Here is a 72,089-nt window from a genome sequence, read left to right on the forward strand (position 1 = left end):
CCTTAGCTGCCTTCCCGCGGGTCAGGGCTTGGGACCTGCAGCCCGCCATGCCTGAGCCTTCCCCCGCCTCCGTGGGCTCCTGTGTGGCCCAAGCCTCCTCGCCGAGCGCCACCCCCTGCTCCACAGCGCCCAGTCCCATCGACCACCCAAGGGCTGAGGAGCGCGGGTGCACCGCGCGGGACTGGCAGGCAGCTCCACCTGCAGCCCGGGTGTGGGATCCACTGGGTGAAGCCAGCTGGGCTCCTGAGTCTGGTGGGGACGTGGAGAACCTTTATGTCTACCTCAGGGATTGTAAATACACCAGTTGGCACTCCGTATCTAGCTCAAAGTTTGTAAACACACCAATCAGCACCCTGTGTCTAGCTCAGGGTTTGTGAATGCACCAATCCACACTCTGTATCTAGCTACTCTGGTGGGGCCTTGGAGAACCTTTGTGTCCATACTCTGTATCTAACTAATCTGGTGGGGATATGGAGAATCTTTGTGTCTAGCTCAGGGATTGTAAGCGCACCAATCAGCACCCTGTCAAAACAGACCACTCAGCTCTACCAATCAGCAGGACGTGGGTGGGGCCAGATAAGAGAATAAAAGCAGGCTGCCCGAGCCAGCAGTGGCAACCGGCTGGGGTCCCCTTCCACAGTGTGGAAGCTTTGTTCTTTCGCTCTTTGCAATAAATCTTGCTACTGTTCACTCTTTGGGTCCACACTGCTTTTATGAGCTGTAACACTCACCGCGAAAGTCTGCAGCTTCACTCCTGAGCCCAAGGAGACCATGAGCCCACCGGGAGGAACGAACAACTCCAGACGCGCCACCTTAAGAGCTGTAACACTCACCGCGAAGGTCTGCAGCTTCACTCCTGAGCCAGCGAGACAATGAACCCACCAGAAGGAAGAAACCCCAAACACATCCGAACATCAGAAGGAACAAACTCCAGACGAGCCACCTTAAGAGCTGTAGCACTCACCGCGAGGGTCCGCGGTTTCATTCTTGAAGTCAGTGAGACCAAGAACCCACCAATTCCGGACACATCATCATCTAACTAAATTCAAGTGAGAATGAGGCTCTTTGATTATGGTTCTGCCAATGCAGACACCCTCCTCCAAATTCTGTGTCTTACAGTCTGGAGCACTACGAACTACAAAGAAAAGGTATCTGTCATGTCATACTCCCAACTTTCAATAACATGACAGGCATAGAGTAACCATGATAAAAAAAACTTCCATTCAAATAGGAGAGCGGAAAGGGATGGAAGGCACATAGAATTCACAGGTTCATAGCGACTTTGAAATCCAGCCAGTCACGTTGACAGTTCCTTGATTGGGACCCAAGTATGTTCCTTAGGAATGATTCGCTGCGAGGTAGGTCCCTCTGCCTGAGTCATTCTCGCATTTGTATGAGAAATCATCTGTGATTGCATCACTTTTTTTTTTTTATTTTTTTTTATTTTGAGACAGAGTCTCACTCTATCGCCCAGGCTGGAGTGCAGTGGCGCCATCTCGGCTCACTGCAAGCTCCGCCTCCCGAGTTCATGCCATTCTCCCGCCTCAGGCCCCCCGAGTAGCTGGGACTACAGGCGCCAGCCAGGACGCCTGGCTAATTTTTGTATTTTTAGTAGAGACGGGGTCTCACCTTGTTAGCCAGGATGGTCTCAATCTCCTGACCTCGTGATCTGCCCATCTTGGCCTCCCAAAGTGCTGGGATTACAGGCGTGAGCCACCACGCCTGGCCGGGCATTGATTTTATATTTGAACTCAACTAGTATTTGTACATTTACCTTTTCTCTCAGTTCTTCTGAAAAATAGACCAGTTCTGTCCTTAGAACATTCTTTTCATAATTTATTATATATAATTTATTCACAGAAATAAACATCTCAAAATTTATTATATGTAATTTATTCATGGAAATAATTTCAAACTCATTTGCATAGATATACCCATAGTCAGATCCAGTAATATTTTTTATACTACAGTTCAGGCAATAGTTTTGTTAAGATTTCTGTCTCTACATATCATTAGTTATCCTTTTTCTCAGCCTACAAAAACATTTTTCTCACTTTCTCCAAGTTTTTGCCGTAACTGCCGATTCCCAAGGCTATAACATAAGTTTAATGTTTTGTCACAGCAGCACTGAATTTCTAGTACTAAATTATTTTTCAAGCATCTAGTTTTATATGAAATAACACTGTAAAAGATAGCAGATTACAAAAACCACAGTCGTTTAGTTTATCTATGTATATGTATCTTATGGTTACCTAAGTGAGGGCAGGTTTGTTTTTTCTCACATAATTTCAGCTGGGATGGCTCAACTTGGGCTGGATGATATCCTTCCAAGTTAGCTCACAAACTGGCCAAGGTGTTCAACGGAGTTTCACAGTAGTTATAACACAAATCCAAATGAGGCATCTCCATCTAGGGGGGAAAAAAAGTCAGCAAAGAACCACAGACCTTGGACAAATTCCAGTATGCTTCACTCTTACTTTGCATCCTCAGGACATTGCATTCAAAATACAATCTTTATCTCTATTCCCCAGTGCCTCTGTAAGATAAGACAAGAAGACAACAGAGAAGAGGAGAGTCCTTTTCAAGGTGCTGCTCACTCCTCAGTCCTTTAATCCAGAATTTTCTCATTCAAAACACCCAAGTAAGAGATTACCTAACTGAGCTTTTCTTAAATTGATTTCATGAAATTATAGGTTATATTAAGTATCCGAAATGGTATGGAATGATGTGCATTTTTTCTTCAGTGTAAATCCATGGAAAATATCTTTCTTCTGAGTAAATTCAGTGAGTTAACATATAATTAATAAACTGCTTCCATTGCACCCATGTTTTTCCTACTCTCTTCCCTGTCCCTTCATGTCAATATTCCTTTTAAGCTTGTACCCAATTTTTCACCCTAACACATTAGTTGAAATGGATTTCCTCTTTTCTACCTCTATCTATAACTGACTCTTCCAAGACCTTTTTAAGAAACACTGGTATCAGAAGTTTGATACCATCCTGGGCAACATGACGAATCTCTCTCTCTCATATTTTGTTGTTGTTTTGTTTTTGAGACGGAGTCTAGCTCTGTCACCTAGGCTGGAGTGCAGTGGCATGATCTCGGCTCACTGCAACTTCCGCCTCCCAGATTCAAGTGATTCTCCTGCCTCAGCCTCTGGAGTAGCTAGGATTACAGACATAAGCCACCATGCCCCGCTAATTTTTGTATTTTTGGTAGAGACAGGGTTTCGCCATGTTGGCCAGGCTGGTCTCAAACTCCTGACCTCGAGTGATCTGCCTGCCTTGGCCTCCCAAAGTGCTGGGATTACAGGTGTGAGCCACCATGACTGGCCTCTGCAAAAAATAATTTAAAAATTAGCTGGACATGATGGTGCACACTTGTTGTTCCAGCTATTTGGGAGGCTGAGGCAGGAGGTCACTTGAGCCTCGGAGGTCAAGACTGTAATGAACCATGATTGCATAGCTGCACTATAGCCTGGGTGACAGAGAAAGACTCTGTCTCAAAAGAAAAAAATAAAGAAGGAAAAAAAAAAGAAAAAGAAAAGAAATAAAATACTGGTATTATGAGATTTTTTTCGTGTCTTCTGCAGGCCAAACTGATACGCCTTTTCCATACAATGCCTATGCTTCTAATAGTTCCCTTGCATGACAGAATTCAGATTTATGATTCCAAACTGCCTCAATTTTGCAATATCTTTATATTAGTCTTTGTTTCCATGGCTTATTCCTGGACTCTGCCTTTTTGTTTGTTTCTTCCCATCTGTTAATCCTTTAGATGACATTCTGACACTTTAAATTTAAATGTTAGTGATACTGATCTGGTCACTATATCTACAATTCCTCCATTTTTCTAGTGTTTTCAATATTTTTGTTATTTAACTAGTATTTGAATATGCAATTGGCACAATAATGACATTGGATAAATGTCTGTTCACTGAATGAATTGGTAGATATTTCATCTTCCAAACTAAACTAGAAGTCAATGATCAGAAAACACTAAATGTTGTTGGACTAAATCAAAGTAAATAAATGAACAGTGTTTGTGTGTGTGTGTGAGAGAGAGAGAGAGAGCGAAAAAGAGAAGGAAAGAGAGAGAAAGAGAAAGAAAAGAGGTAAAGTGACAGTGTCCTTAAAACCTGGCGAGATGCTTTACATTTCTAAATGACCAGCTTTCTCCTAGAAAAAACATTAAACCCTAGAAGAGTTTGATTCAACAGTTTGCTCCTTTTCTAAGACATTTAGATAGGAAAGTTTTCATATGCAGCTGTTTTATTTTTACCCTTTGATTATTACCATTTTAAATGTTAGCTCTTGTTCCAACGTTGGCCACAATTTTCTGGTGACCTTTATGTCTAATTTATTAGAATTCCTTTCTTGTTTTCCTGACCCTTTTCAGGATTTATATTTCAAAATTTGATCATTTTCTATCTCTGAAGTTTGACATTGTTAATATTAAGCCTTAAAATTAACCTTTAAGTACCTAAGAAGTTTTTAATATTTGCTTTACTTTCTAAATATAAATTACTGTCTTAGCTTGGGATGCTATAACGAAGTACTATAGACTGTGTGGCTTAAACAACACAAATTTGTTTCTCAGTTCTGGAAGCCAGGAAGTTCAAGATCAAGATGCCAAAAGGTTTGATTTCTGGTGAAGGCTCATTTCCTAATTAGTAGACAACTGTCTTCTCACTGTATTCTCACATGGCATAGAAAGCTGAGAGCTCTGATCTTTTCCTCTTTTCAGAAGGACTCTAATTTCATCACAGCAGCTTTACCCTCATGGCTTTATCTATGCCTAATAACCTCCAAAAACCCCTCCTGCAAATACCAACACATCAAGGGTTAGGACTTCAACATACACATTTTGACCAGAGAAACAAACATTTAGCCTATAACAATGATTTGGATTTATTTATGGAGAAGTAAGCTATTCATAGAAGAATAACTAAAATGCATAAAGGCAAGTTGAATGTTCAAAGGGTAAGCATGGGTCTGATTGTTAATATCACTATTAGCTCAGCTACAAATGAGCATCTGGAGCAATAGCATCTCTCTAGGTTTGAAGAGGTGAGCGGCGGCGCCTCAGCGATCTCCTCTGCAGCATAGGAAATGATGGCTGTTTCTTTCCTCTCGGAAGCATGGCCACAAAAGCCCTCCTCTGAAAGTGCTCTTGCTGTACTGACTTTGCTTGTCAACGATGTGGCACTCCTCACTTAACAGACACTCCCTACATCAGTATTGGGTGTCCTCTGAAGGAAAATTGAATCTTCCCCACTTCACTTTCCTCTTTATGTCATAACTGAGTTCCGGAATGTGAAAGCCTACACTCCTGGATCTGCTGTGTGGACGTGACCCTGACCAGGGAGCTCCGAAAATCGGTGATAATAACATGATATAATGAAAGTGAAAGGAAGGCAACTGAGAGAATAAGAGAACGTAAACAAGAAGTGAGTGTATTCCCGAGTTAGTTATGCAAAAGTGAACATCATTATATCTTTGAAAGTTATTTGTGGGGTTTGGTCTTATCTATGAGAAATGTGCCTTTTCAGTGCTGAGTACAGAGTGAACCCTCAATATTTTGCTGGTAGTGGTATAGTTGTTTTTGAATGGATCAATGAAAGCAATTGCACAAGGTACTGTTTTGGAAAGAAGCAAATGAATATGCATACAGCAAATGTATAATATTTGAAAGAAAAAGGGGATAATCAATCTATTTAGTACTAATTTTGCATTTAGCATAGTTCATTGGCGACTGACAGTTTGCAATTTTTCTACTAAATGATAATGAGAAAACACAAGTAATTTATATTTTCACCTAAACATCATATTACTTTCTGGTGTCATACGTCCTAAATCCTTTTTTTTTTTAATTTTTTTTTTACAACTTCCTGAATGCACTGCATTTCTTACATTTAATAATGTCAAGACTTTTCTCTGAAGGGTTTACATTTGATTTTGCCACACAATAGACAATTTCTAAAGCAACATATAATTCCAATCCATTAGGCTAATGGATTGCAGCTGCTGTGAACAGTGCGCATGTCATTTTTCAATAATGAAGTCTAATAACACATAAAAGATAAAGATAAATAAACTGAAAAAAATGACATGACTCTATATATAGCTAATATAAGTGCTTGTTTCTATTTATGTAAAAATTCAGTTTTTTTTTCTAGAAAATCCTACTAATTTTACATGGCTAACAGAACTTTTAAAACATGAACATCTAATACATATGAATAATTGCATTATAAAATACTCAAGAAAGTCATTAGAGTAACAGACTTTGCTTTCTATAAATCATGTTTAATCAATATTTTTATTTCCCTCTTTTCAATTTCTATGTGTAATAAATCTATTGTAATTACTCACCTTCACTTATTTATCACACTAGTTGTTATAGATTTTGCTTCTCCAAAGGAGCAAAGCTCCAATTTGCTACCAAATTGGCAAAGCTGTCTGGTGGAACAATCTGTTCACAAGAAGAGTGAGACCTGATACCACAGCAATGCTGCCAGAAGTTCATGATTTTAACTTTGATGGCTTTCTGTCTTCTGTCTGTCTTTCTGAGAAAAGTATATTGTTTTGGCCGGGCGCGGTGGCTCACGCCTGTAATCCCAGCACTTTGGGAGGCCGAGGCAGGCAGATCAGGAGGTCAGGAGATCGAGACCATCCTGGCTAATACGGTGAAATCCCGTCTCTCCTAAAAATACAAAAAATTAGCCGAGCGTGGTAGCAGGTCCTGTAGTCCCAGCTACTCGGGAGGCTGAGGCAGGATGCTGTGAACCCAGGAGGCGGAGCTTGCAGTGAGCAGAGATTGCCCTACTGCACTCCAGCCTGGGTGACAGAGTGAGACTCTGCCTCAAAAACAACAACAACAACAACAACAACAACAACAACAACAAATAACAGTGTATTGTTTTACTGTTTTCTGAAGCTTAAAAAATGACAAGTTATATGTTTATTATTATACCTGACTGTTCTGATCTGAAAACTGAAATCCCCCACCTTGGCTGAAGAATAAAAAGAAATGCAAAGTACTAAACCCACTGGTTTTAGACCCATATGTTTATATGGGTTCCCAATCAACCATATATTCATTAAAACTGCCTTTCTTAAAATAAAGATTCTTCCCCCCTTTTCTATAAAACATGGCTCTGCCTTCATCGTTGTTAAAATGTATTCCATGGTAGTAGGTAAGTGAAAGTGTCTATGTCTTCATATATAGTAAATGTCTACATTATTTCCATTGTTTATTCTGAGAGGTTTTGTTCTAAACTTATGTTTTTATTCTTCATCAATATCAATTTATCTCAATATATTTTTGTATTGTTAATGAGAAAGAAATATACTACTCTGGATGTTTACATATATATCACATTACATATCACCATATTACATATGGTGTGTGTATATATACACACACACAACATATATGTGGAGGGGATATATATATATATATAAAATACCACATGTGGAGAGTATATATATATATATATATATATATATATATGTATATATATATATATATATACTATATGGAGAGAGAGAGAAGGAGACAGAGAGAGAGAAAGGGGACAAGTCAAGAGCAGAAAAGAGAAAGAAAAGGAAGAAGAAAAGTTGGGGGAGAGAAGAAAGGATAAGTACTACAGACCTCGAGTTACACAGAATGTTTAATATATATACTTGGTAGGATTTGCACACACATGCACACACACCCAGACACGAGCACACAAGATTCCTAGAGTCGAGAGGAAGGATGTGAGAAAATACAGTTAGTAAAGCCAACTAGGAATAGAGTATTAGCAACACCTATCTTCCTTAAAGAAATGGAGGTAGAAGAGTGAGATGGGGTATTTTGGAAAGTAGGAGATGTCTTTATTCTGTGGAAGTGTTGAGATGCCATTATATGAGGATTTTAGTGCGCCCACCCCACCAGAATTTATGGTGACATGGAGGCTCCAAGGGAGAGAAGGCTTTGGATCTCTCCATACTATAAGAAGAATTAAAATTAATAACAGAAATGTGTCCTCTCTCACCACCTAGAAGGGGAGTGCTGAGGGTGGTGTGAGTGTGAGAAGCCTGAAAAAGAGTTTCTATGAATTGCAGATGCTGTTGAGAACTGCTGGACCAGCTTCCCTCCTCAGCTAGTCTGAGGGGCCAACACATTGTTGGGGCTCATGCTAGTTCCCACAGAGGGAGCATGTGTAGGTCTGAGGGGACAGCACAGCTGCATGCTGGCCAGCAGCAGGGGTGACAGGAGTGGCAGCATCAGGGCAGAGAGCTCAGGTAGAGCCCGCGTGGTCAGCTGCCTGGCTAGAGAGTGCAGGTGACCCACATGGAGGGTGTTGCCTGCAGCAGCTCTTGGGTGTGAAGGAAACTAGCCCATCACACTCCATAGGCAAGAGGTCAGAAATGAACTCATCCTTGGCGGACAGATTTTAGGGAGGGAAGCCAATGAGGAGAGCTCTTATTTATATTCTCTCCCTGGGTGTTCCCCTGGTGCTACATATCAGAAAAGAAAGACCCCCAAGGGGTCAGACAGAAAAGAGCCTTAGAGTGTTTTCAACTTCTTCCAAGTGCAAATGGGAGGAAGGTGCAAGTGAAAATGCTGGGCACTTGAGAAGCAAGGATTTAAGACCATACTTTGGCTTAATCTATGGCTGGTCCTCCTCACTCTGAAGTTCATATACAGAACTCAGAGCCAGTGGGAGGTCGCTGGGAGCAACATCTGAAGATGAAGCAGCCCAGGACCTGCCCAAATCCAGGGACAACATCTACATGGGCCCATGAGTATGCAGGACGGGGGGGTGAAGTCCAGTGTTCAAGAGGATAGCATTATTTGGCCCCACCCTGCAACTTCTAAGGAGGGCCCTGTTAGAATCACGGCATTTTCCTGGAACTCTTTCAGGAGTGTACATAATGTGCATTGGGAACATGAGGCTTTCTTTCAATAAGCTTGTCTATAGATGTTGGGCTGTCATAGTAGATAGAATGGCTAGAAAATGGATAGAAATTTTTACTTTTCATCTGAATAGTTTGACAACCTACAGACATATGTAATGTTAACCATATGTCATCGCCTTCAAATTCTTTTCAAAATTGCAAAGACGGTATTATTTTAATTGTGTGAACTAATTTTTAAAGAGCCAATTACCTGATTTTTTTTAAATGGCATCTGTATGTACCAGCTAACCTTGCCTAAAAAATTTTAAATTATTTTATAGCTTGAGACCATCTTATACTGTAAAAATTTGAAATCTCCTTCCTAGAAAAACATTTCAAAATAAACTCTCTTAAATGTAGACATTCAATGATATCTAAAGTAAATGGTATTCTAAACTTACTTTAGAGTTAAATAATCTAAACTACTCTAAGCTAAATAGAGTAGTTTAGATTATAACGTCCCTTTTCCCACACATCCGTCTCAAGTATAGCTGTTAAGATTTTGCTAATACAAACAACTGTGAATGACCTTCTATTAGCAGAAATCAATTTGCAATAAGTTATAAGATAGTACTATAAATTAGTATGATTTGTGGTTATTGTTGTTCTTTTTCTAAGGCCTTACAAGACGAGGTTAAAAATGGGATTGAATTTGGAGAAGCGTTTCTAGGAAGGGGAACTGGTGAGGGGGCCCCTTATCCAGTTTCCTACCTGGGACATACCAAATATTAATAGTTGTGAGCATCTTTTCATGTGCTTATTGGCTACTTGTATAATCTTCTTGGAAGAAGTGTCTATTTAAATCATTTTACATATTATAAAATTTACCATTTTAAAGTATGCAATTCAAGGGTGTTATAGTATACTCACAGTTGTGTAGCCATCATCACAATCTAATTTTAGATTATTTTCACCACTCCAGAAAGAAATCCATTAGCAGTTTCCTCCTCCCATCCTCTCCTCCCTCCAGTTCCTGACGAGCACCAGTCTACTTCCAGTCCCTATGAATTTATCTATTATGGCCATTCCAAATGAATAGAATCTTACAATATGTGGCCTTTTGTAAAAATTTACTTCACTTAGGTTAATGTTTTCAAGATTAATCTATGTTCTAGCAGGTAACATTTTTCATTGAGGAATAATATCCAATTTGATACATATACCACATTTTGTTTATCTATTCATCAGCTAATGGACATTTGGATTGTTTCAATTTTTTGGCTGTTATGAGTATCATGTACAAGTTTATGTGTGGACATATTTTTATTTCTCTTAGGTATATTCCAAGGAGCAGAATTGCTGAGTCATATGGTTTACCTTTTAGGGAAACTTCCAAACTATTTTTCAAAGTGAGTGTAACATTGTAAAATTCCACCAAATGATGTTTGAAGTTCCAGTATCTCCACATTTTCAACACTTATTATTGTGTTTTCCTAAAATATATTTTAGCCACTTTCGTGGGTATAAAGCAGTAATCTAATGGTTTGGGTTTGCATTTTCCTGAAAATGAATGAAATTGACATCTTTTTAAGTAAATACTTGTCCATGTGTATATATCTTCTTTCTGGTAAAATCTATTCAAATTCTTTTAACCGTTTTTTTAATTCTATTTTTTCATCTTTTAATTGTTGAGTAATGACTTCTTTATATTCTGGATAGTAAACCCTTATTCCAAAGGGTGCTTGCTTTAGTCAAACTCTTTTCGTTTATCTACTGAGGTTATCAGATATTTTTGTCCTTTATTCTGTTAATACAGGATATAGATTGTTTTTAATTGAATCAGCATTGTTACATCATAGTCTTTTCTTATATACCATTTATCTTAAAATCAAAGAAGAGAAACCTGGGGGAAAATGCCCTCAAGGCAAAAAGTATCTGTCCATCTAACTCAATACAGCATTATCCCACGATAATCTATATACTTTATTTATTCAAACAAATGATATTTATTCCCTAATACGTACCAGGGGATAAGGAAATCTAAAGGCATAACATTTTTCTCTGGGATTTCACAATGACTAAGGAAGAAAAATGACAATTGTGGCACAATTCTTGTCATTTAAACATGATTTAAACATTACACATCTAGAAAATGCATTCTGAAAATTCTAGCGAAAAAATTTGTAAATTTGTCTTTTTTCTTCTTCTTAGTTTGTTTAAAAAGTATAGTTTATGAGGCCGGGCAAGGTAGCTTATGCCTATAATCCCAGCACTTGGGAAGATGAGGCAGATGGATGACTTGAGGCCAGGAGTTGAAGACCAGCCTGGTCAACATGGCGAAACCCTGTCTCTACTAAAAATTAAAAAAAAAAAAAATAGCTGGGTGTGGTAGCATGCACCTGTGGTCTCAGCTACTTGGAAGCCTGAGGCAGGAGAATCACTTGAACCTGGGAGGCGGAAGTTGCAGTGAGCCGAGATCCTGCCACTGCACTCCAGCACTCCAGGCTGGGTGACAGAGTAAGAGTCTTTCTGGAAAAAAAAAAAAAAAAAAAAAGAAAAGAAAAAGGTATAGCTTATGGTCCCTTAGAATCTTGAGGAAAATCTAAGAAAATAGAACTAATATGGTAGTACATATCTTCTTCCATGATAAACTTTATCAGAGTAACTCAAATACAAACTATAGAATAGCAACTAAGCTGTCTTTTTCCATTCTCTTTTTGAAGTGGTTTGAGTCCTTAGCTGGCGCCATGATGGATTGGAATTGCAAGAGGGGGAAACATCGAGGAAGGAGAAAGGAGAGAGGTAGCTGGGAGTTAGGGAGAGCGTTTAGACAGGAGAGAAAGTCTTAACAAGGACAACATGTGAAAGGAGGGAGGTAAAAATGGAGATTCATAGAAAAAGATTTCAATGGTAGTGCAGCTCTGAAAATGGAAAGTCTAGAGAAAGGACAGTCTACTAGCATAAATCACTGTTGAGTAGAAGTGACCAAGATTTAGTAACACTTTTATGCTCAACTATTGTCTGGGAGCAAGTATAGTCCAAAATTAAGTATCTTCTAACATATAATAGGGGAGGAAATCTATGGGATCTTGCATTTGGTGATGTGGTTTTAGACCCGAAAGTACAACTGATGATAGAAAAAAAGGACAAACTGGACATTATTAAAATTTCAAATTTCTTCTCTGCGGCAATGTGAAGAGAAATAAAAGACATGCCACAAACTTGAAGAAACTATTTGCAGAGCACATATCTGATAAAGGGCTTGCATCTAAAACTTACAAAAACTCAGTATTCAGCAATATGAAAAAAAATTAAAATGGGCAAAAGATATGAAAAGACACCTCACCAAATAAGATACACAGATGTCAAATAAACCCAAGACAAGATGCTCAACATTATTTGTCAATAAGAAATTGCAAATTAGAACAGTGAGATAGCTCTATACACCTAATATAAAGGATAAAATAAAACAACAACAACAATTAAAAAAAAAAAAACTCACAATACCAAATGCTGGTGAGGATGTGGAGCAATAGAAACAACGTCCATTGGGCCGGGCATGGTGGCTCACATCTGTAATCCCAGCATTTTGGGAGGCCGAGGTGGGCAGATCACGAGGTCAGGAGATCGAGACCATCCTGGCTAACACGGTGAAAATCCATCTCTACTAAAAAAATACAAAAAATTAGCCAGGCATGGTGGCGGGCGCCTGTGGTCCAGCTACTCGGGAGGCTAAGGCAGGAGAATGGCGTGAACCCAGGGGGCGGAGCTTGCAGCGAGACGAGATCGGAACACCGCACTCCAGCCTGGGGGACAGAGTCAGACTCCGTCTCAAAAAAAAAAACCAAGAAAAAAGAAGAAACCACATCCATTGTTGGTTGGAATGAAGACTAATACAGCCACTTTTTAAGACAGTGTGGAAGTTTCTTACAAAATTAAACATAGGCTTATCAGATATTTCATAGATGGTGCTCTTGGGTACTTACCCAATTGACTTGAAAACTTATGATCACACAAATAATTTTATGTAAGTATTTACAATATCTTTAATTATAATTGTCCAAAACTGGAACTGACCAAGATATCCTGCATAGCGAATGGATAAACAGACTATATACAAAGAAACATTTTCAGCAACAAAAAGAAATGCACTATCATATTATGAAAAGACATGATGAAACCATAAATGCATATTGATAATAAATGATGCCAGTCTGGAAAGGTCCCATAATGTGCAATTCCAATTATATGACATTCTGGAAGGGGCAAAACTATAGAGACAGTAAAAGGATCACTGATTGCCAAGGATTGGAGGAGTGTTGTATGTTAAGGGTTGAGTACTTAAAACATTTAGTGCTCACGTACCCCTGAACCTAAAAGTTTTTTTTTTAATTGGGTAATTTTATAGAATGCTGAAACTATTGTGTAAGATACTGTAAAGGTGAATGCAGAGATTATGCATTTGTCAAAATCTGTAGAATTTTACAACACAGTGAATCGTAAGGTATGCGAATTTAAAAATATCATTTAGGCTATGGAGAGATCTGAAGAAGGAAGGCAGACTGGGGAAAATCCAGCTATATTACAAATGTCTAAATTAATCTCACAGAAGAAATTGCTGATGCAGGAAAGGTACTGACCTAAGTAACTTTGAAAATAAGTGCAGTCTGCAAGACTAAAGACAAAATTAACTGCAAATATACCCCCACCACACCGCCCAGGGGTGCAGTTAACAATTCCGAAGCTGCTATGCATGTATATACGAATTGAACGATTAAGCTAGTGAATGGCAGATGATGGTTCAAATTTGGAGTAGGCTTTTACAGCAAAACAATAGGAGGAGGCTAGGATGATCCCTGCATAATGGGTTAGAGCTGGAGACATTAGTAAGAACTCATGTTTAGCTTAATATGGATACAGTTGATAACATATTAGAAACATTTATTGATATATTAATAGGTGCATACCTAGATTAGTATATGCATATATGTTTCATTTTTTGTCCGCTGAGAGTGGCTAAAATAAATGACACCCCAGTAGTATGAAACATACCTACTGCCCAGATCATAGTTGTTGATATCATAATCCACAAAAAGGAACAGTGTTTCCTGGGGAGATGGCTGAAACTAGGAAGAAAGCAGGAAATTTATAAGCCTGAATCACCCTGTAGTGCCTTAAAGTAAGAAAGAGCTAAAAATAAGAAACAAAAATAAACCCATTCCAGAAAACTGAGGTTAGGGGGATGCACAAGGAGCCAACAGGCAAAGCTGAAACAATTTGAGCAACAATAAAAAGTGCTTTTGCATGATAACCTGAGGTATAAAATAAACATGCATTTATACTGATATAAATAAATTATTTTGTAAGTTAATAGGGAAGAAGAGATCAAAGAGATAAATCTCTTGCACAGTGGAATACCTAATAATCTATGTAGATACTCTGCCATCAAGGAAGGGAGTATATCTCCCTTCTTTTTTTTTTTTTTTTTTTTTTTTTGCGACAGAGTCTGGCTCTGTCTCCCAGGCTGGAGTGCAGTGGCACAATCTCGGCTCACTGCAAGCTCCGCCTCCCGGGTTCACACCATTCTCCTGCCTCAGCCTCCCGAGTAGCTGGGACTACGCCTGGCTAATTTTTTTTGTATTTTTAGTAGAGACCGGGTTTCACCGTGTTAGCCAGGATGGTCCGCCTGCCTCAGCCCCACAAAGTGCTGGGATTACAAGCGTGAGCTGCCGCGCTCAGCCAACTTCTCCCTTCTTAAGAGTACGCTGTGCATTGTGACTTCAATCCAAAGAGTTCAATATGGAAAGCAAAGGGGCAAAAAAAAAGACTAATGTTATGGTGGAGAAACTTGACAATCACTACTTCAGTCATGTGATCAACTCTAGGTCAGCAATCATAAATTATGTTAGTGGTATGTTCCCTCAGTACAATGTAATAATCACGGCACTTCATGAACTTCTCTTCCAAACCTATAACTTTAGTCAAATCAAAGAAAAACATCCAAAAAATTCCAGTAAAGCAGCATGCCATAATACACCTAACCATATTCCTCAAAATTCTCAAGGTCACCAACAACAAAAACAGACTGAGATATTGTCAAACTGAAGCCAACAACAAAATGAAACGTGGGATGCTGCAAGGAATCCTGGAAAAAGAACCAAAAAAAAAAAAAAAAAAAAAAAAAACCAGCTATAACACACAGCATCAAGTTCCACCGGCTTTAGTGGATATGACTAAATTGTTTCCCAATCTTACTACCTAGAATTTCATCGACTCTCCAAAACTATCTTGTGAAGTGGAAAGAGAATGGATTTTTTAGTCCACTTTATATTTAGAAAACAAAAAAAATGAATCTTAAATGAATCATTAAGATGAATCAGGACATATTAGTAATATGGAAAACTGGAATTAAATCTGAAGATGTGGCAATCTTGTACTTAAAATAATAGTGCAGTAGCAGCAGTAGAGATTGAGTTGCTGTTGCAGCAGCATAATTGATATCAACATGTCTTAGACGTGAATATAATGTAAATAATGCTAATTCTCTATTTTAGCATACCCTGGAATTATCTTTTTGTGTCATATAGAAGCAATGCAGTAGAGAGCAACCAATCCACCATGATTGTTTCCTGGCATATTTTCTTTAATCATTATCACATAGCCAGCGGATTTATTTTGACCATAATAGCAGATGATTTATTATTTTGAGGCTACAGAATGAGACAGCTGAAAGGGGGTTTTGAAATGGAAATTGTGACATTTACTGTGGGAGCAATGATCTTATACAGAAGCCAGGTGGTGACTGTTTACCATTCAGACAGATGGAGGTCCTGCAGTGGAGTTATTTGTGTGTGTGTGTGTGTGCTTATTTTTTTTCTGTTAGAAAAATTAGCTTAAATAATTCAAGTTTCTTTTTTTCTTCCTTGCTAGATTTGTGCACTGTGCAAAATGAAGTATTAAAAGACTTTTTCTACTGAGCAAAATGCAGTTCTGTGTATATCGATTTCCTTTTGTGTCACCGCAATTGTTTTAGCCATTTCAAGTTTTCATAACACTGTAATGACCAGTTAACGTGACCAAATGGTAGTAGGGATCCCATGCAACTATAAGTATAAAGATCTATGACAATAATACCATAAACATTTGTCTCAGGAGAATTGCCTAAATTGACTTTCTATGTATCTTTTAGACAGTATGAACATTAAAACAATAATATTAATTTTTCTTAAATATTCGGCCTATTTGCTTAGAAATTTTACAGCAAGCCCTACTGCTAAATATTGAATTGAAGAGGTCTTTGCATGTTATAGCCAAATTTACTCTTTGAAGTGTGCGTTAACACTCATTTTGTTAGTTTTTGCGTGTATACCCCGTAGTTATATTCTGAAAAAAAGGTAGATGAATGAAAGTGATAGATAGCTGTTGCTCATATATTTTAATTATTTGAATTATAAGTTTTGATTGTCCACATACAATGTCAGTACTAGAAGGAAACTTTGATTCATCTAATCTAACCAATGTGGTCAAATAAAGCTAAGGATAATGTCATAGATTACGACTTCACTTATTCCATGAAAGTCCTAGACTCTACAATCTGATAACCTACACATTTCTAATTTATCAGGCAAATCTTAATAAAAGCCATCATAATGTATGTTTGGCCAAGAGATTGTGATGTGGTCAGAAACTGCCTTGGGGTGTACCACAGTCAGCTCATCTGACAGAAAAGATGCCTGTTCTTGGCCAAAAATTAAAGAGGCATTATATCCTTAAAATTTATGGAATCGTCTTCCTTAACCCAATTGAAAACATAGCTCCCAGATGCATTTTTAAAAAAGGTAATTGTATTTTCTTTTTCTTTTTTCTTTTTTTTTTTTTTGAGACAGAGTCTCACTTTGTTGCCCAGGCTAGAGTGCAGTGGCACAATCTCTTTCACTGCAACCTCCTTCTCCCAGGTTCAAGTGATCCTCCTGCCTCAGCCCCCCAGTAGCTGGGATTGCAGGCACCCATCACCACGCCTGGCTAATTTTTGTATTTTTAGTAGAGACAGGGTTTCACCATGTTGACCAGGCTGGTCTCAAACTGCTGACCTCATGTTCTGCCCGCCTCAGGTTCCTAAAGTGCTGGGATTACAGGCGTGAGCCACTGTGCCCGCCTGAGTCCTATATAATTATTTTAACTACTTGCTTGTTTTCTCCTTACCTATGCTGAAAAGAAAGATTCATATTAGACTCCTTGAAGATAGCCTTTTCAATATGAAACATGAGGCATGCAAAGAAGCAGTAAAATGATATATTAATTAAATCTTAATATTATTAAAGAAGTTTAATTTAGACAGAAAACATTAGTTATATGTTTAGTGGAGGCAAGAGACAGTTTACCTGCCATATGTGGAGCATCTAATAGTTTTTCCATTTTGTAAAATGTGTCTCTCTAATTATACATATAATTAAATGCTTATATATACACTGATTTCAAAGTATCCAGGAATCTACACACTGCATGTTAAAAAATGGATGTATACTTTTCATGCAAGTTATGTCATTTTTTTCTCCTTTTCTTATCTAGGTATTTTGAGATTCCCTCAATGCACTTGTATAACTTGGACTTTACAGAAATACTAAAAGAGATACTCACTTGCTAATTATCTTGGTCCCTTCTGGCTGCTTAGCAAAATATCTTAGACTGGACAATTTTTAAACAACATAATGTATTTATCAAGCTTCTAGTGGCTAGGGAGTTCAAGATCAAAGTGTGGAAAGATTCAACGTCTATAAGAACATTTTGTTTCAAAGATGGTGGCAAAAGTTAGGGAAGAGGGAGGGGTAAATAGGCAGGGCACAGGGAAGTTTTAGGGCAGCTAAACTACTCTGAAAATATTATAATGTTGCAAACATGGCTTTATATATTTGCCCAAACCCATAGGATGCATAATACCAAGATATCTTTGTTGGACTTTGGATGATTATGGTGTGTCAATGTAGACTCATCCGTTTTACTATATATACCACCCTGGTGGGAGATACTGGCAATGGGGGAGTTATGCATGTGTGGGCGTGGAAATGTGTGGGAAACCTTTTATATCTTCTGCTCAATTTTGCTGTGAACCTGAAATGTCCCTAAAAATTAAAGTGTATTAAAAGGAAACTAAATAAATCAGACACTAAATGTTTGTAGATAACTCATACATAGATATATCAGTAATTCTATCCGCATGCATCATTGTTATTACTTGACTCAAAAGTTTTAAATAATTCTTTTTGGAAAATGAATCAAGTGACATCTTATTCAAAATGAAAAACTATGTAATAAACTACTGTTGTAATACAGCTTACTCAACTCTGTTTTTGTTTTCTATTACCACAAACTTAACATAAATTTGTCTCACAGTTCCATAGGCCAGAAATCTGAAATGGGTCTTACTTGACAAAGATCAAGGTATAGACAGGCTGTGTTTCTTTCTGGAGGCTCTAGTAAGTAATTCAGTTCTTTGTAACAACATTCAGGTTGGTGAGAGTATTCAGTTTCTTGGGGTTGTAGGTCCCTGTTTCCTTTCTGGTTGCCAGGGACCACCTACCTTCCTTGGCTTACTGCTTTCTTGACCTTCAAAGCCAAGAGTGGTAAGCCAAGCCTCTTTCACATTGTTAAATATTTTCTGTCTCTTCTTTTGCATCTCTCTGATGTTCCTATTTTTCTTCTTCCATTTTGAAAGCCTCATGTAATTACTATGGGCCCCATAGATAATTCAGAATGATCTCCTCATATTAGGATCTACAACGTTAATCACCTCTGGGGCCCTCATTTTGCCATGTATTGTAATGTATTTACAGGTTGTGTGATTAAGGTGTGAACTTTCTGGATGTCAGGCATTATTCTGCCTACCACAAGTTCACATATGTTAAATATACTGATATGGTTTGGTTGTGTCCCCACACAAATCTTTTCTTGAAATTTAGCTCCTGTAATCCCCACGTGTCATCGGAGGGACCCCGTGGGAGGTAATTACATCATGAGGGCGGGTTTTTCCTGTGCTGTTCTCGTGTTAGTAAATAAGTCTCATTGTCTCTGATGGTTTTATAAAGGACAGTTTATAAAACTGTGAGGCCTCCCCAGTCATGTGGAACTGTGAGTCCATTAAACCTCTTTCTCCTTGTAAATTACCTCATCTCAGGTATTTCTTCATAACAGCATGAGAACAGACTAATACATATACATATGTGCATATACTTATATAAGTAATTATAAGTATATTATATGTAGTTCAGAAAATAATTTCTAACTTTTCTATGCAATAGAAGATGGGGATTAAAATTCCAGATAATTAAGTTGATACCAGGACCTCACTTTATTTAATCTCTTAAGAGATTAATTAAGCATAAACATTTACATATAGTTAATGGTGGAGATTATGTTGCTATTATAAAAGGTAAAATTTTGATCATCACAAACTATATGGAAATTATTAACCTGAATTTCAGGAAAACTATTTATCACAATTAAATAAGCCAGACAAGAAACAGATACTGTAAACGAACAGGGAATGTCTCTAGGGATTATAGGATTTTAATCAACTTAAGCCATCAGCCTGTTTTATAGCCTCTTGCCCTCTAGCCTGTTTCTTCCTAAATCTTGTGTGGAATTAGGTCACCTAAGTTCCTGGCAGACTCCAGCAACTTATAGATGAACTTGAGTAACTTTCCTTATTCCTGTACTAAAGTCTCCGCCCCAAGAGGAGATATGGTTTCGTTACCATAATATGCCACCTATGTGCAGGCAAAGTGACTCACTGCTTTTGGGCAGCAAGGACTCCTTCTCTACATGTGATGGGCACCCTCTCCCCTATCCATCACCTCATAAAACCCTCCTGTCACTTACTCTAGGGGAGATACTGCTCTGGAGAATACTCCTAGTTTTCTCCTTCCTTGCCAGGCAATAACACCCCTCTTCAGAAAAACCTGCATCCTTGTGAAGAGTCATTGGTTACTTGCCAGGTGAATGAACCCTGTTTTTGGGGGGTAACAATACCACTTCCCAAAGAAGAACAGGTAATGGAAAAGAATTATGGTAGCAGTCCAGACTTTAGAAGATAGGTTTGATGAACACAGTTGTAGCATTTGAAAATGAAGAAATAAGAAAGATGGCTAAATAACTGGCAGATGTTTGCAGGAGGTCTAGAGGCTACTTGCAGTTACAGGAAAAGACAGAAAAAAGATTTTGGAGAAATTCATATGTAATATATTTTGAAATCAACTGGGATTATGAATAAATTTCAAAAGTATATGTTTTAAAAGAGAATCATAGGCAAAGCAATTGAATTACTAATTACTGTACCTGCATATACACATCAATATAAGTATACAGATATATATGTGTGTATGTTTTTTGTGTCTGTGTGTGTATATATATATATATATATATATATATATAATATTTATATGTAAATAGGTCAGGTGCGGTGGCTCGCGCCTGTAATCCCAGCACTTTGGGAGACTGAGGTGGGTGGATCACAAGGTCAGGATTTTTAGACCAGCCTGGCCAACATAGTGAAACCCCGTCTCTACTAAAAATACAAAAAATTAGCTGGGCACAGTGGCATGTGCCTGTAATCCCAGCTATTCGGGAGGCTGAGGCAGGAGAATCGCTTGAACCCAGGAGGTGGAAGTTGCAGTTAGCTGAGATCATGCCACTGCGCTCCAGCCTGGGCAACAGAGTGAGACTCCATCTCAAAAAATATATATGTAAATATATAGAAAAATATACGAAAAGCATACAAGTATATGACTGCACACAAGATATTGACACTCTGCTAATTGCTAATAGCATGTATCTATATTTGTAAAATTAGTTTCAGGCTCTAAGCAAATGGTTGTTTTTCCAAGGTTATTAGAAATATAATGAACAATAATATTGTATATAAATGCACATAAATTTAGCCTTTTGAAGGCATGAATATATATCTGAATGTGTATATGTATGTACATATTCTTGTATGTGTGCATGTGCATACTCGCCCTTCACAGCATCAAGAACACTGGGAATACTGTATTTCAAAAGTAGAAACAAAAGTCAATGATTTGGGTAAGAATTGAAGTGATATTAACCAAATGAACATAAAATGCTTAGTGTCTTCTATTTTAGTCATCTTCTAGTAAGTTCTCTGTAGTAGATTTACACCTCAGAACTAATAATAAATAAGAAGAAATGAACATGTTACTCTTACTTATGTTTTATTTTGAATTCCAGTGTAGATATCTGTGATACATTGAAATAAATCAGTATTTTTTCTTAAATTTCTTAAATTTTCTAATTTATAAAATAATTACTAATATATGATTTCTGATCCACTACCCACATTGCAATTTCATATTTCACTATGGAAGAAAAAATGTCCACCTATTACTTCCACAAGCCCCACAGTAAAGCATTTAGAAAAAGAGAGTTCTCCAGTGCAGTGTTACTTATTTACCGTTGATCTAAACAATAGGCAAAGTGAACTATCGTTAATCATATTTATTTCCCTTCTTTGAAGGAAGATCTCATTATTACAAGTCAACTAACAGTAAGGGTTTATTACTAGAGAGTCAAAGTTTTTAACATGCAATAGTAAATTTTGTAGATCTATATAGTAATTTCAGGTAATAAGTAATGAGACAGATATAATTTTACAAATCAGTAAATCAAAAATACAGAGCCCATGCAAACTGGGCTACAAAAATCCTGATCGCTACTATTATATATGTAATAAAATCAAACAGTAAATGACATGAACATTAATGCATCATCTGATTCCAGAATTCCTAAGTTCATTAGCCTTTTTAAAATAAAATTTGACCCTTATGTAATATTAATGATAACCTGCTACATGCATATTTTAAAATACATTTTAATGTTGGTGTCACTGTTTCAACTGTAAAGACAGGGCACATTTTAAAAACCTATATGGAACACAGCAGAATTTAAAACATTATATTGCAGTGGTTGTGATTTTGTTAATAACAAAATCAGCTCTGACATTTTTATTAAAAAGTTTCTTTATTATTATCTAACTAGATACAGACATGCCTTATTTACCTAGAACCACAAATGGACACTCTATCACATAGACCTGCTTTTTCAACTGGCATGTGATTCACTCAAGTCTTAGTCTAGAATCCCCTTGTAACCAGTTTCTGTTGGACTGTTCTGGTAGAACAGTAGTCATGAATAACAAATAAATAAACACTGAAAATCTCTATTTTAAAAGGTGTCTTGATTTTCTATCATAAAAGGAATAAGTGTAGGCCAAAATCTGATTATACATTACTCAAGATAAAATTATATTCTGTCTTATACCAGAAAGGACTGCAAAAAGTAAAAATTCCACATTGTTAAGCAGCATTAAACGAGTGCTTCTTATTTACTAAATTATTCTGTTGAGATTCTAATACTATTATAACTTGTTAATTTTCAAATATATCTTTATCACTGGTCTGTAAGCTCCTTAATAATAGGGATTATGCTTTTTATCCCTAAGATTAAGATTTTTATCCCTAAGATCTACACTCTTCACTTTATACTAGATGTTCAATAGATATTTGACTCATAAGTGAATAACCTGAATTTTTAAAACATTAATGAGATTTTACTTTTTGCCCATTTATCAACTTTAATTAAGAAATTAATTTGGCCAGGCGCAGTGGCTCACACCTGTAATCCCAGCACTTTGGGAGGTGAAGGCAGGTGGATGATGAGGTCAGGAGTTCGAGACCAGTCTGGCCAACATAGTGAAATAATGTCTCTACTAAAAATACAAAAAATTAGCCAGGTATGGTGGTGTGCACCTGTAATCTCAGCTACTCGGGAGGCTGAGGAAGGAGAATCACATGAACCCAGGAGGCAGAGTTTGCGGTGAGCCAAGATCACAAAGTTACACTCCAGCCTGGGCAACAGTACGAGACTCTGTCTCCAATTAATAATAATAATTATTATTTATTTATTCATTTACAAATATGTGTTTATTGAATGCTTATAATAGGCAACATTGTAGGGCACAATTGGACATAATTTATCCATTTGGGAATAAAGTAGAAAAGCATTTCAAGTAAGTTTAACAGAATAGGAAAGGAACCATGGTTGGGAAAAGTTAAGACATACATGGTAAGGAAGGTGGCTCAGTTCAGTCAACATAAAAAAATAGGAATTATGTTTGTGACACCCACACAATAGTCCCATAGAACTGATGTTTATAGTTTCTCTGTAATAAACATAGAAATTGACCCTCCCAGTCTTAAAACTTGAAAAAGTTACATTTGTTTTATCTGAGTTCCTTTATCAGGAAATCGACCATCAGGCCTCCCAGAGAGTATTAGGGAATGGAAATTTATCAGATCAACTCATGCGGACAAGGAGAAGCCAGACCCCTGGCCCATCATGATTGCCTAACCCTCCTTCTGCCGACCAATTGCCTAACCTGTTGACCAACTGCTCTACCTTATCTCTCCCTAAATTCTGTTTTTTCACCCATGGTTACATTTCTTCCCTGCTATATAAACCCCTCATTTTTGTCTGTCAGGGAGATGGATTTGAGACTCCCTTCTCCTTACCAGCAGCACTCAAATAATGTCTTCTCCCTTGGCAGTACTTATTATTTCAGTGGATGGCTTTCTGGTCAGGGAGCAGCAGGACCCAGACAGAACTCTTGCTGTTTTGGTAACATTTGTAAGGGAATAATATAGTAAAAGTATTTTGAGACCTGGACAATAAAGACCTTAAGAGTTGATACATTTGAATATTTTTTATTGTAGACCATGGAAAAGGGAGACTAAGAATTTTTGCTGAAATAAAGAAATCCTTAGATTTGTGCTTCAAGAAGTTTAATCTGCCAGTGAAGCATGAAAAGTATCACAGAAGCAGAGAATGGAGGCAGAGAGACAAACGTAATGGTTCTGCCTCTATTTCAAACCGAATATTAAGGCCTTAAGGATGGTGGAAATAAAAATGAAGAGATGAAAAGAAATGGTAAATATTACAAAAAATGTATAAATAGAACCTACAAATACAGTAAATGTGGGGAAAATGTACAGAGGTTTAATCAAGCACGAGGCTCACATTTATATAGTAAAACTCACACTAGAATGGATTTCATGTCTTTAGTATCATAAATTTGATGTGGTAAAATATCACAATATTTTTATTCGATGCCACAAGGCATTCGAGTTTGAAAGCTAACCAAGTAGAAAAAAAAATGGTAAAAAGATAGCTGCCTCAGTTTATAACATATTTTTTCACAGTTTCTCCTGGCATTAACAACAACTAATTCTTCCTTAGGGTGAAAAATTTAGGCAAAACTACTACTTGGCTAAAATTACTAAATAAGTCAGCCCAGTCTTATCTGGGCCGAACTTGTATTTCTTGGCTAATGGAAGTTGGTTTTGTGTGTATCACCAATCATGAATCTTCTTAAGAGTTTATAGTTTCTAAAATTGTATACTTTACATCTTATATAATAAAATGTATGAGCCTGAAGGTTTGGAGACCAGGTTATAGAAATAATTTTACACCCTAGTGCTTAAATATGCAATATCCATTTAGTAATTTAGATTAAAAATTACCAAAGCAGGATTCCTCATGTTACGTTTGTACCATAAGTTAGCTTTGTCTTACTTTCTTCTATATTCTCAATCAGTTTTTGTAGATAAACCCTTTTTTTGGTCCTGTCAAGTTATATGCATTAAATTTATTAACCAGCAAAAGTGTTTAAAGAGGGCCCTGCTAGATACATATTTTATTTTTTTGGCATGCATTTGCAGAAGTCTGTCAAAAGAGTATTATGGCTCACTTTTAAACATTCCAGATCCAGATTTTTTCCTTTAAATCTTGTAGGATGCATAGTAGAAAAATCAAATGTTATTACTGTTAAAATATAAACTGATCCACACTAAAATTTTAAAGAGTTTATTTTAATTCTTTAAAATAAAGAGAATCAAATTCAAAATCATAGGCGTGTGAAAAGAAGGCTTTTATTTTTTTTTAATAGGGTGAACATAGAAATAAAGACAAGCACCTGTTTTATTGTTTGCAGCTATGTAGTGGCCTTATTTGGTCTGTCCCATTGGAAGGTGCCTACTTATATAACTGTAAGTTAATTGGCAACTTGCTATTGGTTAAGCTTAACTTTCTTTTTTTTTAAAAAAAATATAGGCATTTACACAAAACAGCCTAAATTACATTTCACTTATGTTTGCATATCAAACAAGGTTAAGGCCACTTTCAAGGCCTGTCTTTTTCTGCTCAGGGATTATTTTCAGGCCTAGTCTCCATTTCATTTTACTTAAACTGGACCAATGACACATGATTACAAATTAGAAATGTATAAATACAAAGATAACAGTGTGTAGTTTATGAGACAGATAGGCTCATAAACTGCATTTCTTCTCAGACCCAACTTATCTCCATGTGGTGCACCTACCTACATCCTAAAGCAAAACCTTAAACGCCTTTAAAATAATCCAATGGAAGGAAAAAGGGGAAAAGAAAAAAGAGAGAGGCAAGAAAGAAGGAAGCACAAGTGATGGTAGTGAAAAGGAGAGACACATCTCTTCAGTTGGAACTTCCTACAGGAGGCTTTGCCAAGCCACCAAGTGATTAATTCAGATTTTGGCTGTGGCTTTCAGGAAAGAACACCTTGGAACACAGTAACTTTACTATTGAAACAGGAAAAGTTCCTTTGTCCCCCTCGCAGGGCGTGCAATGGGGGTGGGGCTCACTTATACAGCACCCCACTGCTCAGACCTCTAGGGGAGCATACAGACGGGCAGTCTGTGGGGTCTCCAACCCTACGGCAGTGTCTAGGGGTGAATGTTTACAGCTCCTGAAGCCCCAGTGGGCGTGTGTTACAGGGTTCTCTTTTAGTTTGGTGTTTATAGGCAGCCTGTGTCAACCAGCTCAATTAGACCCTCTACCTTGTCACAAGGACAGAGGGCTTTCTGTAACCCGGGTTCTTGACCCGGTGTACTGGAAGAATTGGATTACATGTGGGCTTGGAGAATGAGTGCAAAGTCTCATTGAGTGGAAGTAGCTCTCTGCCGATAAGGGAGCCAGATAGGAGATGGATTTCCCCTGGAGTTGAGCCACTCGGTGGCCCTGGTTCTCCTCCTACTGCACAGCCAAACTCCATATTGTTCCACCAGTCGGTGGCCTGCTAGCCTGCTGGTGCCTGTCAGCATGCTCTTCTGCTGGCGTGCTCTCGTTGACCAGCCACTTGTGTCTTCTTTTGCTGATGTGTTCTTCACGATGTCCAGCCACTTGTGTCTGCCTGCTAGGGTCTAAGGTTTTGTTATAGGCCCAAGATAGGGGCGTGGTGGGCGGTGGTGGTCTTGGGAAATGCAACATTTGGGCACAAAGGCAGGAGTGCCTGTCCTCACCTAGGTCCATGGGGGTGTAGCCGTAGCCAGGGATCACGCCCTTCTCTACCCAGCACTTCTTCCCACTTCTGTTTCATTTACAGGGACCATGCTCTTCCCTTCCCAGCACTCCTGTATCACTACTCATAAACAAGACGAATATGCAACAAGCTTAGTTAAAAAAAAATAAAGTTGTTGGCTGGGTGTGGTGGCTCACGCCTGTAATCCCAGCACTTTGGGAAGTCGAGGCGGGCGGATCACCCGAGGTCAGGAGTTTGAGACCAGCCTGGCCAACATGGTGAAACCCCGTCTCTCTAAAAATACAAAATTAGTCAGGCGTGGTGGCACGTGCCTGTAATCCCAACTACTCGGGAGGCTGAGACAGGAGAATTGCTTGAACCCAGGAGGCAGAGGTTGCAGTGAGCCAAGATCTCACTCCAGTCTGGGCAGAGAAGAGTCAAACTCTGTCTCAATAGTAATCATAATAACAAGGCTGTCATTTTATTCATTTCTAATATACACAAGTAAATAAAGAATAGAAATTCAGCATTGTTTGTCTAAAATCAGAAGACATCCATTAGCCCCTGACCCCTACCCCAACCTGCAAATTGTTAGTAAAGATCAATTATGTTTCAGGCCCACTGGTAAATATTAATCTGGCTGTGTCCTGAAGTAGAAAAGATTGAGACTAACTGAAGAGTATGATGGGACTCCAGGATAAGGAATTCTTTAGAAAATTTCTACTAACCCAAGTGTCCTTGGAGACGCACTTGGGTTAGTAGAAAGCTGGAAGTAGGTCCTGTCTCAGAGGGCTCTGGGGCACAATGACTGAGAATTTAGGAGAAGCCCACATAGCAACACTGTGCAGTGGCAAAGGATGCCACAGCAATGAGGACTTCCCAATGATGCCACAACAGGTGCAGGTGATAGGGAAAGGAGGCAGAGAAATTCTAGGCAGAAAAGGGCAAGTCCCCATAAAACCTCACCCTCAAGCCTGAAACCACAGCCCAAAGTGAGAACTTATATCCCTATTTTCCGGCCTGAATGTCGCCTTTTTCTAAACCAACCATGGACCACCCTGTCCCCCCATCTTGTGCCGATAAAAACCCCAGACTCAGCCCGTAGAGACAGAGAAATAACTGGGTGCTGGAGACTATGGCTGGACATCCGAAAGAAGTGGTTTGACTTCAGAAAGAGAGCTTGATGGTGTAACTCCAGAGAAGAATCCAGCAGGAGATGGCCAGACTTCAGGGGAAGATTAGCTTCCCACCCTATCTTCTTTTCTGCTCCCTTTTGACTAAGAGCCACTTTCATCGGCAATAAAGTCCCCTGCATTTACCATCCTTCAATTCGTTCATGTGACCTAATTTCTCCGGGATACTGAACAAGAGCTCGGGAGCCACGAGTGCAGATACAAAAGAATGTCGCACTGGCCCTTGGCCCTCGCTGGCAGAAGGCAACTGCCTTATGCGAAGAGGCAGAGACCCGCTGAGCAGTTAACACTCAAGCTGTCCACAGACAGCAGAGCTAAAAGAGCACTGTAACACTCTCTCTGGGGATCCAGGGGTCATGGGCACTGCCCAGATGCTGCTGCAGGACCTGCATGGAGTTTGCTCCTGCAGCTCCCAAAAGCTCTTGCCTGGCTCCTGTACCTGCTCCCCTTCACACTCCCTCCCATGGGGGTGGAACACAGCAGGTCTGAGTGGATGGAGTTTGCCCTTGCTGGTGCTGAAGTGGCCGGCTGGTTGCATCACTCACGCACTCCAGTTCCCCCCTCATTCACTTATGTGTTTCCTCTATGAGGAGTTGAGAGCTGCAGGCTGAGTGGCCAAGGCAGCCCGTCATGAGTCCCGTGAAGGGATCAGGGAAATATCCTGCTTCAGAGATCCCAACATAGACCTTCCTGTGACTGTGGGAGCCTGTGCTCCCAGCTATTGAGGTTTAAACACAAAACAGAATCAATCACTAAGATCCTACTTTGTGGCAAACTCATTGAGTTCTATGATTGGGACTAAAATATTTTTGCATCACCATTGAAATTATTTAAATACTTCCTTTATGCTAACAGTTGCTAAACACAACATTCTTGACATATGGCTAAACATATTTAAAATTTATTAACTTTTCATGAGATGAATTATAGTTATATTTTATATGTAAAATATGAAAATGTTCTTCATGCGAGCTTGCTAATTAAAAATATTTTAATGTTATACAATTAAATGTGTAAAGAGAAAAAAAGTCAAAGACTTTACTATTAAAGAAATGTAGTGGCTGGGCATGGTGGCTCACGCCTGTAATCCCAGCACTTTGGGAGGTTGAGGCAGGGGCATCACCTGAGGTCAGGAGTTCCACACCAGCCTGCCCAACATGGTGAAACCCTGTCTCTACTAAAAATACAAAAATTAGCCAGGCATGGTGGAGGGCACTGGTAATTCCAGCTACTTGAGAGGCTGAGGTAGGAGAATCACTTGAACCTGGGAGGCAGAGGTTGCAGTGAGCTGAGATCACACCACTGCACTCCAGCCTGGACAACAAGGCTAGAGTCCGTCTCAAAAAAAAAAAAAAAAAATGTAGTTAGGAGGATGAATGCCTGTGTGTGCTCCCTGGCCAGAAAAATAAAATATATACTTTGTATAGCTCTAGAGTGGTAAGGGATAAGAGACCTTCAGGGGCATCTAGTCCAGTTTCCATCTGATGTTGAATCACCTATCTAACAAAATGCCCGACATGTGCTCACCTAGGCTGTGCCTGAAAACTTCCAGTGATGCAGACAATATTATGGCTTAAGGTTCTGCCTCTCTAGAGGCAGTCAGAGTTATCCGTGGACAGCTCTGAGTGGTGGAAAATTTCTCCTTACATTTAGCTAAAACTGTGTTCCCTGGAGTTTCATCTTTTTCATTCCAGTTTGAAGCATCAGGGCTATAAGGAACAAATCAAAGGCCTCTTGCACATGAAAGCACTTGGTCTATTTAAGGGGAACTCTCTTATTCCCCTTGAGTTTTCTCTTCTAGAGATTCAATATCCACAATTTCTTTAAGGAGGCTTCATCTGTCATGTTGTCAATTCCCTTCATAATTTTAGTCTCCTCAGCTCTGAATGTCTTCCACTTTGTCAATAGCTTTCTGAAAGTCTGGTGACTTGAATGGAACAAACAGATTCGGCCAAATGACAGGCAGTATACTGTCACTTTCTTTGTCCTGGGCTTCTATCACTTTTCTCATTTTACATGTCTATCAGTGTAACCAAGTTCAAAATGGCTTTTTTGGCAGTATGACTTATGATGATTCACGTTGTTAACATGACTCACTGTGGCCTTGTATTGGGTTTGTTGTCCATAAATTGTCAGGATACTTTTTAACCAATACTGCTACTCTTCCCTCTATTTGTGTTAAATCTTGTTTTTCCTTTTTTTTTTACTTTTTTGAGACAGAGTCTCGCTCTGTCACCCAGGCTGGAGTGCAGTGGTGCGATCTCGGCTCACTGCAAGCTCTGCCTCCGGGATTCGCGCCATTCTCCTGCCTCAGCCTCCCGAATAGCTGGGACTACAGGCACCCGCCACCACGCCCTGCTATTTTTTTTGTTGTTGTTGTTATTTTTAATAGAGACGGGGTTTCACCGTGTTAGCCAGGATGGTCTCGATCTCCTGACCTCGTAATCTGCCCGCCTCGGCCTCCCAGAGTGTTGGGATTATAGGCGTGAGCCACTGCACCCGGCCTAAATCGTTGTTTTTCATCTGAGAACCTCACATTAAATTCAGCTAATTTTTATATATAATCTTAAATTCATCTGTCTGGCTTTTCAAGAAAACCGTTGTCTCCTGGCCCTGTCATTTACTACCTCTCCCAGATTTCAGAAATATCCTGCATTATTAGATTCTAGAGTGCATGATTCTTTGCTCTCAAGTGACTACCACATAACTTAGCCAAACAGAAAATCACAATCATAATCTAAGGATTTTTTTTTCAAATTGCCTCAGAAAAACTTGATTATCTCAGTTATCTTGCATTTATCCTCTCCACATTTTTATTGTTAAAACCTAGGCAATTAAAAATTGTCTATTGGACTAGAAGCTTCATGCTGTTCTTTGTTTGGGTTTCCGTTGTGTATCTAGGATCTGACAAAGTGAGCACGTGCTGAATATTTATTTAACACATGGGTTATTGATGTTATTTGCACGCTATGCTGGCACATGCTCTACTGCTATGAAAAAGCTGTACATAAATAATTTCTGGTGGTTAGAGACTCTTAGTGGAGTTACCTTATAAAAATATTTGAGTCGATAAGACAAACAAATAAAAACATTCACAGGGTAACTCATCTTCAAATGTTACCTAAAATAGTTACTTAAAACAATCTACCATTTAAATACAAAAAGCACACACGTTTGACACATAATAAAGATACAGCTGGATTTTCAGGAAGTTGTTTTATAACATCCTAAAAATAGTTCAATTATGATGTTACCGTGTATCAAAGCAGAAAAGGAGAGAACAACTTTAAGCCAATTAAATGGGCATTACAAGCAGCTGTTCCAGAAAAGGCTGCTGGCATTAGAAAAGGCTACTGCTATACAGAAAATTATTTCTTTCCTTTTTTTGTCTCCCTGAAAGATGCAACATATAAGGATTCACATCTTCATATGTGGCCTAAGACATAAAATCTTCTAAAAGTGTTTTCTCCATGCTGTCAAAACTCTATGAGCCAGAATTTCAGGCAAAATTGTGTTTATTTTGGTGTTTTTTCACCGCTCTCCTAGGTCATTTGAAAACCAGAAAATAATGAGTTTGAGAAAAAAATTCTTGATAGATAAACACTGCATAGAAGAGCGCTTTAAGAATCTGGGACTTGAATAGAGGCTTACCTTTAATTTTAACCAGATTTCTCCATCAGTATCAGCATATGCATGTAAAGAGATATTTCAGGATTTTTAAAAAAACTATTAAGATTCACTATCCTCTTGCTAATCAAATACATATATTAAAAATATCATTAAGAATAAGCTTGCAAGCTGATGCTGTTTTCAAATACTAATCATAGCCTTCACAGTGCCTGGAACTGACAGGTGCCATTGTGTGAAAATCATGAAATCAAAGAAGCCATATTCATTTTCCCTTGAATGTCACTTAATACTGCAATGACTACATCTTTGACTTAACTACCGCTATTGTGAGCCAATATTTGTGGTTAAATTCTTTCTTTTACATTGAGGGGAATACTCTAATTTACTTTCTGGAGAATAAACAAAAAGGACGGATCTTTCTGATCATAACCTATTGCCTTGCCAATGGTGGTCACTTAAAAGAACTCGTCCAACCACAATTCCAGGTACAAGTCCAGGTCTGTGAGAATATTCATCAGCTTTCATCTGCAGTGACATTGCTTGCTCTGTGTCACACTAAGGGTGCTTGGGAAGCCTGCATTAGCAGCGATATCAAGACTCTACTCTTTGTTCATGGACTGTAGGGAAATATTTGCACAAAAAATATGATTATTGTAAATATGTTTCAAAAATATTAACATTTACATGTCACTAATTTCAACTTGTTTTAATAAACTGTGATCTGAGTAACATTTTTGCCAAGCACTAAATATTGGAAATACTATTCTTAAAAATAATAATTCATACTAGTTATACTCATTCAAGTACTTGTTTCTGTGACTCAAAGTATCATAAATCATAACTACAGAGAGACTTTAAATATCATTAACTTCATTTTCCTCATTTTATAAATAACCTGAAGCCACGCAAGATTTGTTAGGAAGTAATGTAACCCAAGACGGTGCATCAGTATCCTGACTCCCACACAATTGCACTTTTTTTTTTTTTTTTTTTGATGGAGTCTCGCTCTGTTGCCCAGGCCAGAGTGCAGTCGCACAAACTAGGCTTACTGCAAGCTCCGCCTCCTGGGTTCATGCCATTCTCCTGCCTCAGCCTCCCGAGTAGCTGGGACTACAGGCACCCGCCACCATGCCCGGCTAATTTTTTTGTATTTTTAGTAGAGACAGGGTTTCACCATGTTAGCCAGGATGGTCTTGATCTCCTGACCTTGTGATCCACCCACTTTGCCCTCCCAAAGTGCTGGGATTACAGGCGTGAGCCATCACGCACGGCCACATTTGCACTTTTGTATGTTAACTACTTCTGTAAGGTATGAAAGGTTGAATTATATTCAGGTTTAAATTAAAGAATAAAATAATGTTACTGAAACACCAGGAGTTTTGTCTAGGTCCTGCTGCTTACAACACATAATGCCAGTCACAGAGACAAGAAGTATTGCAGGGAAGAGGCTTCAATCTGGGGTGGCAGCTGAAGAGATGGGAGATCCGTCTCAAATCCATCTCCCTGACTGACTAAAATTAGGGATTTATATGGGAAGGAAGAAATGTAACCATGTATGGGAAAACAGGAATTAGGGAAGAGTAAAGAAGAGGAATTGGTCAATATGCAGTCAGGTGATCATGATGGGTGAGAGGTCTGGTATCTCCTTGTCCAGATGTGGTGAACTGGTGAATGTCAGTTCCTTGATTCTATCTTAAGCCCTGATGGCTGGTTTCCTGAGAAAGGAACTCAGATAAAACAAATGAAGCTTTTCAAGTTTCAAGACTGGGAGGAACAGTTTCTATGTTTATTCAAAGGAAACCATAGACATTGGTTCTATGGGACAGCTTGGGTGGTTTCAGTAACATTTCATAAACCCTGAGCAATGTCTTCAAATGTGTTTTGTTCTACCCACCTAGGGCCCCTGCACAGTTAATTTCTTGTCCAGTTACCTATTTTCTGCCATGTCTGAATGAACCTTTTATTGTCTGTTCCAGGAATGGACCTGAGCCCACTAAATATTATTTCTTAGCCAGCTGACACAATGTTAAGTTTTATGAGCAGGGGATGCTGAAAATACTTTGCAGAAAGAAAGAGCTTTTCTTCTTGGTCTAAGGTGCTCCTCGTGGCAGTATCTCACAGTACATAGGGTATCCCCAGTGTCCAGCTCTGCAGTGCAGACGACTTCTCTAGTACTGAGTCATGCTGCACACACTTCTCCAGAAAACAGCTCCTGCAATGGATAGAAGCCAGCAGCCCAAAGCCTACAGGATAAGCCAAAAGCATCCACAGGTTGTTTTGTAGAGGACTTACTCCAGTGGGTCACCTTCGAGTGAATGGCTTTACTTGACACTCTAGAGGGCAGTTTCTGGCAAGTTCTACATGTGTGATGCCTCAGCTATTTCTCTGCCATTCAACAACTGTGCCCTCCCTAACAAGGTCTGACTTTGTCAGGAGAGATCTTGATAGGGAGCGTCTCTCTAACAAGGAGAGAATGGGGACCTGACTCAAGTGCCATTGATTGCCCATTACAGTTTCTCTCCTACATTTTTAGAGTTCTTTTTACTTCTTACCAGCCAATTCCTCATTAATCCAATCTCCTAGTATAGTTAACATCCTTTTTCTTTGCTGTTCAAATTGCTCGGCAGTATCTGTCTTCTCATTGCACCCTTACTGGTACACTTCTCTTTTCCTGGAACTTTTAACTCTTCCCATGTTTTCCTCATTATTTTATACTCATCTTCCTGAATCCAGCTCAAATGTCACATTCTCAAGAAAGCCTTTGAAATTCACCCTGAGATGAATTTAGATTTTTTCTTCATTGACCTTATTGTTCCATATACTTTTTTTCATAGCCTTTTCCACAGTTTTAATGTTATATATTTCTGTGACTATTTGATTACTCTGCTATTCATCTCAAATTTCTATGAGGGAGGAAACAGTATTACTGTCTCTTTTTGTTAATGTATATTTAAATCCCTTTACCAGATCTGGCACACTGTGGTACCCTGTAAATATAACTGGAAGAATAAATCAACACCTTTAATAAAGCTTTAGATTGACTCTCAAGGTTTGGAGAACTTCTAGAGAAACAGGGTAGTTTCTGAACTTTTGGAAAAGCAGAGAAGCCCTGAAGATTTAACGACTAAGAATTTAAAAATATCAGGTTGGTGCAAAACCTAATGAAACTACTTTACTTTCAATGGCAAAAACCACAATTACTTTTGCACCAATCTAATAAATAAATCTAAATATTGGTTATGGTAATTAAAATTAAAATTGTCTCTACAGAATGACCAATGAGGTAGTATTCTGTCTCTATGACCTATTGTGGTCTTGCTAAAACTTCCACATCATTTCTGGATTCCAAAGTCTCTCTCGATTATTTTCTTATTTACACGATTTGAACTTTTTCTTCATACTATAGCCAACTATTAAAATAATATGCAAGCTCCTCAGTATTCTAAAACATACTTCAGCCTGAAAGTACATTTAATGATTTTTTAATTTGATTAGTGGGAGGATAATGAAAAGTGACATAATCTGTTCCTGATTTTTGTAAGCCCAGCGCTGACTGTGTATTATCCCATCCTAGTTTTGTCTGATTTTTATTCTTGCCTTTTATTGCTGGTTCTCTTCCACTCCACGTCTTTACAAGGTTCCTAGTTCGTTTACCAGCCATTTTTCTTTACTCTCCTCAGATTTATTTATACAATTTTCCTAAGGCTTTTCTTATCTCAACTATTCTATAACTTTTCAAGAAATATTTACTTAATGCCAACTGATTTTTTTATATTAATGAATCTCCAAAGATTCTTAATTTCATGATTTAACTTGCATATTTTCTTATTTCTACTATAATTCAAATATGATCTAAACATTTTTAAATCTGTAAAGACACATTTTGTAATAAAGATTCCAATATCCTAATGCAGGGAGTAGTCCTAGAGTTACATTATGTATAACTTCATATATCCTATGGGTGCTTAGGATATATAACACTCATTCTCATCAGATGGAAATGCCAATAGTCATGTGAAAATCATCTGTTGTTTTCTCCTCGCTTCATGGCCAAATATTCATCATTCTCATTTCAAGTTAAGATAAAACGTCAAAGCAAATATTTATTTTCCTAAGTCACAAAGTGAAGAGTCTCCAGGTCATAGTTCTTGGTGAAAACTAAAAAAAATTATGCCCAAACTTCACCATGTTGTTATTGTTCTGCCTTCCTTAGACTTCGCTTATTTTGTAACATACAACATGTTTCCCAGTAACTACCAAGTCTAGCTCCTGAATACCTTCTCTTATTCTGATAACTGCCTTTTGTAAACATTGTAAACTTTTAAGTGCTTTACCTATCAATCCCTCATTTGTTTTACTGAAGTCAATATTGACTGTTTATCTTATTTGTACCACTTCAATTTAATGAATTAACCTACTGATTTTTCTTTTTCCAAGTTACAATAATGATTATATTTTATCTTTCAAAATATTCTATTTTTTATTCTATCCTTTCTTCTTTTAATTTGAAACTTCATATGAGGATGTTTTAAAGTAGTAATGTCTATTCCATAGAAGGAAATCTTTTAATGGTCACTCTACACTCTAAGATATATGCTTTCTAGAAATAGTAATCCCGACTTTTAAAAATATAATACATATAGTCATATTTTGCACTACTATGAAAAGATAGATTGATAGATAGATGGGCGGGTAGATAGATAGATAAACAGAGATAGATAACACTGTAGACAAGGTAGCTTAGAGAGCAAACACTTATTTCTCACAGTTCTGGAGGTTGGTAAATCCAAGATCAAGGCACTAGCGGATTCAGTATCTGGTAAGGATTCTCTTTCTAGTTTGCAGGAAAGTACTGTCTAGATCTTTTCAGTGTATTCTTACTGAATAAAAGAGAGAAAGATCGCTCTCTTTCTCTTTCTATAAGGACACTAATAAGGGGGCTCCACCCTTACAACCTAATTAACTCCAAAAGGTTCCACTTCCCAGTACCATCACATTGATAAGAGAGCTTCAACATGTGAATTTGGGAGGATGGGAGTATTCAATTCACAGCACACAGGAATCCTGAGTAGTTATTTTATCTACTAATCAGCTACACATTGATACAGGAAAAGGACTAGAAGGCAAGTCTAAGCAAGCAATTCTTGGACAAATGGGATTTACTATTAACATATACGCTTTTCACATAAATTGCATCAAAAAAAATGAATACCCTCTGAATTATTACAGCTGATCTGTAGCGTAGTAGTTGACAGTAAGGCTAAGAAATGAGGCCAATATGCATTATTAATAATTTGGGTGTACTTTTCTTTAATGTATAGAAGCATAAAAATTATTAAAGCAAAGACTGAAAACTCATCTGATGCTCTTTCATAGGCTTTGCCTAGGTTTTTCAAAAAATATGGATTTGAACTCCAATAATCTAAAACAGTGTGTTTTTTTGCTTTTTTCCTCAGCAAATTGAAAAATATCTCTAAATAGAGTCTGACTCAATTTTTTTAAGAATGCCATAGTCACTCCACCCTCTATATAAGGGTATCTTGTGAAAAAATATATCAAATATATTATTTTATATACTAAATGTATTATATATTTATAAATATTTATATACATAAAAATTATTTCATTCTCATACCTCCTTATTAAGAGGAGAGTTATGGGGACTATATGTGGAGGAAAATGAGAATGGGGAACATGGAAAATTATCACAATCAGATAATATAAAATGTTTATGGACACTACAATTTCGGAATTTGGTTTAGATAGGACTTTGTCTATTCCCATGGGATAATAAAGTAGCTTGTGACCAAAAAACTTGTAAAACTCAAGATTTTACACATTTGAGAGAAAACACAAATATTTTAATATCCTATGGGTGGAGACAAATGGTGACACAGTAGGATTTGTGACCTTTTTTAAATGAAATATTTTTGTGGAGATGATAATAATAGGACATTATCACACTGGGAAATTGATATTGGTAGAAACTACCACCTTATAAGATTTCACAGATTGTCCATTTTGAAAATTATCAGAATCAAAATGGAATCACTTACCTCAAACCCTGGCAAAATTGAGCCAGGGGTCCATGAAAGGAGGATCTTCATGAATGTATGCCTAAAAACAAAACTGTTACAACTGTATTAGTCTGTTTTCACACTGTTATAAATTGCTACCTGACACTAGGTAATTTATTTTAAAAAAAAGAGGTTTAATTGACTAATGGTTCCAGAAGCTTAACAGGAAGCATGTTTTGGAGACCTCAGGACATTTCAATCATGGTGGAAGGTAAATAGAAAACAAGTAAGTCTTATAATGGTGGCACAGGAGGGAAAGAGAGGGAGAGAGAGAGAGAGAGAGCAAGTGGGGAAGTGCCACACACTTTTAAACCATCAGATCTCATGAGAATTCACTGTCATGAGAACACCATCAAGGAAATCACCCCCATGATCCAATCACCTTGCATCAGGTGTCTCCCTCAACATGTAGGGATTGAAATTTGACATAAGATGTGGGTGAGTACAGAGACCCAAACCATATTATTCTGCACATGGACCCTCCCAAATCTCATGTTGTTCTCACATTTCCAAACCAATCATGTCTCACCAACTGTTACCCAAAATCTTAACTCATTCCAGCATTAACTCAAAAGCCAATAGTCCAAAGTCTCATCTGAGACAAGGTAAGAACCTTATGTCTATGAGACTGTAAAATCAAAAACAAATTAGTTACTTCCAAGATACAATGGGAGTACAGACTTTGGGTAAATACTCCCATTCTAAATGAAAGAAATTGGCCAAAACAAAGGGACTATAGGCCTTATACAAGTTTGAAACCCAGCAGGGCAGTCATTAAATCTTAAAGTTCCAAAATCCTCTTTCACTCCATGTCTCACATCCGGGACTCACTGATGCAAGGGGTGGGCTCCCTAGGCCTTGGGCAACTCTGGCCCTATGGCTATGCAGGATACATCCCCCTTGGCTGCTTTGACAGCCTGGCATTCAGTGTCTGCAGCTTCTCCAAGTACATGGTACAAGCTGTCAGTGTATCTACCATTCTGGGGTTTGGAGGATGGTGGCCCTCTTTTCACTGTACCACTAGGCAGTGCCCCAGGGGAGACTCTTTGTGGGGTCTCCAACCCCATATTTCCCCTCTGTACTGTCCTTGTAGCATTTCTCCATGGCGGCTCAGCCCCCTGCAGCAGACTTCTGCCTGGACATCCAGGAGTTTTCATACATCTTCTGAAATCTAGGCAGAGGCTTCCAAAGTATTGCCTTCTGCACGCCTGCAGGCCCAACACCACATGGAAGCCACAAAGGTTTGGGGCTTGCACCCTATGAAGCAATGGCCCAGGTGTACCTTGATGACTTTTAGCCACAGCTCTAGTTGGAGCTGCTGGGATGTAGCGTGCCATGTCCTGAGGCTGCATAGAAGAATTGGGCCCTTGGCCCAGTCCAGGAAACCATTTTTACTCCTTGGCCTCCAGGCCTGTGACTGGAGGAGCTTCCATGAAGATCTCTGAAGTGCCCTGGAGACATTTTCCCCATTTTCTTGGCTATTAACACCCTTCTAGTTACATAAGCAAATTTCTGCAGCAACCTTGAATTTCTCTTTAGGAAATGGGTTTTTATTTTCTACCACATAAACAGGCTGCAAACTTCCCAATCATTTATGCTCTGCTTCCTCTTTTACTTTTCTGTTTTTTTTTTTGAGATGGAGTCTTGCTCTGTCACCAGGCTGGAGTACAGTGGCACAATCTCAGCTCACTGCAACCTCTGCCTCCCAGGTTCAAGCAATTCTCCTGCCTCAGCCTCCTGAGTAGCTAGGACTACAGGCACATGCCACAACACCCTGCTAATTTTTGTATTTTTAGTAGTCACAGGGTTTCACTATGTTGGCCAGAATTGTCTTGATCTCTTGACCTCAGAATCTGCCCGCCTCGGCCTTCAAAAGTGCCAGAATTACAGGCGTAAGCCACCATGCTCGGCCGCTCTGCTTCCTTTTATCTTATTGATTTATTGCTTCTGTTTCAAATACAAGTTCCAACTTCAGACCATCTTTTTCTTCAGACGTATGAGCAGGCATACACTTTTAGAAACAGCTAGGTCACATCTTGAATACTTTGTTGCTCAGAAATTTCTTCTGCCAGATACCGTAAATCATCTTTCTCAAGTTCAGTGTTCCACGGATCCCTAGGGCAGGGGCAAAATGTGCCCAGTTTTTGCTAAAGCATAGCAAGAATGACTTTCACTCTATTTCCCAACAAGTTCCTCATCTCCATCTGAGACCACCTCAGCCTGGACTTCATTGTCCTTATCACTATCAGCATTTTCATCAAATGCATTCAACAAGTCTCTAGGAAGTTCCAAATTTTCCCACATCTCCCTGTCTTCTTCTGAGCCTCCAAACTGTTCTAACCTCTGCCTGTTACTCAGTTCCAAAATTGCTTTCACATTTTCAGGTATCTGTATAGTAATGCCCCACTCTCCCAGTACCAATTTTCTGTATTAGTCTGTTTTCACACTGCTGTAAAGAAATACCTGAGACTGGATAATTTATGAAGAAAAGAGGTTTAACTGACTCACATTGCCACAAGCTACACAGAAAACATGGCTAGGAGGCCACAGGAAACTTACAATCATGGCAGAAGGCAAAGTGGAAGCAAGCATGTCTTACCATGGCAGAGCAGGGAAAAGAGAGAGTGAGCGGGGAGATGCTAGACGCTTTTAAACCATCCTATCTCATGAGAACTCACTCACTATCATGAGAACTGCATGCGGGAAACTACCCCCGTGATTCAATCACCTCCCACCAGGTCCCTCGTCCAACATATAAAGATTACAATTTGACATGAGATTTGGGCGGAAACACAGAGACAAACTATATTAATAACTTTTCACAAAGACTACCAAAACTTTACACCAAAAATACTTCTGTGAGGACATCTGCCCAGTAACTGCCTGTTCAACCTTGTACTCACACCACCCTTGTTACTGATCCTTGTTGCCAAACTTTCCTTCCTTTATCTCCCTAAATATGCCCATAGCTTACTATGGCATCATATTCCACATTGCAATGTTCACTCCCAAAGAAACATATTATCTTTGGAGAATCTCTGTACATCTGTTATTTAGGTTGACAAAATATGTGTGTGTTTGTGTCAGAGAGGAGTGGGTGTGGATGTATGTTTTGGTCTATGAAGTTTTACCACATCTGTAGATTTGGATAATCCAAGAACAGACAAGATACAGAACAGTTCTATTACAAGGATCCCCCATGCTATCCTTTTATAGCCGTATCCACACACACTCCTATCCCTAAGCCCTGGAAAACATTAATTTGTTCTGCATCTTTATAAACTTTTTACTTCAGGAATGTTATATATGTTACTTTGCAAGCTTTTTTTCTTAACGCAGTGTAATTTCCTTGCATTGAATTCAAGTTGCTTAGTGAATCAATAGTTTTCTCCTTTTTTATTGTTGGATAGGATTCCATGGCATGAGTATATGATATGGTTTGGTTCTGTGTCCCCACCTAAATCTCATCATTTACCTCCCATAATTCTCATGCATTGTGGGGTAGACCCAGAGGAAGATAATTGAATCATGGGGCCAGGTCTTTCCCCTGCTATTCTCCTGATAGCAAATGAGTCTCACAACATCTGACAGTTTTACAAAGGGGCATTTCCCTGTACAGACTCTCTTGTCTCTTGCTGCCACCATGTAAGAGGTGACTTTCACCTTCTGCCATGATTGTGAGGCCTCCTCAGCCACATGGAACTATGAGTCCAATAACCTCTTTTTTTTAAAATTGCCCAGTCTCAGCTATGTCTTTATCAGCAGCATGAAAGTAGACTAATACGGTATATGACAATTTGTTTAGCATTCACCTGTTGAAGGACATTTGGGCTGTTTCTAGCTACTGGATATTAATTAACAAAGCTGCTATCCACATTCCTGTACAGGTTTTTGTGTGAAAATACATTTTGATTTCATTAGGATAAAAGTCTAAGGAGGGAAACTGCTAGATCATGTGGCAAGAGTATGCTTAGTTTTATATGAAATTGCCAAGCTATTTTCTGGAATGGCTGTGTAATTAAACATTCCCATTAGCAATGAATGAGTGATTCAGTTTATTTTCAAACTCAGAAAAAAAGATTGTGGTGATTTCACTATTTTTTAAAAATTATAACTGCTGTGATAAGTGTAGTAATATATCATTATTGGTTTTAATTTATATTTCCTAATGACAAACAATGTTGAACAAATTTTTTTGTTTGTTTGTTTGTTTTGAGACGGAGTCTTGCTCTGTCACCCAGGCTAGAGTACAGTGGCAAGATCTCGGCTCACTGCAAGCTCTGCCTCCCAGGTTCATGCCATTCCCCTGCCTCAGCCTCCTGAGTAGCTGGGACTACAGGCGCCCACCACCACACCCGGCTAATTTTTTTGTACTTTTTTTAATTACAGATGGGGTTTCACCATGTTAGCCAGGATGGTCTCCATCTCCTGACCTCGTGATCCACCCACCTCGGCCTCCCAAAGTGCTGGGATTACAAGTGTGAGCCACTGCCCCCGGAGAGTGTTGAACAACTTTTCACGCATTTATTGGCTATCTGTCCTCATCAGTGAAACACATGTTCATGTATCTTTCTAATTGAATTATTTTTACTGTGCATTGTTTCGAGTCCTATATACATTCTAGACTCTGGCCCTTTGTTGAGTATGTTGCCTGCAAATATTTTCTCTCAGTCTCTGCCTGGTCTTTTCTTTCTCTTCATGGGGTAATGCAGAGATAAGTTAAAAAACAAACAAACAAACTGATGAGCTCTAGTTAATCAATGGTCTTCAACCATTATTTCTTCAGACTCACAGACACACTCTGCTTTTTGTATCCATATTGAACTCTTATCATAAGAGAAGTGAAGCAATTCTATCAATTATTGATCTGTTCTCAAATTCACTAATTCTGTTTCCTTTCATCTCTAGTCTACATTTATCCTATCTAGCAAGCTATTTTTTCCTCCCTGTTATTGTATTGTTTAGTTCTATAATTTCCATTTGATTCTCTTTAATAACTGATGGAATTATTTGATATTTTCTATTATGTCATCTGTTTCAAAAGAATTTTTAGTCGCTTTTTGCAATTAAAGCATTTTTGTGATGATTGCTCCTAAATCCTTGTCAGATAATTGCAACATCTGATTCTGCTCAGTGTTGTCACTTGATATTGTTTTCTCATTCAAGTTAATGATTTTCCTGATTCGTGGTATAACATTCTGTCTTTTGTTAGAAGATTACAAGTCCTACTGAAGTCTTTATTTTAGCAGGTAGCTACCTTGTCTAAGTTTAGCAAGCAGAGCCTGGCCTACTTTTATGGACTGTGGTTCCAATGACAACTTCATTTTTAGAGTCTTTATGGTGTTATTTTGATTGCTTGTTGGGTGCCTTATGATGCCACTGGGCTCTCACTGGTCTCTACTGGTACTGCCTGGTGGCCAGAAGATGCTTTCCCAGGCCTGGACTCATAATGCCTCAATCTAGAAAAGTGAGTCTCCAGCCTTTAGAAGGAGTCTTTCCCTGGCAGTGCCACTCATTGTGACAGGTTTTTCTCTCGTGGGCGCAGCCCAGTGTCTGGTGTTTTGGGTTGGGGAAGGGAGTCTCAGGCACACAGGAAAAAGCATTAGTTGTGGCAGAATTTTCCTTGCTGCTTCTGCTCAGTTGACCAATGTCTCTTGGTAAAGAAGAGAGTCTCTGACCCACTAGGATGGATGGCTTCCTGGGCCAGCCTGGTTACGATGGCAAGATCCCCCTCCCAGTGCTTCGAGACCCCCTAGGTTTCCCTTAATGTGTGTGCCTGTGTGTGGCAGGGGTGAGGGAGGAGTGGGAAGCAACCATAGTCCTTGTTCACTAGCCTTGTCTGCTTTGTTCATCAGCTGGTGTCACTATCAGTCTCCATTCCTGATACTGCTGGGCTGACCTGGTGTTATCGAAAGGACTCTTATTCAATCTGGCAGAGAGAGGAATGAGCCTACCTGATCTGCCTTTTGATGCAAAATTGGGGAAGGGGAAGCAGTGGGCCTGGCTTGCTTTCTTCTGTTGAGTGGGCATCAAAAGACCTGTTTCTTTAATCCTGAGACCTCTGACATCTGCCTGTCTTTCAGAGTTCTCTCTCTCTCTCTCTTTATTTTTTCTTTGTCTCTTACAACTTCCAGTGTTTGTGGTTGTACGTAGTTGAGAGGATCAAGAATAAACAGGCCTATCCTATCTTATCTGAACCAGAAATAATTTTATCTTCTTTTAAATTACACTAGGACCCCCCAAAAGCACACCTGCTGGTAGTATCCTTAAAAGTGAGAATAATCTTTACATAAAATGTTGGTTTTATGATCACATAAAATAATACTTAAAGTGGTAGCTTTAATTATCATTATCTTTATTATGTTGTTATTATTGTTGTCATTTTATCATTATTATTAATATATTATCAAAAGTTGTTGAAAATAGCCATAGAATTCTAGATCTTTTGAGAAAGTGTAATTATAAAACATTAGTATTAGCCAGGCGCCGTGGTTCATGCCTACAATCCCAGCATCTTGAGAGGTCGAGGTGGGCGAATTGCTTGAGGTCAGGAATTCAAGTCCAGCCTGGCCAACATGATGAAACCCCGTCTCTACTGAAAATACCAAAACTAGCTGGGTGGGGTGGTGGGCACTTGTATTCTTAGCTACTTGGGAGACTGAGGCAGAAGAGTCACTTGAACCCGGGAGGTGGAGGTTGCAGCGAGCCAAAATTGTTCCACTGCACCCCTGCCTGAGCAAGAGAGTAAGACTCCGTCTCAAAAAAATAAAATAAAATAAAATAAAACAGTAGTATTATATTAAAGTACATACCAAAAGAGTCTAATTTAACGATGACACAACAGGAACAGAGAGCAGCATATAAATCTCACCTATTAACTATTTAACCAATACTAAAAACAACAGTGAAAATTAAAATATTGGAAGTTCCTAAAAGTTTGAAATATTCTGAACAACTTAGAGGAAATTTTAGTTTTCATAAAATAATTAAGAAGTAATACTTATATTAATTTTAATATTTATATTCTTCACCTAATTAAAGCTGAATTATGGAATAAAACTGTCACTCAAACATTTTAGGTTTATATTTACTGTATTCATATACGTTTTTGTTTCAGAAATGTTTATTGGAAGTAGTATAAATTTCTATGAGGAAAGACTTGAAAAGTTTTATCTGTGACCCCAAGAAGATCACAGTCAATGTGAAGTAGGCTAAAAATGGTCCAAGAGCCCATTTTAGAAAAATAACAGTCTTTGTTCAAAAAATACCTTGAAACCATTAGATATATTACAAGAAGCCTTAAGTATAGAGTCTGGAAAAGACATTGAAACAAAGACACAGCTAGACTCTTCTGCACAAGTCTTCTGCGTATCAGTCAAATATAAAATGAAGAAAAATAAAGATTGAAAAGCTAAAAAAAAATTGTATGCAATTATATTCCAGATATATTAGGTCTTAATTAATGTATTGATGATTTCAATAATAAAATGCCCATTGTTGTCTGAGAAAAAAACAAAACAAAAAAAAACAGCTGTGAAAGAGGCAACAGGAAATTTGTAAAAAGAGTAGATCCCAGGGAATGGAGCAGGCAACTGAAGCTTTTAAATAAGGGAGCCAGTAAGACATTTCTGATAATTGATTAGGCAAAGTGCTTTTAAGAACTGTGTTAACTAATATTCAACTTGAAGTTTTTTATGATGACATGATGTAAACCTTATTCATTATCCTATTCCATCAATGGACTTAACACATAATTTTGGAGGAATGTGAAAGAATTTTCATAGTGTCTAGAATGTAGTGATTAGCAAACAGTGTATACGGAACATTGTGATAACCCACACACTTAAAACAGTTCTTTGAAAATAGTCTTAGCTGAGATAACTGGGAGAAGCACAATATCTCATTTTTTTCCAAGAATTATTTGCAATAATGAAACAGATACTGGGTCCCTTAGAATACAACATTTGGCATTTTGGTCAATTGCATTTGACATACACTGTGAAAATTGTTCTGTATTACATGGTAATTCCTGCTACATTGGAATCAGGACCAAGATTATTGGACCATGATAAATGACCTTATGTCTGCTTGGAGAAGTCAAGTTTTTACAGGTAATGCTTCAGCTGAAATTGAAAAGTATGTATGACTCTGTCAGGTAGACAAGGAAAAGGCAAAACGTTTCAGAAAGATAAAATGACCTGACAAAGTGTAGAGGCATGAAAGGAATAGGTATATGGAAGCAGGTAGTTTTTGGCATGGCTTGAGTATAAGAGACGGATGGAGAAGAATGAGTAGTTGGAGCTTGGGATGATAGGAACTCTCAATGTCAAGTTAAGCATGATACAAATAAAACTTTATTTTATAGGCAATAGAGAACTGGAGATCCTTAAACACTTTTAAAGAAAGAAGGCATGTGCCCTATCTTAACTGTTGGAAAAGTAAGTCATGCATGTATATAGTATAGTTGGGAGGATGGTAATGCCAGCAAAAAATAAGAGTAGACTATGAGAGAATTCCATTTAATTGATGATAGGTGTCTAAAGTAGAACAGAATAGAGCCACAGAAGTAGAAGGAATTGGTGGATGTTGAAACATTGCTAATGAGACTAGAAAAAGACTGTCCACAGAGATCTGAGACAATCTGGAAGATGTTGATGGCTTTCACCAATTTCCAAAATAAATACGTAAGACAGTACAAGCTTTGATGAGGTAGGATGAAAAGATTGAATTCAGCTTGAGGACTCTGTGGAATATGTACATTCTCAGTAATCAGGTGATCCAGAACTGTCTAGGAAGGCTGATGTTTTCTATCCAGGAAAAAAGATAAGTGACTACTTGTCAGCAGGTAGTTGAAGGTTACAGTCTAAATGAGATGACTCAAGTAGATTTGTAAAGTGAAAAGAAAACTGGGAAGAAGACCAAGCTCTGCTGCACACCAAATGCACCAAAATAAGTATTCTTTCCTGGGCTGGAGATTTGGGAAGGCCTAAAACATAAGGGAAGAAGCAGGAGTAGAGAAAAAACAAAAAAAGGGTGTCAATAATCAAAAACTTGATCAATAGTATCAGAAGTTGCAGAGAAGTCAGGTAAGATAAGGCCTGAAGTGCACCCTTTGGATTAGTGCATGTAAAGACATGGTGACTTTATAAAAAATAATTTCAGCGAAATAGTAAGAGCTGGTTCTGGGATGAAGTATGTTGAGCCATCAAGGTACAGGGAGAAGGTAATGGCAGTGGCTGGTTAATTTCCTAAAGAGCATGTCTATGAGTAGAAAAGATAATTTCACTTCAAATAATATCATAAATGAAGAAATTTTTTTCTGATATTGCTATCTGAGAGCAATTTGAAGTCAGCAGGCAGAGAGAGAGAAAATGAGAGAGGGAGAGAGAGAGAGAGCGGAGAGAAGAGAAGCTGAAGGTATCGGAAAGAAAGGAGATACTTAATGCAGTGTGGTGTGGAGAAGATAACAGTAGATGAGGCCATCCTGAAGGTGGCAGTAAAGATCACAAAGTACCCACATTAAGTTTTAAGACAAACTTGTAAAACCAGAAGGAAGAAAGTCAGAACATTTAGATTTATGTATAATTTGATGTTTAAGAGTTTAGGGTCTTTCCACATTCAAGTCTTGATTTTTACTGTGAAATAGAATAAAAGCAATCTCTTGAAGATGAGGAGGCCAAAAATTATCTACTTGAGAAGAGTGATAAAATTTTGAAATAGCCAGGCAGATGGGAAATACATCTGACAAGGGTGGTATTATAGGAGTTGTAGAACAAAACTAAAATTAAATATCATAAAATTGAAGTGACAGAAACCCACAAAAGTATACATTTTTTTCCAACAGCTTTCAGAAGATGGGCATAGGACTGATAAATGCAGCTGGCAAAAGTCTACCACATTTGGGCTTTGTATAGCAAGGACATCAGAAGAACAGCACCGTCAGAAGGGAGGGTACAGTGATTATGGTGGAACTGCATTATAAACTCCAGGCTTTTTGGAAAAACCAAGTTCTTAGACAAAAGAAAAGCGAATAGACATTAAAAGAGATAGAAGTCAAGAGAGTATTGATTAGAGTAAGGGCTGACTTGTAAGCATGGTTGGCAGACCCACCCCTAATATTTAAGGTGCCCGGGGCCAGAATGTTATTAGAGCTCCTTCTATTACTTACCTAAATATTTAAAAGTAGTAAATCAAGACAAATTATTAATGCAATGTGATTGATGCTACTTTGACAATTTATCCTTATAAAAGCATGAAGGAGGGAAGTTCCACTTCAATATGTGGTGGTTCAGGAAGAGCCGTTCCTTAGACCCTGATGTCCATTCCTCTCATCCCAGCCTCAGCTCCATCCCATGCTGAGGGAGATCTGACCACATGTGTGTCACGCAGGTTCTTGTGCCCAACATCCTTTACAACCTTCTCAAATGGCTTGTGTCTAAGGACGTGGATACCACAAATGGATCCTCTGAGGAGAAAAGAGCTTCATAAAAAATCTGTGCAGGCTGCAGAGGCAGGAACAAGGCAGTTAGGCCAGGAATTCCAGCATCCTGTTATTCAGCATATAATCTGAGAAGGAGGTGCAAGGTCTCCAAGTGAGCACTTATACTTGGCCCCACAAACTCTTCACCCCATCAGAAGGGGTGTAGTATAAAAAGGGAAGACTAAGGCCTTGCAAAGAAGACCCTCTTTTGGGGTCCAAGGGGTAACATTGGTAGGATAAGGATTAAGATTATTAATGATTCCAATGTAGAATACCAGGGTTGAAAATTCAATAGGTAGGACATTCATGATAACAGAAAGAGATGTAAGACACGTGTGCTTAAGAGATTGAATCATTAAACTCTATATATTTTATTGAATCATTGAAATACACATATATTTGAATCATTGGAAAAAGGTATATATATGTATATATATGTATATTTATATGAGGTTAAGGCACTAAAGAACCTGCATGAAGCTAGCTCTCCAGATTAATCTACTGTCAGATACTCAAGTCTTCAAGGTGAGAACAAGAGTTTGAGTGGAGAGGACCTGGTGAAATGGGAGCAAAAGACTTTGACAGGTGAGCAGAAATGTCGAGGTTCAGTAAAGGGTGATAATGGGCAGGAAGGGATGACACAGCCAAAGTACAGAAGAAGTTTGGGTTAAAGCTGACATAGAATCTTTGCAAGAGACTAGGAAAAGGAAGCTGTCACTGCTTTAGAGTCCTATCATCAGCAGGGCACGGGCAAATAAGCATTCATTATTCTAGGGAGAAGAGATGGGTTTTAGTTAGGGAAAAAAACCCAGAAGCAAAGAGGATGAGCTCGAGGAGCAGAGAATTGCTAACACATTTTGGTAGAAGCCATGACTACTTCCACATGTATACATATGTAACTAACCTGCACATTGTGCACATGTACCCTAAAACTTAAAGTATAATAATAATAAAATAAAAAAAAAGACTTGGAAATGAAAAGAATAAAATAAAAAAAAGGAAGCCATGACTACTTTGTCACTTTCATTACCAGTCCCTGCACAGCACTGGAGCAATATGTATACGTAACAAACATTGGTTAAGTTTATGAATTATTTGATATTATTTCTATCAGCCAGATCTTCTCAAGGTTGAACAAAATAGCCTTAAAAAATCATAGTTTTTCCAGTCATAGCCGGCTCTAGAAAATTAGTTAATAGGAAGATTGCAGAGCTCTGGAAAAGAGAAGGTGAGTAGTAGAGGTCTTTTTAGTTCTCTTTCAGAATTTTATGTCTATCATAATAATTTGGGTAATGTAAATTTCAATCACCCAGTATTTAAGAAAACGGAAGAAGATAAAATGTGATATATCCTTTATATATTTTGCAAATAATTATTGTGGAGCTGTTTTTAACTATTGATTTTGTGATTAATAATAATAATAACTGCATTTAGGTTATGAAATAACACAGAGCCCCACTAGGATCTTCATAGTTGAATTTTTTTAACCCAGAAGAATATGACAACAAAATAATTACTGAAGTAACTAAAAAAATTATTATTGACTTATATTCTCCCTAGCCAAATATCTATAACAATGTTTTTCTAAATGTAAATACTAATATAATAGTGACGTCATAAAATAAATCTTGTGGGTCATAAGCTGATTTTTAAACTTATAACAATGTATCATAGACTTTAAAATGATGTTTAAAGAGAAATTCTGGCATTCATCTACTTATTTATCCACCTGCATGTATTGAGTGCCTGCTCTAAATGCCAAGTGCTCTGCTGTAATTGGAAGTAGAATGCTGAACCTGGTAAGTAAGGATACTCCTTTTACAGAGCTGAAACCTGCAGCATCCAGTATTGAGAGGTGAAGCCAGCTGGACTTCCTGGGTGAGTGGGGACTTGGAGAACTTTTCTGTCTAGCTAAAGGTTTGTAAACGCACTAATCAGCACTCTGTAAAAACTGACCAATCAGCGATCTGTAAAATGGACCAGTCAGCGCTCTGTAAAACGGACCAATCAGCAGGACGTGGGCAGGGCCAAATAAGGGAATAAAAGCTGGCCACCCGAGCCCACGGAGGCAACCCACATGGGTGGTCCTCCAAGCTGTGGAAGTTTTGTTCTTTCCCTCTTCGCACTAAGTCTTGCTGCTGCTCGGTATTTGGGTCTGCGCTACCTTTATGAGCTGTAGCACTCCCCACGAAGGTCTGCAGCTTCACTCCTGAAGCCAGCAAGACCACGAACCTACCGGGAGGAACAAACAACTCCAGAGGCGCAACCATTAAGAGCTGTTAGCACTCACTGCGAAGGTCTCCGGCTTCACTCCTGAAGTCAGTGAGACCACGAACCCACCCGAAGGAAGAAACTCCAGACAGATCTGAACATCTGAAGGAACAAACTCCGGACACACCATCTTTAAGAACTGTAACACTCACCGCGAGGGGCCGCAGCTGCGTTCTTGAAGTCAGCGAGACCAAGAACCCACTGGAAGGAACCAATTCCGGACACAGTAAGATAACCCCTAGCCACATGTGGCTACTGAGCTCTTGAAATATGGCTACTCCAAATTGAGACTTGCTGAAAGCATAAGATAGTCAATTTTTCAATGATAGTATGAAAAAAGACAAAGTATTGAATAGATAACTTTATATTGATTACATGTTGGAATAATTATATTTTGGATATATTGGGCTAAATGACACATTAACTCATTTCATCTGTTTCAATTTAAAAAATACTGCTTCTAGAAAATTTTTAAGGAAATGTGTGGCTTCATTTGTGGCTTGCATTATGTTTCTATTGAATGGATAGCACAAGCTTTGGGTCTAAGGGTAAAACAGATAGTTAAGCAAGCAATTGCAATATGGTGTACTAAGTACTATGGAAGGGAACTATAAGCTGTCAATGGGAGAGAAACATCACCTAATTTAAAATAGTAAAGAAAAGCTTTTCAAGAGGTGGAATGTTTAAATATATACTTAAATAATGGGTAAGAATGGGCCAGAAAAAAAAGCTAGGGTAGTATATACTCAAAAGTAGAAAAACAAGAATCAAGAAGAAAAACATCTGCATTTGATAAACTAAAAGAAATATAATGGCTCACACCTGTAATCCCAACATTTTGGGAGGCCAGGGCGGGTGGATCACGAGGTCAGGAATTCGAGACCAGACTGGCCAACGTGGTGAATCCCCGTCTCTACTTAAAAAAATACAAAAACTAGCCAGGCAGGGTGGCGGGCGCCTGCAATCCCAGCTACTTGGAAGGCTGAGGCAGGAGAATCACTTGAAACAGAAAGGCAGAGGTTGCAGTGAGTCAAGATCATGCCACTGCACTCCAGCCTGGGCAACAAGAGCGAAACTCCATCTCAGAAAAGAAAAAAAAAATTATATATATATATACACGCACACACACACACACACACACACACACACACACACACACATATAGAGAGAGAGAGAGAATGTAGAGAATAATGAATGAGAGTGGTAGGGACCAGTGAGGCAAGAAAGTTAAGCAAGGGTTGGAGCATCAACGATTTTTAGAAGCACTGTAAAAAGACTGGTTTTTATAGTAAGATCAATGAAAAGTCACTGAAGGATTCTAATCAGGATAAGATATTACCAGATTTCCTTCTTTGAAAGATCATTCTGGCAGTAAAACAGAAAATGGATTAGAGGAAAACAACACTGATCTTTTCGAAGGTACTGAGCATGAAGATGAAAAACATGCCTTTTGTCTTTGTTATTGGTTGAAGGTGGAGGGCAAGGGAGGCAGAGGGAGCAGGAGCAAACCTTTAAAGAAAGCGTTTTTTGTGGTTTCTTCAAGAAGTGGGAGAGAGAGTAAACGGGTTTAGACTTGGCTAGTTGAATGATTTCAGTGGGCTCTGAATTTCATGTCTGTCTCTATTTGTCTGTTATTAGGCCCTGGAGTGATAGGGCAGCAGAATATCTACTCTGAACTAAGAGCATAACAAAGGAGGTGGAAGAGGCGCCAGGATAGCTCCCATATTTGGAGTGTTATCATTCAAGTACACACTGGCACCAGGGTCCCTGAGGCTTGCACATTGAGATTGTCAACACTGCAAGAGGGAGTTTTTGTGGCAGAACAGACATTGATTGGAGATGCTGGCAGGGTAGATAAGTAATGAGTCTGGGACTCTGTAGAGATGTTCAGGCAGGGGACAAAATTATACATGAGCTTTCAATGAGTAAATAGTTTTGAGAACAGTTATGGTTTATGTGTATATATATAATTATAATTATAACCATACAATAATTATATATAATTATAATATTTATGTATAAATATTATATAATTAATAATATATAATATATTATTATTTATATATTATGTATTATAATTATATATAAAAGTGTATATTATAATTATATATAATTATATATATTATAATTATATATAATTATATATATTATAATTATATATAATTATATATATTATAATTATATATAATTATATATTTATAATTATATATAATTATATATTTATAATTATATATAATTATGTATATTATAATATATAAAATTATGTATATTATAATTATATATAATTATGTATATATAATTATATATAATTATATATTTATAATTATATATAATTATATATGTATAATTATATATAATTATAAATATATAATTATATATAATTATATATACATAATTATATATAATTATGTATTTATAATTATATATAATTATGTATTTATAATTATATATAATTATATATTTATAATTATATATAATTATATATTTATAATTATATATAATTATATATTTATAATTATATATAATTATATATTTATAATTATATATAATTATATATTTATAATTATATATAATTATATATTTATAATTATATATAATTATATATTTATAATTATATATAATTATATACATAATTATATATAATTATATACATAATTATATATAATTATATACATAATTATATATAATTATATATTTATAATTATATATAATTATATACATAATTATATATAATTATATACATAATTATATATAATTATATACATAATTATATATAATTATATATTTATAATTATATATAATTATATATTTATAATTATATATAATTATATATTTATAACATTAAATACTTATGTATATATCAATAATATGCAATATATATTAATATATTGTGTATTAATATATTAATATATAGATAATATATAATATATTGTTATCAATATATTAATATATAAGTAATATATTATCAATACATTAATATATGCTAATAATATAACAATATATTAATAATATATAAAATATAATAATATGTCTGATGATTGCATATATAGTATATGTATACATACAAGCCATAACTGTTCTCGACTACTCATTGAAAGCTCATGCATAACTATTTTATATATACATAAATATAATTATATATATAATTGTCTAAGAAATGTGGAAAAAAATGAAAGAAAATAAGTCTTAGCCCAAATCTCAAGAATAATTTTAGAATTTTAGATGTTGTTTCTTGATACTATCAAAGCCAATGCTTGTTTTTTTTTCGTATTAAACATATTGAAATGTTTTCCTTTACTATATAAAACTTAAATACATGGTTAATATAACCAACAGACCTACATAAGCTAACTTTCAAATGTCCCACCTGGCATATACTTAAGTAATAAAACTTTAAACAATTATCTAATTATAGAATCCAACTGATTTATATATACTGCACATATACATTATGTTTTTTTGCATAGTTTTAAGATAAATGGAATTTTCCAGGTAGAGAAACTTGACTGGATATCACCATACCTGCTCATGCCTGTCATTCCAGCACTTTGGGAGGCTGAGGCAGGAGGATTGCTTGAGGCCAGGAGTCCAAGACCAATCTGAGCAACATACTGAGAGCGTGTCTCTACAGAAAACATAATAGTAAACAAAACTTGTGTGGCAACTTGAGGAAAATTATTTAATTCAAAACTTCAAAATGTGTAGTTCCATCAGTTTGGAAAATCGTATCACCAGTGGCAACACTGTTAGTGGCACTGAATCGCTAACACACAGCTCTATTGGTCTGGTTGATAGGTCTGCGTTCACTGTGATTCTACATAGAAGGGGAAAATCTGGCTTCTTCATTATTTATTTGCTGTGTGTAGACTTTTCCTAGCATTTGCATATGTGTGTGTGTATATATATATATATATACATATATATATATATATATATTTTTTTTTTTAGATGGAGTCTCAGTCTGTAGCCCAGGCTGGAGTGCAGTGGGGCGATCTCAGCTCACTGCAACCGCCGCCTCCCAGGTTCAAGTGATTCTCCTGCCTCAGCCTCCCAACTAGCTGGTACTACAGGCGCGTGCCACCACATCGGGCTAATTTTTTGTATTTTTAGTAGAGACAGAGTTTCACCGTGTTGGCCAGGATGGTCTCAATCTCCTGACCTCATGATCCACCTGCCTTGGCATGAGCCACCACTCCCGGGTACCTTTGCATATCAAAAGATACATTTCATTATAGACTATTTCTCTTTAATTCATTTCCTTTCTGCAGTACTACCCTTGTTTTGCAGGATGTCTAGTTTCCCCAACCCACTTTCTCAGTGAATGCTGGTAGTCCGACACTGTAATTCTTATAATACGTAAATATACTCCCAACAATTTTCAAAAGCCTCTGCAGGAAGATATCTAACTACTAATTTAGAGAATGTATAGATCTTTTAAGGAGTATTTTTAAATGTAGATTTCATTATTACTCAGGCAGTGTGAAGCCAAGAGATCAGAAGATGATGGTCATTGAAAAGAGATTTTGTTACAGTTCAAGAGAAGCAAGCACAACATGCCGTGCCTTCATCTTCTGCTATGATTGTAAGCTTCCTGAGGCCCTCACCAGAAGTGGATGATGGCTTTACCCTTCTTGTACAGTTTGCAGAATGTGAACGAAAGAAACTTCTTTTCTTCATAAATTACCCAGTCTCAGGTATTCCTTTAGAACAAGGCAAAACAGATTGGCCCGGCACGGTGACTCACACCTGTAATCCCAGCACTTTGGAAGGCCGAGGTGGGAGGATCATGAGGTCAGAAGATTGGGACCATCCTGGCTAACACAGTGAAACCCCGTCTCTACTAAAAATACAAAAAATTAGCCGGATGTGGTGGCGGGTGCCTGTAATCCCAGCACTGGGGAGGCTTAGGAGAATCACTTGAATCCGGGAGGCAGAGGTTGCTGTGAGCCAAGATCGTGCCACTGCACTCCAGCCTGGGCAACAGAGTAAGACTCTGTCTCAAAAACAAAACAAAACAAAAAGAACAATGCAAAACAGACTAACACAGCATTAGAATAAAAAGACAGCATTAGAATAAAAAGACATTGTTAATACAAAGAGATGGCAAACAGCCGGAAATGTGGGAGTAAAACCAGGAGGACTTGGTCTCCTGGAAGACAAAAGAGGAGATCTTTTCAAGGAATGAGAGAACAACACTGTTAGGTGATTTTTAGGGTCAAATACGATAAAGGCTTGAGATGGTTAAACTAAACATAACAACGGGCAGACAATTTTAACCTGATATCAGTATGAGTTGAATTATGAAGAGGAAATCTGATTTCTGAGGTCAGAGAAAGGAGGAAATAGAAACAGTGGGCATGCGCTCTTTTACCCTGAGAATTCTACCTATGCCAGCGAGGGAGGAACTTGTTAGCCAGAACAAACTGCCATGTCCGGAAAAGATTTTTTAAAATTTGTTAATTTTATTTTTAATTCAGTTAGAAGGCAAAAATTAAGCATGTGTAAAAGCTTACAGGAAGGAAGACGTTTGTGGAGAGTGGTAGGTTAAATATACAGACAGGAAATAATCGGTTTTCTTCAGAAAATGTGGAAGGCAAGCAATGAAGGGCACACATTTTTTTTAAGTGAGCTTTCTTCAGTTCCAGGGGAAAATGATTTTATTCTAACAGAAAACAAGAAAAAAACAGATCAGATGAAGGTTCATAAAAATTTGTAACTTTGAGGGCAGGAGACTGAGGGAGTGATCTTCTGGCAGGTTTTATTTTATTCCTTTTTTCCCCTAAGAATTAGATAAACTCACCAGATAAGAATAAGGTAGGTGAAAAAAGGATCCTAAATTTAAGAAGAATTTAGGAAGTTAGAAATAGCGGTGTGGAGACTGAGAGAGAGAGCCAATTAGAGAAATAAATCCCCAAAAGGGTGGAGCATCTAATGTATGTAGTAGGTATATTTAGAATTTTATTACAAGCTTTTTCTGCTTCTTAAAGGATAAAAAAAACAAGTGTACTGAGAATATATCATTTCAAATGAAACAGCATATAAAAGATTTTCATGATAACTGTAAAAAAGATGATATAGTTTTACAGGATTAGGCATCAGTAATGAAGAAGAATATAGGCCAAATCTGAAAGTCATGTCCTCAGGATGAATCTTAAACACTTACAAGATACGTAACTCATTCACATCAAACACAAGAAGTTAGAAACTGCTTTGAAACAGCACGTCATATATCTAGACTTACGGTTTTTCAATTACAGGGGTTGATTCTTATATTCAATTGTAGTTGTCATGGTGGATTGTTTTCATAGCATATGTAAAAAGGAAGAGAAAATGAATATCCACACCAAATTTGTAGCAGTTGAATTACAATAAGTTTGATGAATTCTGCACAGTATTAACCAAAGAATTGTGTTATGTTTGCAAAAGGCTTACACATTTGCATAAACTGACAGGAACAAAGAGACTACCTCTTTATGCATATCCCTATTTTCCTTTACCGATGTTCACATTGAGCAAGGGAATGCAAGCCCAGGGCTCGAAGGAAGGGCATTATGATAGGTTTTTAAAATAACAACTGCCTCTTTCAGCAGTTATTTTTCTTTAAGGAGCCAAAAACTAAAATTTAAACCTTCATGCTGTCCCAAGCACAACTGAGGAACTTGCCATCACAAATTGAAATCAACAATCATTTAGACACCTGTTCAGTGCTGTGGAGCCACAAAGATGGCAAACCACAAAGAAGCAAATTATGAAATTCTAGAGACAGCAAAGTATGTAGACATGATCCCTGAAGAATGCGGGGTTTAGGAGTTCTGACCTCCATGCAGTCAAAGATCCACGTATAACTTTGACTTTGCAAAAATTTAACTACTAATAACCTACTGTTGACCAGAAGCCTTAATGATAACATAAAGTTGATTAACAAAATGTTTTATGTTATATGTGTTATATAGTGTATTATTACAATAAAGTAAGCTAGAGAACTGAACATGTTATTAAGAAAATCATAAGGAAGAGGAAGTATATTTACTATTTATTATGTGGAAGTGGATCATCATAAAAGGTCTTCATCCTGGTCATCTTAACATTGAGTAGAGTAAGGAGGAGGAAGAGAAGAGGCTGATCTTACTGGCTCAGGGGTGGCAGAGGTAGAAGAAAATCCACATATAAGCTGACCTTCAAAGTTAAAACCCATATTGTTCAAGGGTCAACTGTATAACTGACAACTACAACCATAACTAAGAATTATAAGTTAGTGATTAAAAAGGTGAGCTTCAGAATTAGGTATAGCTAGTTGGTGTTACCCACTATAAACTGTGTGACAACGGGTAAGATACTTATTCATCCTAAATCTCAGGTTTGCTTGTCTGTAAAATGAGCAGGATAACATTCACTTCCATAAGATAGGGTACCAGTAAGTGAAATAAGTATTAAAGTGCCTCTTATGATATCCTTCACATATTAGCCATTAAAAAATAGAAACTGAAGCAATACATAAGAGTGTTGAAGACATTAATTCAGTCTAAATGCAGTGGGGTGCAGAAAGGAAGGGTGTTTCCTTTCCCAGATCCCAATGCTAGCTAAGGCTAAGTACAAAATCTGAATCATGGGCTAGGCATGGTGGCCCACGCCTGTAATACCAGCACTTTGGGAGGCCAAGGCGGGTGGATCACGAGGTCAGGAGATCGAAACCATCCTGGCTAACACGGTGAAAACCCATCTCTACTAAAAATACAAAAAATTAGCCAGGTGTGGTGGCGGGCGCCTGTAGCCCCAGACGCTTGGGAGGCTGAGGCAGGAGAATTGCTTGAACCCAGGAGGCAGAGGTTGCAGTGAGTGGAGATCGCACCACTGCACTCCAGCCTGGGTGACAGAACGAGACTCCATCTCAAAAAAAAAAAAAAATAAATCTGAATTATGTCCAATCAAAATACACACACACACACACTCTCTCTCTCTCTCTCTCTCTCTCTCTCTCTCTCTTCCAAAAACTCAGTTTTAAAGTTGGTGTCGGCTTTACCACATTGAAAAATAAATTCCGTGATGCAGGTCACCTCCCCTGATAAAGGCTTTTTTTTCATTTTGGGAGCTACATATGTACAATTTTTCTATCAGAAAATCCCCCACCTTCAAACATCTAAATTACATCAGCTATAATCTGATCTCTCCTAATTTACTTTAACAGCAACAAAAACCATATTTCTGTCATCAGTGCTTATATCTCTGCCATGACAAATACCAGTAGAAAAAAATAATAGTCTCTTGGATTTAGCCTCAAACTTACAACACATCTCTTTGGGTTCATGATCTAATACAAAACTTGTGAATATAAATTTACTCACAAACACATCTATTACCTCAACAGTCTATCCCTTCCAAATGAACCTGTACAAGTTAAAAACACAAAATGGAAATATATACATATATAGATATCTATCTATCTATCTATATACGTATAGAACTCCAACTATTCCCTTTCTGCTGTGTACTGACTGTTTGTGTCTCATCAAAATTCAAATGTTGAAGCCCTAATTCCCAACATGATGGTATTAGGGAGTGGGGCCTGTGGGAAATACTTAAGTCATGAGAGTGGAACCCTATTGATGGGATCAGTTCCCCCATAACAAGAGATGCCAGAGAGCTGGCTTCCATGTTCTCTGCCCTCTGTCATATGAGGATACAATCAGAAGATTGCTATCTGCAAACTAGGAAGAGTGCTCTCCTTAGACATTTGATTTGCTGGCACCTTAATCTTAGCCTTTTCAGCCTCCAGACCTGTGAGAAACCAATGTTTGTGGTTTAAGCCATCCAGTCTAGGGCAACAGAGACCTCCTTCTATCCTAACTGAGCAATTAGACTTAATAATCTTGAAACTCACTCGCTACGTGACTAATGTACCTTGTCTATTCAGTGTATTTCCCATTAGATTTGTTCATATCACTGTCCCCTCTTTAAGTATTATGAACCTAAGAAAAAAATATTTTTGTATCGCAATACAAACTGTGTGATTTATGAAATTATATTTGACATTTTCCTTATTGTAATCATACAAAACAGTATATACCTAATGTGTGAACCGGCTGTAACTGGGTAGTTAAGCAGGTCACAAGTAAAAAATAGTAAAAATAGCTCCTAAATCCAAATTTTCAGAAAGAAGGGAGACCACATAATTGCATTCAAATGAACGTTTAAATGGACATTTTAGTGTGTTGTTCATGAATTTTGGTTACAAGGAGCAATGTAGACACACATTGATTCTTTAAAAGATGGAACCGTAGAGGATAAGAAAGAAGGCCGTGGAACACAATGGTAAACCACTCATTTCAAATAGGTGATGGAAAGATGAATTATTCATTTAATGGTGTTAGAAGAATTGGAAAGCCATCTGGAAGAAAATCATTTTGTGTTTTAATTTGCACCAAAGTAATTTTAGATTGACAAGTTATCTATATTATATTTGCAAAAAAAAAAAAAAAAGAAGAAATCCTTAAAGTACAAGAACAAAGATTGAGGATTATTTATTAAAATGTCAGAGTAGGTAGCACTTCAAAAAGCAAAATTAAAATCTGTAAAAAAAAGACTACACTTAAATAATTTTATCACAAAGGCAAAAGACCAACAACAAATGGGGTAAAGTATTTTTACCTAATATAGCAAAAAGACTTGTAGTTTATTTAACACATAAAGAACACCTTCATACAAATAATGAAATCTTAATATAAAGTATATAAACAGACAGTTCATCAAAAATAAAATGCAAATGTTTTTTTTAAAAATACGTATAATTTCACATATGTGTTTCAAATAAAATTGATTTTTACCTCGTACATTGCAAACATCAGAAATAGTTTGATAATTTTTGAGCAGTTGTGGAGAGGCGGGGCGTAGGTATGTAGATAGGGAAAATAGAAATTTCTGTAAGCTGCTGAAGATAATGTAAATTGGCTTGACCACTGTGAGAAGCAATTTGACAATATTTGCCTGGGAATTCAATGCAATGTTATACCCTCATCTATATTATAATATAATCTTACACCCTCATCTATATTTTGAAAAATGACATTTTGTTATTTTTGTAGTATCTCTCATGGCTGTTACTAGTGGGGATGAGATGTCACAGAGACTCTTTGCTTACATTTCTGACCCTATCATCTACACCTGCTCAGAAAACATTTGAAAATCCACTGTCTTTGGAGTCAGAAAATATGTTTAATTTCTGGAAGAAGTAAATAATACTCTCTTCACTTTATTTTTTTCATCTTAAAATTTAGAACATTACAATTTTTCACATTACTGCTGTATTAAGATAAAATATATAAATTGGTATGTAGTATACTTCATATTTACCTAATAATTCATTTTTTATTCATTCATTCACCAAAGCATTTTCAACATGAAGATCCAGCTAATGCTCATTATCATTCGTCGTGAAATAGAATAATCTCTACACTTGAAATAAAAGAATTCAATACAAAATCTTAAATATTACTTCTCAATTTCATAATGTATGACTGTACTAGAGTTCCTAAAGGTTGGCATTCAGAATTTCATGTAATGATAGCAATGTAGTAGAGTTTTTATTATAATCCCTGAGACGTTATTGGCATTCTGTAAGCAGGAGCCAGAGGTGCTGATTTTCATTCAGTGTGTGGGGTCAGAACCAACCAATGAAGATTTATTCCATTGAACGTGCTAATAGTACACATGTTGAAACATGCCTATAGACAGACCATTTCAACTGAAAAATGTAAAAGCTATTATCCAGAGACGTTAAGGAATTTGTCCAGGTCACCTACTGAGTCAATTGCATACTCCAAGATGAGAATCTGATGTTCTTGTCCAGCTCATGAATGTTCAAAAAAACTGCTTTTATTAATCGTTTTCCTCCCTCCCTCCCTCTCTCCCTCCCTCCCTTCTTTCCTTCCTTCCTTCCTTCCTTCTTTCCTTCCTTCCTTCCTTCCTTCCTTCCTTCTTTCCTTCCTTCCTTCCTTCCTTCCTTCTTTCCTTCCTTCCTTCCTTCCTTCCTTCCTTCCTTCCTTCCTTCCTTCCTCTTTCCTTCTTTCCTTCCCTCTTTCCCTATCTCTCTGCTTTCCTGTCTCATTTTTAACTCCTCAATTTCTTATTTTCTTTCATTTTTTTCTTCCTTCTTCTGTCGAATTTCAAATTTATACTGTACAAAAACACAAAAACACTTTTCTTTTATTTAGCAAACATAAAAGATACCTTTCATTTGTTTAGAAAGAAAAATGAGGAGCCGGGCCCCGTAGCTCACGCCGGTAATCCCAGCACTGTGGGAAGTCGAAGCAGACAGATCACGAGGTCAAGAGATGGGAGAACATCCTGGCCAACATGGTGAAACCCTTCTCTACTAAAAATACAAAAATTAGCAGGGCATGGTGGCGCGTGCCTGTAATCCCAGCTACTTGGGAGGCTGAGGCAGGAGAATCACTTGAACCCAGGAGGCGCAGGTTGCAGTGAGCCGAGATCATGCCATTGCACTCCAACCTGGTGACAGAGCTGGACTCTGTCTTGAAAAAAATATATATATGTATAGAAACAAAGGAATGAGTCGCACACAGTGGCTCATGCCTGTAATTCCAGCACTTTGGGAGGCTGAGGTGGGTGGATCACTTGACGTCAGGAGTTCTAGACCAGCCTGGCCAACACAGTGAAACCCCATCTCTACTAAAAATATAAAAATTAGCCAGGAGTGGTGGCGCTTGCCTGTAGTCCCAGCTACTCAGGAGGCCGAGGCAGGAGAATTGCTTGAACCTGGGAGGCGGAGGTTGTAGTGAGCTGAGATTGTACTACCACACTCCAGCCTGGTCCACAGAGCAAGACTCCATCTCAAAAGAAAAAAAAAAGAAATGAAAGGTTTCTCTTATGTTTGCTAAATGTAATTTCTGTTACTCTCACTACAATTGACTGCCATACAAACCAATTGTCTTAGTATCAAAAGACAGACAATTGGTTTGTATGGTAGTCAATTCCAGTGATAGTAATAGAAATGAAGGAAATTGTTCTGAGAGGCTGACTGTAGTCCTGTACTTCACCTTTTCCAATCTTCTGCTTCCTCACAGGTTTATCTCTCCATCCTCCTAAATTCAGTTGCTTATTCCCCAGAATACATGATAGAACATCTGTGGTGGCTTCCTCTGAGATTTATTTAGCCAGATTTTCATTAAAATAGCAACTGAATTGACTCAATAAAATGTTGCTTGTCTTAATAAAGCTCTTTAGAGCTTTGCAAATTTGCATTTAATACTCTTTAGTGTCATTATGGCATTAATAATCTGTGCCTAAAGAGCAATAAAAAAAAAAACTTTATACTTTGTATTTAATAGAGGTAGCTTCATAACCCTTCATTTTCACGCAACTTGGGCTTTTAAATTACCAGACAGAAAAAGACAGAATATTCATATGCAAAATGTGGTCAAGTCTCAATGATAATACTACTTGGGCTGAATGAATCTGAGGCTTCTAGGATATCAGCCTCCTTATATTACCCAATTGAAGAAAATAATCCATATCCATTTTTGCAAGCTTGTAACATGCAAATCAACATCTCTTTAAGAAGAAATTGCTTTAGAGTCTCTTGAAATATTCTCATTCCTCTTAAGAATGAGATAGGAAGAGAGCAAAGAGAAGTAGGGATGAAGCTGTAAGTAAATGAGATGATATATTGGCTGATGCTTTAAGATAAGTCTTTCAAACCCATATGCTTAAATAAATTATTAAATGGAATAAGAAAATGTTATGACTGACTTTAGCACCTTGCTCCCATCTCTTTACATCTAGTTTCTCCTGGCAGATTCTATTTGAATTTGTAGCATAAGTGAAAATGAAAGAAATATTGAGAAATATTTCAAATCTAGATTTCAAATAGCCACAGTGGCTTCCCCATTTCCAGAAGCAACTGTGTTAAGGCAAATATGTAGTTATTTAGATGTACTGAGCAGACCAATATGGTGGCCAAGAACGCTGATGCAGGATGTCTTATATATGCACAGTCTTAAAGTTGTTTTACAGTGTAGCCAAAAAACAATTCCAGGAAATATTTGTTACTTTCCTGGGCTGTAGAATACAGTATAGTGGGAAAGTCCTTTACATCGCCTAGAGTTTAAAGTCCATTTAGATGAAAATCAAGGTGTGTGTTTAGAAACAGGAGGGAATGCTTAGAAAGCTCCAGAAATGACACAACCCCCAGACTCTGCATTTGTTAAGTGTGTCATGTATGTTGCAACACAGGTTTTCCCTGGACTGCACTTGAAACAGCCACCATCTCAGGTTTGCTATGAGATCAAGGTGGAATTTTCCAAATGAAAGATGTCTAATGAAAATGGAGATAAACCCTTGTAGCCACACTTCTTAACACCTACAGAATACCATCTCCAGCAAATCAACCAGAAGCATCTGCCAGTAAAACAGAACAGAGACAGAAAAACAAAAAAAGACTCAAAAAACAAATTCGAAGGCAAATACCTCAAATTTGGACCAGGACAATAAAAGAACATGCTTTTTACATGCAAAAAAATAAATAAAAATAAGGCCAATGTACATGGAGATGTGCACAGCAAGGGTGTGAGCTGAAGGAAAACAATCTTGACATTAAGCAGGAGTGTGAGTGAACAACACGTCTATGGACTGACTATAAGGCAGCAAAGGCTGAAACAGGTTCAAGTTCCCACTGTGGGAGAGCTCCCTGACAGAGGAAAGGCAGTTTCTGGTGTTCCACGGAAGAAGGAAGAAAACAAAACCCTTGTTGAGGCAGGATGGCAGGAGCCAGTGATGAAAATCAGAATAACTTGCAGCAATATTTTTTTCTTTTTCCTTTTTTAAAATAGCCACTCTAAAGCAACTTTTCTGACAAGCAGTGTACGGAAGGGCATAGAAGAGGATTAAATATTTTCTAGACCAGTATCAATTCAGTTAGATACAAGTTGAGAAAAATATGATGCTTTGACCAACATGGTAATGTTTATTTTGCACTATTAATTTTTGCACTATTAAAGCATTTACTTATATTGTAATACTTGGCGACAAAACTCTCTCTTTGACCCAGCTGTAGCCAGGCTCCTCTAAGCACACTTACAGAGTAGGCCTTGACCTTAGCCACCCATCCTTGCCTGATGTGCATAGTCCAGTCTTAGCAAGAGTTCTCCTTAGTTTGGAAAGAATCCCTGACCTCTGATACTGGATGACTCTCCATATCTGATCAGGTTTCTCATCTCCCATCTTTGTTGTCTATGTCTTTGGCCTGCCCTTCAGCAAGAATCCAATTAAGTTGGTTTAGCAAGAATTCCTCTATCTTTGATGCCTCCTCTTAGCAACTTTCCATCCACTGACCTTCTCACTCTCCTCTTTAGCTATAAATCTCCAGCTGTCTTTGCTACAGTCAAAGTTGACCCCCATTTCTTTCCCCGATAGCAGTAGTCTTGAATAAACCCTTCTTTACTGTTTTAATTACTGTCTGAATAATTTTTGTCTTTAACATTGACCCTATTTATATTTCTAGTGATGTGTTGAAAAAGGACCCTCAAAATGCCTGCCTGGCAGGATTTCAGAATTGTCATTTGCAAATGTGCAAATCCCATTTTCCGCATTCTTATTTGTTTTTTGTTGTTGTTTGTTTGTTTTGTTTTGTTTTGAGACAGAGTCTCGCCGTGTCACCCAGCAGGAGTGCAATGGCACAATTTCTGCTCACTGCAACCTCTGCCTCCTGGGTTCAAGGGATTCTCCTGCCTCAGCTTCAAGAGTAGCTGGGATTAGAGGCATGCGCCACCACACCCAACTAATTTTTTGTATCTTTAGTAGAGACAGGATTTCACCATGTTGACCAGGCTGGTGTTGAACTCCTGACCTCGTGATCCGACCACTTCGGCCTCCCAAAGTGCCGAGATTACAGGCGCGAGCCACCGCGCCTGGCCCCATTTTCCTCATTCTTAATGAGAGTGTTTATTGCAGTTGTGATGACTCTTTTCTATATGTGTATACTAGGCATGTGAGGGTAGAAGGTGGTGAGGGGGATATGGCTAGAGAGAAAATAGAACCTTTTTATTTGTTGGCTCCACAGAATAAAATAAGTTGTGTGGAGACTACCATAATACCCTAGATTTAGACCCTAGTGCTGTAACTGAATTGGGTTTTTCTTGGGGGGTGAAGGGAGGTGAATAGAAAGGAATTTGCTTTTCACATGTAAAGGAGACTACATTGAACATTTGAGACCAGAAGACTAGACTTGTGGTAGTCTACACAGATTGCATTTTGGGTGTAAATTCCGAATTCCCATCGCTGGGGAATAATTGTACTTTTCTCCTTGCTGGCCCCAGTTCTGGCTGTATGTCTTGTTTTGCCTGGGGAATGGTGAGCAAAAATGATATGTACCACCTCTGCCAGATGGTGACGAGCCAGTATGTAGCTTGCCATGACTTTCCTCCGCTGGCTATAGTGTATGGAAGGAGGTGTATTGCTGGAGCTCAGGGCACACTGCTCCAAATTACAGCACCTTGGCATTTAAGAAAACAGCAGAAGCAGGAAGGTTACTTTCACTTTTCTTCCCTGAAGGAGGGCATAAGCTTAGGAAAGATTTTCTGACATTCCCCTAAAGAGTGCCATGAGACCCTTATGCCAAAGGGCTTTCCCTATACCGGGAGGAAAGGAACATCCTTATCTATGAAGTCACAGGATCAAAGAGAAGAATCTAAACAAACAGGCCACTTCACAAACCTAGCATAAAAATAAGCAAATTTAACTTTTTCTTCTGGTCTTCATTTCCTTAGGGAGGCTTCCATGTCATACAAAACTTACATTAAATAAATGTGTATGCTTGTATCCTGTCAATCCTGTCTTTTGCTAAAGAAGTCTCGGCCATGAAACTAGCATGAATGAGAAAAATATATTTTTCTTCCCCTAGAGCATCAAAGTTAGATGTCTATCAATAATCGTCTCTGAACAACAATGATAAGCAGAGGGCCTTGCTGGACCTAGTTAAACATGCTTCACTTGCAAAGAATAAACCTTGTTTTTATAAACCAATTGGATTTGGGGGTTGTTTGTAATGCAACAAAATCTCTTACATCCTATATGATCCAGAAAGAAAATATAGATAATTTACCATCAAATAGAATGCCTTAGAGGTTTGAGAAAAGATAATCAGAGTATAAAATGACAGTAAATATAAAATAAACTTACATAGCCTACTCCTTAATCTTTTTGTTCAATATCCAAACCTTTCCTCATAATATTGGTGTGTGGATAAATTTAAAAAAGAATACCATTCAAAACTGACAGCTTATCAGGATCATGCTATCCTAGCATCAGGTGGTCTGGACTTTAGAGACCAAAATATTAATAATGGAATTCTGGATATCAGATAATTCTAATCAGTGAATAAGTGATGAAGACAGTGAATTAATCACGAAAAAAAATTCAATCAATGTCATTAGAGTTTAGGCTGAGAGGTAAAAAGTACTTAAAAGAGAATGCCAGAGTTGAAATGGAGCAAGTTAATTAATAAATAATAATGATACATCAATAAATAGGAATCCCCAATGCCAATCTTTCTCATGGTAAGAATGGTCAAGATCCATGGGTCTATAATATGTGTGGACAGAACATCATGGAGAGTTCTTGCTGAAGGTTGTGCAAAAGATTATTGGGCCTTATGTGGAGGTCTCCTATTAATAATTTTAGGAAATGTCACAAGTACTGGAAGACAACATCCAAATATTCATTACATTGAGCTTAAGAACTCTCACTTTTTTTTTTTTTTTTTTTTTTTTGAGATAGAGTCTCACTCTGTCGCCAAGGCTGGGGTGCAGTGGCACGATCTCAGCTCACTGCAACCTCCGCCTCCCGGGTTCAAGCGATTCCCCTGCCTCAGCCTCCCAAGTAGCTGGGACTACAGGTGCGCACCAGCACACCTGGCTAATTTTTGGTATTTTAGTAGAGATTGGGTTTCACCGTGTTGGCCAGGATAGTCTAGATCTCCTGACTTTGTGATCTGCCCACCTTGGCCTTCCAAAGTGCTGGGATTTACAGGCATGAGCCACCGCACCTGGCCAAGAACTCTCACTTTTACATAACAGAAAGTTTTACTCTCTGCATCCAAGGGAGGACAGTTATCTGCTCTTGAAGCCGAGAGAGTAAAGAAAGGAAAGTAACATGAGCAAGTCTAACTCTTCATGCAATTGAGCATAGCAAAAATAACATGTTTGGGTGCTTAAAAGCCCTGATTTTGAATTCATGCTCCAAAACTGTCAACAAATATGCTGAGCTTTACAGAAAAAAAAAAAAAAAAAGCTATTCAAGATCCCTACTTTGAAAATTTAGAAATGCTTTATGCCTCTTTTGTAACTAGTTAAGACATGCTTGCATATTATTTTGTTATAGTTTCTATTTTCTGAGATTACATTTAAAAAAATAGTGTGAGGGAAGGGTGTGCATCCTTGATAGAACAGTAGATGTAAAGATGCATTCAATTCCTGAGTAGCTATGGAAAAAAACCCAGGCATGTACTTGTCAAGGCAAGAGTTCTAAAGTATTTTGTTTTATTTACCCAATCTCTTAAAACTAAGAAGTAGTTGTCTTTTAGGAAATACTTTTATTCTTCAATTAAATAGCAATAATAGCTGTATAGAGACAGAAGCAACATTTCGTCATTGAGATTAAGAGTTGCGTCTAGGGTATTTAGTTTGTTTCCACACAATTCAAGTGAAGTCTGTGAATATGTCTTGGTTTAGGCAAAATGAATTTTCTGTTGACATAAAGGCTTTTCTTCTCTGATGAACATAGATTTGTGCAGAGCCAGGTACCTGCAGATTCCCAGTTACATAATGAAAATGTGAGTGAAAGGCAGGCTGGTGTTCTGGCTTTTGTTTCATTCCCTGAACTAAATATATCTCTGAAATTATCAACATCTATTTGTACTTATATAATAAAAATTATGCTCTTCTCACCTTCTCAGAAACTAGAGTGATTATAATTCATAGTACATATAAATGCATAGTACTGTGTACACATGTAATATATATAAAAAGCTGAAACGTACAAAAGATCTTCATCTGTCTCACTTATACTCACCTGAAATTGAGCTGAAATTAAGGCAAAAGATTGATACAAATATCTATTCACAAAGGCTTGAGTTTTTATAAAAGTTTCAATTCTACTCACTGAAATAGTTTATCTATATGTACACTGGCCAAATCATAAAATCTTATTCCAGAAGCATAACGAGCAAAACCTGTAGATCAAAAATGGATACAGATAATTCTCAAAGAAAGCCGGCAGAGAATATTCATTCTCAGTAGTCTCCACTGAGGCTAGTGTGAACAGAACAACTGTGGAATTAACACTAATACAAATGGAATCAGTCTATTTATAGAGACTGATAAAAACTTCAGCCGAATTAAATTTAAAGGAGTTTAATTGAGTAATGAACGATTCACAAATCGGGCAGACCCAGAATCGCAGCAGTTTACAGAGACTCCAGCACATTCATGTGGTGGAAGATCTATAGACAAAAGCGGAAAATGACATACAGAAATCAGAAGTGAAGTTCAGAAACAGCTGGATTGGTTACACCTGGCGTTTGCCTTATTTGAGCAGTTTGGACACTCAGCAGTGTGTGAGTAGTTGAAGTACGGCCACCGCGATTGGCCAAGACTCAGCTATTGTTACAGGTGCATACTCCTAAGTTACATTTTCAGTTTTGTCTACCAATTAAGCTAGGTTGCAGTTCGTCCACAAGGACTCAAATATGGAAGTACAGAGTCCTTCTCGGGCCATATTTAGTTTGCTTTAACAAGACTATTTATAGAGCACTATATAACACGTCCAGCAATCAATAGACTGTTTGGTTTTATTTCTATAGAATGTTTTATTGCCTGAATTATTCCCCCCACCACAACCTGGAACTCCTATGCTGAAGTCTTAATTCCCGGTAACCCAGAATGTGCTTGTATTTGGAGATGGGATCTTTAAAGTGGTAAGTGAGGGAAAATGAAGTCATATGTGTGTGGGCTAATTCAAATGTGACCCTTGTCCTTTTAGGAACAAGAGATTAGGATGCAGACAACACAGACTTAAGAGGTGATCGTGTGAGGATACAGCAATAAGATGACCATCTATAAGCCAAAGATAGGCCTCAGAACGAAATCAACCCTGTTGACCCCTGAATCTCCAGAACTGTAAGAAATAAATTATCATGGCCGGTTGCGGTGGCTCATGCCTGTAATCCCAACATTTTGGGAGGCCGAGGCGGGTGGATTAATTGAGGTCAGGAGTTTGAGACCAGCCTGGTCAACATGGTGAAACCCTGTCTCTACTAAAACTACAAAAGTACCCAGGCATGGTGGCTCACGCCTGTAGTTCCAGCTCTTTGGGAGGCAGAGGCAGGAGAATCGCTTGAACCCAGGAGGCGAAGGTTGCAGTGAGCCAAGATTGCACCATTGCACTCCAGTCTGGGGGACAGAGCAAGACTCTGTCAAATGAAAGGAAACGAAAGGAAAGGAGAGGAGGGGAGAGGAGAGGGGAGGGGAGGGGAGGGGAGGGGAAAGGAAAGGAAAGTTGTTTAAACCACTGGTCTGAGGTCCTTTGTTATGGAGTTGCTAACCCTCTCACACAAAAGAGAGTTTCTTATCTTTTCTCAACTTTCACAGTAAAATCTTCATATCCACCATTCCTGGGAACACTTGAATAACAATGTTTAAATGAGGTGAAGTATTTGTATTGATTTTGATATGTTTTTTGTTTATATCTAATATATATGGCATTTTAGAAAACATTTCTTAAAATTAAGTATTTCAATAATGAAGACATTTCGGTATAACTTGTTGAATGTTGTGACAAGTCAGAACGTCACTTGGTTAACAGCTGTGGTAGATTGCAAAGTCAGGCATAATCTTGCATCCTTTCTTGAATTCACTCTGTGTTTCCTTCCACTAAGAGATGGAATCTGTACTTCACATTTGCATCTGGGCAGGTCTGTGACTTGCCTTGTCAGATAAAGTACAGCAGAGATAAGAGTGTGTCGGTTCCCAACATAAACTTTCAGAAGCCCTCTGCACTTCTCTCTTTGGCATGAAAATTGTCCTCTCCGTGAGCAAAAACCTGGATGATGAGACATGTGGCTTAGTCATCCTCTTTACATGAGCCAACCAACTGCCAAGTGCCACCGACCTGAATTAAACTATGTTGACTTTCCAGTTCCTTCCCCATCCATGAACTGAATGCAGACAAAAATGAGAAAGCCCAGCTAAGATTGCACAAACCTCATATAGCTCAGAAGAAATATCCAGCAAGCCTGTGGACTTCTGAGCATTAATAAATGACTGTTGGCCAGGCACGGTGGCTCACGCCTGTAATTCTAGCACTTTGGGAGGATGAGGTGGGTGGATCACCTGAGGTCGGGAGTTTGAAACCAGCCTGACCAACCTGGAGAAACCTCGTCTCTACTAAAAATACAAAATTAGCCATGTATGGTGGCACACGCCTGTAATTCCAGCTACTCAGGAGGCTGAGGCAGGAGAATCACTTGAACCTGGGAGTTGGAGGTTGCAGTGAGCCAAGATCGCGCCATTGCACTCCAGCCTGGGTGACAAGAGTGAAACTTCATCTCAAAAAATAAATAAATAAAAAATAAATATAATAAATAAAGAAATGACTGTTACCTAGCCACTGAGTTCTAGGGTATTTTGTTACATGGTATAGGTAGCTATTACTGGAGCCAGTTATGCTTTTCATCTGGTATTTGACTTTTGCTTTGTTACACTTTTGGGTAGATTTTTATTGTCATCTACTTAAGCTCCTTTATTTTAATGTAATCTAAAAGTCATTATATCCACTTATCTAAAGTTATATCTATAGCATGCCTTAGAATATGTTACTTTAAATGTATACTAATGCCTTGTTAAAGATAACAGAAATTCTTTTCTGTCAACGGATCTTTTCTATGTAATCAATTAATCTCCTTTAGCTAAAAGTACACATAGGCACACACCTACACATATATCAAAAATAGAAGTTAAATTAATTATTATTTAGCAATATTTAGAAAACGAACTACTGAAATCAATGTTTGAATGATGCTGGGTTGGGTTATAGATCTTTTTTCTTTTTTTTGTTTGAGACGGAGTCTTGTTCTGTCTGTCGCCCAGGCTGGAGTGCAGTGGTACAATATTGGCTCACTGCAACCTCCACCTCCCAGGTTCAAGCAATTCTCCTGCCTCAGCCTCCTGAGCAGCTAGGACTACAGGTCCATGCCACCACGTCCAGCTAATTTTTGTATTTTTAGTAGAGATGGGGTTTCATCACATTGGCCAGGCTGGTCTCGAACTCCTGACCTTGTGATCCAGCCACCTCAGCCTCCCAAAGTGCTGGGATTACAGGCGTGAGCCACCGTGCCTGGCCGGGTTATAGATCTTTATGGGTTATTTTTTTCACTACTAATTTAAAACCAAGAATCTCTTTAATCATGTTACTATGCACTGTAGTTCCTCCCAGAGTTTATTATGCATACTTGAAGCTCAACCAATGTTTGCTTCCTGGATGAATTAATTTGAAAGGAAATGTGAGGAGGACTCTGATTTCTCATTTGGTTTTATCCTCCAAGTAATTCATCAGGACTATGAATGCAGTTTGAATTTAATCATGAACGTTCCTTGAATGTATAAATACATGAAAGCTGATGACATGCCCAAGAAACAAGCAGATAAGAACTATGGACCCTTATTTATAAATAACCTTTCTAATGTAGAAGATAGTGGAGGTATCACCCTTCCCAAAGCTCATCTTGAGTCTGTATTTCTTTTCCCTCACTTCACTTTCAGTGGTATAACTATCCAAAACCTTGGTTTTCTTTAATATTTTGAGTCATTCAACTTACTGTGTGTAGCTGAAATACTTTTTGACTTATTTTATTCCTGGCTACTTTGGGTTTGCTTGAAACACAAAGCTTATCAATGGTCAACTAGTCAGGTCCCCAGTCAATATGATCCAGCTTCCCATTAATAAGCTATTTGGATCCCTAAGGTTGAGGTTGGTGTGGGTTCCTCTGTCATAGATTTGATATACTTTATTTCTGTAGAGCTGTGGAAGTACAAGCCTGGAAATTTCTAATACTGTCTTATTTCTCTCTCCATGCAACTTAA

At 37.8% G+C, this 72,089-nt stretch overlaps 1 long non-coding RNA gene across 1 annotated transcript; it reads left to right on the plus strand.

The window, feature by feature from the left end:
• Positions 1–5,337: 5,337 nt before the first annotated feature.
• LOC109024473 (uncharacterized) lies at positions 5,338–47,397 on the plus strand. The gene is made up of 3 exons (XR_002003978.4): positions 5,338–5,450; positions 45,556–45,628; positions 47,035–47,397. It is a non-coding gene; the product is annotated as an uncharacterized lncRNA (long non-coding RNA).
• The last annotated feature ends 24,692 nt before the right edge of the window (positions 47,398–72,089 follow it).

Source organism: Gorilla gorilla, chromosome 22 (assembly GCF_029281585.2).
Source record: "Gorilla gorilla gorilla isolate KB3781 chromosome 22, NHGRI_mGorGor1-v2.1_pri, whole genome shotgun sequence".
In the NCBI taxonomy this organism is placed as follows: domain Eukaryota; kingdom Metazoa; phylum Chordata; class Mammalia; order Primates; family Hominidae; genus Gorilla; species Gorilla gorilla.